Genomic DNA, 72,089 nt, shown 5'->3' with positions numbered 1-72,089 from the left:
AGTTTTATAGTGGTTCGGTCATCGTGATCTACATCCATTCTCGATTCCTCTTCCGTTGAGGCCACCAGCGTTCACTAACGGTCTTCTTTCAATGGGCAAAGACCAACTACCCTCTTATAACTCTTTTTCCTTCTCGTAGATTTAGGAGACAACCTTGACAAGCCACTCACCCCTCTCTTAAACTAACATCGAAAGTTAGAGCTAGAGGGGAATTCTCAAGGAATTACAATAGAGTTTTCATACTTTTTTGTTCTCAGTTTTGTATATATATTGAGCAGGGATGAATAGGGTATTTATAGGCCCCAAATGGATTCAAATTTGGAGCCAAAATGGTCTCATCTCAGGTTTCCCAGGTCTTGGCAGTACTATTGCTTGTGCTAGGTGGTACCATTGCCTATAACACTGGTACTGGGTGGTACCACCATTTGACACAGTCTGGGAGACTATGTCTGGACGGTACCATCGCCTAGTCTGGTGATACCACTACCTAACACACTAACACTAGATGGTACCACCGCCTAGTCTAGCGCTATCACCGTTTGACAGCCTAGAAAAGTATGCTCTTGACTTTTTCAGCTCATAAGCTATTTAATCTATCATTCGGTTACTTAATGGGCCTTCCACTTACCCCAAAACAGTCCCAACTCAAGCCTAATGGGTCTCTAATTGAGTTAGTAGGGTTCCTCCCAAAACTAACTCAATTACAATCATGACTACTTCAATCGAGACATAATCGATTACAAACATAATACTATGTTGTCTGGCATGTTATTGGTTCATCCGACGCTTCGTTCAATACTTTTGACGCATTGTCATCTCTTATGACGTATTGCCCAATCGACATGTTGACCTCCGCAACATCCGTTCTCTTTGGCGTGATGTCTGATCCTTCTGGCTCAATGCCCAAACTCATGGTACGAAGCCTTCTACCGACACTTCGACCGATCATTCGACTCGACGTCCAATCTCCTAACATATTCCAGCCCAACATATAATTTCACTACTTTAATCGATTTGTCTTTCCCTGATTGAAACTAGTCCTACATCACTCAAAATAACTAATCAATTGATTTCATCATCAAAATTCGAAATTCAATAATAATTTTTTTAATAATTTATGTAATAAATGAAATTTTACACCTAGTGAACTATATGTACAATACTACTCTTATCTCATTCATAACTGGAGTGTAACTTGAGTTAAATTTATCCAAATTAATTCAAACTTCCTCAAAATGACTATGATATGATTCTAAGTCGATTAGGAGCACTTTTTTTTATAATTTAAGTATAATTAATAAAATTTGGTGTATGGTGATCTGAATGTAAGCTCCTAATCCTATCTCATTCGTAACTCGAGTGTAACTCAAATTAAAATTTAACAAACCAATCCAAACATCTCCAAAACTACTATATGTCATGATTGTAAGTCCGTTAGTATCACTTTTCCTATTTCTTGATGATTTTAGTGTAACTAGTTGAATTTGACACGTGGTTATCTGAATGTAAGCTCTTAATCCTATCTCATCTGTAACTCGATATAAATTATATCAAACCAATCTAAACTTCTTCATAACTGCTATTGCATAATTCTAAGTTGATTAATATCATTGTTTTTATTTTTTTTTATTTTAATATAATTAATAGAATTTGACACATTGTGATTCGAATGTAAGCTCCTATCCCATTTGTATCTGAACAAAAACATGATCCTAACTTAATTAAAAATCACCCTCAAAACTAAACTAAAACATAATTACAATAAGGATTGTAATCAACTACAAAATGATAACTTTAAATCCAAAAAATATCAAAAGTTTACAATGTTGCAGTACATTTGCCAAAAATTTTATAGGTATACTATACACAAAAAACCACCTCCTATAGCCTATGTAAATAATAAAAAACTGTCCAAAATTAGGCTATAAAAAATATTGAAGATACCACAGTACTTTATCATTAACAACATTGACTTATATGACCGGTGGAATCATTGATTGTGACTTAATTATTGACGCCTTGAACACATTCTAGGGATCTTGCTATTGTGTCTCAATTCTATCCTTGCCTTTTTCTTTCTTCCTAGTTGTTTTACACTCATCGAAGGTAAGATAATCTTATCGTCAAAACTTTTAATCCAATACTACTTGCTTCTTATTGGGAAGATGGTGTCACTGTAAATCTTTTACTAAAAAATCATCATCACAATATTTATATGGATTAGAATTTAGAAACCTCATAGTAACTATTGCATGAGAGCATTGAATACCAAATACCAAATATATGACAATGTCGCCATTGACAAATCCTCTTTTTTTAAGTCTATTATAACTATCTCAGTAGATGTTTGGACTTGGAACTGTTAGATTTTATGATCTTTTATAATTGGATAAGATATATATAATATAACTAATTGGATTCTGATGACATATATTGGCCAATAGAAAAGAAGTTCACTATATCCTTAGGAGATATAGTTGAGGGATTACAGTATCTCTCTGAACTCTTCTCCCTCACCATCAATCTAGGTGGTCCTGGATAGGAAGAGAGGAGAAGGATCTAGTTCCTTTTGCCATATTTATAGCGATCTTAGATTAAAGATGGTGCCTTTGTTGATCAAACAAAGATCTCTTTTTAAATGACATCAAAAGGTACACATCGTTAAATCATATTTAATACAACATATTATAAATTTTATGCTAACTATTGGTATCAAAGCCTAGGTTCTTGAGATCAAATACATTAGATCAATTATTTTTATTTACAATGCATGAATAATCCCTATTCTCTAATGATCGCGAAGCAGCAATGGTCGTCGCCGACCTTGCTGCAAATACAACCAGCGATTCTGCTGCGCTGGGCAACGTGCACGTCGCAGCGCAATAGGCTGCAACACCGAACGCATGCAATAGCCGCACGCAAGTAGAACCCGCGTCCATGCTGTGGTTGCACAAGGGTCAACCGCATCAGGTGGAGGCCGCGCACGGGTAGGCCGTGCCCAAGCGGCAGTTGTGCGTTCGCAGCAGCCACGACCAACCGTGCGCAAGCGATGGTCGCTGCGCAAGTAGCAACCACGCGCGTGGGTAGGCTACGCCCAAGCAACTGCCACGCATGAGTAGGAACCACCGCAGCGACCGCGCATGAGCAGCCGCGCCCAAGCAGCAGCCGCGCACTGGAAACAACTGTGCCTAAGCAGTGGTCGTGCACTAGCAACTACCGTGACCAGCCGTGCACAAGTGGACAGCAGTAGCGCCGCAGTGGCAGCGACCACATGTGCAGGCAACGGCAGTGATAGCACCGCATGCGCAGGCGACGACGGCAGCGTTCTAGATCAGGTTTTTAGCAAAAATTATAGTTTTACCTTAGGATTTCCCTTGGTCAAATTATAGTTTTGCCCTTTTATATTTTATTAATATCTTTTAATTCTTTTGATAGTTCTACCCTTTACAAATCTTATAATTCTAGTTTATATCCTAATAAATATTAATAGTTTTACCCTTATGAAATTGAGAATTCTAATTTATATTCTCAATTATAAAATTAATAAATATGATTTATTATAATTATGATTGAATTTGATCATTATTATATTTTGATTATTTGATTGTATTTAATTTTAATTAAAAAATATAAATTATAGTTTACTTTTATAGTTTTCTCATATGAATTATTGATTATATTTTTACATGTGGTAAATAAAATCTAATTATTGTTCTTAGATATTCATTTGGTTATTCATATGTATATATTTGAAATTGTAAAATAATGTTCATCTTTCACATAAAGGCATGATTTATATGTTATTATGATTATCATATGAGTTTTTTTTTTTGTTGATTAATGTTCAATAATTATTATGGTTGTTATTTTATTATTGAACTACTTAGCATAAATTAAATTGAAGAAATTTGATGAATATTATTTGTAACTCATCTTCCTAAGTTTTATCTGACTTGTTGTTGCCAAAGTGGCTTGGGATGATAGGCTTTTGTGATATGAATTATAATAAAAAATTTATTATTTATAGGATATTTTGAATTATATTTTATATTATTATATTGGTCTTATAACCACCAAAGTGACCTAGACTAATTACTTATAAAATAATATTAAGAAATTAGTCCTAAATGATATTAAAAAAAATAATATTCATAATGGCACACATAATTAGGAGATTTAGATAATCCTAAAGGAGAATCTACTTCAAATAATTATGTGATAAGGTAGGATGATACTATTTTAGATATTTTTATAGTTTATGTTGTATACCCAAAGGTAACAATACTATTCCCAAAGGATGATATCAGTCCTTCATAGATGATCTTGAGTGAACACTAGATATATCAATATTTCACCCAAAGATGTCATATAGATGATAGCAATAATTCATCAAATTTTTGACAAACTCAAAGCATTAATATTATTTTATATTTTACAGTGGTACTTTCGTCTATACATTCATATGCTTTTAGTGTCCCTGTACTCTCTGTATCAAATTATTCAGAATAGTTAAAGCATATGCAATTCACACTAGGTGTATTAGATTTTAATTTAGCATTGCTTGCTGAAAAACCCATAGACTTAACTGATGAAAGTACTATAGAATAAGTTAATGAAATGAAGGTTTGAGAAAGATATGATAGGCTTAGTTTAATGTTCATAAGAATGACAATTGTAAATAATATACAGACTTCATTACTGGTTGCAACTAGCGTACAGGAATATTTAAAGGTTATTGAAGACAGATTTAAATTTGTTGATAAGTCATTGGCTGGCATACTAATGAAAGAACTGACTATAGCTCAATATGATGACACTCGAGGAATTTAGGATCACATTCTCAATATGGCTAATAAAGCTGCAAAACGTAAAGTATTATGCATGAATGTTGATGAGTCTTTCCTCGTGCAGTTCATTCTCAATTCCCTTCTTTCTCAATTTGGCCCATTCAAGATTCACTACAATACAAATAAGGATAAGTGAGACTTGAATGAGTTAACTAGCATGTGTGTTTAGGAAGAATTAAGATTAAAGCAGGAAAGTTCATATAATGTCATGACTACTACTCAAGGAGCTAGTAATAAGAAAAGAAAATTAAAACATCATCCATCAAAAAAATTTATCGTGTTTGGAAATATTAAACAGATGAAAAGAAAGCCTTTACTGTAAAATACTTCTTTTATGACAAGAAAGGACATGTGAAGAAGGACTACATTAAACATAAGACTTGGTTCGAAAAGAAAGGTATTAACTTGACCTTTGTATGTTTCAAATTAAACATTACAAAAGTTCCTTCTAATACTTGGTGGATTGATTCTGGTGCTTCAACTTATGTTACTAATAATATGTAGGGATTTCTTTTAATCCGGAAACTAAAAGAACATGAAAGATTCATCATTATGGGAAATCATCTCAAAGAAAAAGTTATATTAGTGGAGACTTATCATCTATGCTTAGAGACGGGTCATCTAATAGATCTTTTTGACACATGTTATGTTCCTACTATTTCTAGAAATTTAATTTCCCTATCTAGAATTGATTAGTTAGGATATTATCTTTCTTTTGGTAATGGTAAACCTAGTATATTTTATGATTTAATAAAAGTTAGTTCTAGAATTTTGTGTGATGGTTTATATAGAATTAATTTGGATCTTGAGTTTACAAAGACATTATTGACCCTACAATCAAGTGTTGGATTGAAACGTAGTTTCATTAATGAAATATCTTCTATATTGTTCCATAGATGATTAAGGCATATCTCCAAGGAAATAATTGAATGATTAGTGAACGATAATATTTTGGAACATCTAGACTTCACTGATTTTGATGTTTGTATAGATTGCATTAAGGGAAAGCAAACTAAACATATAAAGAAAAATGCACAAGAAGTAAAGAACTCCTTGAGACTATTCATACTAATATCTGTGGACCACTCCATATTCCTTATTTTAGTGGAGAAAGGTATTTCATCACATTTATAGATGACCTGTCCAGATATAGCTATGCTTATTTAATACATGAAAAGTCTCAAGCCGTTGATACTCTTGAAGTATACATAAATGAGATCAATAGACAATTAGATAGAAAAGTTAAAAATGTCATATCTGATAGGGTTAGTGAATTTTATGGCAGATATAATGGATTTAGTCAGAACATTAGTCATTTTTCTATATTCCTAGAAAAAAAGGGTATTTGTGCTCAATATGCATTACTAGGTGTGTCACAGCAGAATGGTATTGCTGAAAGGTGAAATCATACTCTTATGGATATGGTTAGGAGCACGATAAGTTATTCCTCTATACCTGAGTTGATGTAGGGTGAAGCTCTTAGGACAACTATGTAGATCTTGAACAGGGTTCCTAGTAAGTCAGTTCCATCAACTCCATTTGAGTTATAGATTGGTAAGAAGCCTAGTTTGAGACATTTACATATTTGGGGATGTCCTACAGAAATAAGAGTATTCAATCCGCATAAAAAGAAATTAGATCCAAGAACTATTTCCGGATATTTTATTGATTATCCAGAAAAATCTAAGGGATTCAGATTTTATTGCCCTAATTAGAGTACGAGGATAGTAGAATCTAATAATACAAGATTCCTAGAAAATGGTAAAATAAGTGGGAGTAAAAAATCTCGAATGATCGATTTTGATATTGAGGAGATTTAGGTTAATTCTCCTATATCATCTCCTATTCAAGAAATTATTATTTCTCAAATCAATAAGAGTATTGATGATGGTGAATAATAAAATAACATCGAAGAACTCTCACATGATATTGATGTCGCTGTTGATGATCTTGTAGAACAATCATAATTGGCAACTTTGAAGATCTCAAAGGAAAAGGAAACATGCCATTTTTGATGATTATGTGGTACATTTATAAGAATCAGATTATGATATAGGAATAAAAAGAGACCCCTTATCGTTTTCATAAGCCATAGAAAGTAACGATTCTGAAAAATGGTATGATATAATGAAAGAAGAGTTAAAATTAATGGTCCAGAATGCTATATGAGAACTCATTGATTTGCCCAATAATTGTAAAAGAGTCTATTGTAAATGGATCTTTAAGACAAAACGTGACTCAACGGGTAATATCGAACGATATAAAATAAGACTTGTGATCAAAGATTTTTCTCAAAAAGAAGGCAACGACTATAATGAGACATTTTCTCCAGTTTCTAAAAAGGACTCGTTAAGAATCGTCTTGGCATTAATAGCTCATTATGATATTAAGTTACATCAGATTGATGTAAAAATAACATTTCTGAATGAGGATTTGGATGAGGAAATTTATATAGCACAATCTGAAGGATTCATAGAAAAGAAAAAAGAAAGTTGGGCTTGTAAACTTAAGAAATTCATTTATGACCTTAAACAAGCTTCCAAACAATGATATATAAAGTTTCATAATATCATTACTTCCTTTGGATTTAAGAAAAATACTATTGATTAGTGCATATATCTAAAGGTAAGTTGGAGCAAGTTTATTATATTGGTCTTATATGTGGATGATATTTTACTTGCTAGTAGTGATCTTGGTTTATTACAAGAAACCAAGATATTTCTCAACAAGAACTTTAAGATGGTTGATATGAATGAAGCAACATATGTTATTAGCATTGAAATATTTAGGGATAGATCTAAAGGATTATTAGGATTGTCTGAGAAAGGATATATTAATCATATCTTGGAGAGATTTAATATACAGCTTTGCTCAGTTAATGATATACCTATTACTAGAGGTGAAAAATTTAGTCAAAATTAGTGCCTAAAAAATGACTTAGAAAATAATCAAATAAAGAATATTCTTTATGGGTTCGTAGTTGGAAGTCTATTATATGCTCAAACCTATACAAGACCAGATATTAGTTTTGTAATTGCAATGTTGGGAAGATACCAAAGCAACCCAGGAATGGATCATTGGAAAGCTGTAAAGAAAGTAATGAGATATCTGTAGGGGGCAAAAGATTATATGCTCACATATAGGAGATCAGATCAGCTTGAAGTGATAGGATATTCAGATGCTGATTTTGTAAATTGCCTCGATAATAGGAAGTCCACTTTAGGATTTGTATACATGTTAGTTGGTGGGGTAATTTCTTAGAAAAGTACAAAGTAATCACTTATTATATCATCAACAATGGAAGCTAAATTTATGGCATGCTTTGAGGCAATAAATCAAGCTTTATTGCGAGAAATTTCATCTCAGGACTTAGTATAATCGACTCAATTGCAAGGCCGCTGAAGATATTTTGTGATAATACTACAACAGTTTTCTTCTCTAAGAATGGTAAATACTTTAGTGGTTCCAAGCACATTGAGATAAAGTACTTGGTGGTTAGAAAAAGAATCAATTGAGAACCTAAGCACAACTATAATGATTGATGATCCATTGACACAAGCTTTACTTTGTAAAATATTTAAAGAACATGTTCTTAGAATGAGGCTTGTGAGCAAGTCATAAAAGATATGGTAATGCATGTTTAGGTGGATGCTATTATTGATATTTTTTTTGCTTAATTAAAGTTGTTTATTTCTACTATCATGTTTATATTTATGTTTATGCATATTATAGTTGAATGTAATAATAGGATTGTCTTGACAAGACAATTTACAAGAGTCGTTATGGACTATATTAGGAAAGATTAACAATGTTATGGTACATAGAAGGGAGTATGACATTGATGATATACAATCGCTATGACTCACATTTATAATTGGACTTAATATAGTACTATTATATTTATTAGATTTATTGGCTTGTTTTAAAATTCATGGCCACGTATAAAATGATTTAAAAAAATTCTTTAGAATCCAATTAGATAAAATTATTTTTAAATAATTTTTATTTTATTTATTTTGATTTTGAATATCTTTTTATATCTTATCAATTAATGAGCCAAGTGGGAGAATGTTAGATTTTGTGGACCTTTATAATTGGATAAGATATATATAATATAACTAATTGAATTCTGATAATATATATTGACAAATAAAAAAGAAGTCCATTTAAAGTAGGATTCCTTAGGAGATAACCTTGATGGGAGGAAATATCCTAATTAGTTATCCTAGACCTTCTACTCTCACCTATAAATAGACAGGACCTCTAGGGAGTAAAGAAAAAGACATTCCACATAGGTTATAGTTGAGGGATTACAGTATCAAAAGGTACACATCGTTAAACCAGATCTAATTATTTGATTTCAATTCTAGCATAAAAAATTATTTCTACATTTAATACAAATTTTATTCTAACAGGAACATATTATTCGAATGATGTTGAATAGCATAGAATCAAGTCTTATCTTTCAACTTCGATATTTTTTCCTTCATCAGGGGTGTCAATGTATTAGTCATAGCATTGATAATTTGATAATTTAAATAAAACCACTTAGCAACTTTTCTTCATATCATCTTGATCATATATGTTATTGAAAGTCTACGGATATTTTTTAGTAGTGAATCCATGCTTTCAAAACCATTTGTTATTAACATTCCATACTGTTATCCTGAAAAAAATGAAAGTAGCCCACTTCTCTCGATCTAATTCTAAAATCCAATGATGACTTTCGACATATTTTTCCATCAAGTTTTAGATACATTCAATAAACTTAAATTCAATAGGTGCTCTCGTGACAACCCAAAAAATTTTGGCCACTTCCCTTATGCAGTAACCATGATATGGCTATATAAATATTTTTTTTACTGCTTGCTATAAGAATTTTTTAGATTTCTATCACTAATGATACTTAAAGAATCACAGTGTGTACCAATGCATTTTCTCAGCTCAAAGAAAAACCATTCTCGTGTTTTTGTCCCCTCAATCTCTACTACTCTAAATGTGATAAGAAATAACTTATTAGATCTATCAATAGTGATCACCATCATAAAAAATGCCATGATACTTTCCAGATAAATATGTTTATTCTATGTACATAATTGGATAATTGTACTGAATAAAACTATACAAACATGCATTGTGTGGTGCTCGAGTTTCATGCACATTGAGTTACGACTTGCATGCTAGTAGAAATAAAATAATATATATTATCCTCATTTAGTGATATAATTTATGATGTCTACGCTTCATAAATATGATAAATGACATACATGTTTTCTACTTTAAAGTTATGCTTTCTAAAAATATATTATTCATAATGTTCAAAAAAATATTGATTGACAATGAATAAATATCGATGTTTACTTTAAACATATTTTATAGCAAGAAGGGATGATCATTCGGTGCAAGAAGAAAAAATGTGTTAGCAGACTTGAATATTAGGTTAAATTATGATAATAAGAATGCATATAGTGACTAGAAGTGGTAGTTAAATTTTAATCGACCTTAAGTAAATCTTCAGGATTGAATGAGCTTAACCATGATTAAAGTAGAATGTTTAAGTCTTAAACATTATTTATATAGAAGATAATAAGCAACTTAAGCATAGATAGATTAATAAAAAATTGAATATAAATGTAAATCAAATTGGAGAGTTATAGTAAAAATGTTAAGATACATAAGTGAGATTGAATGATCAGTTTAAACCAAAAATATCATCTTTGTCAAATTAAAATAGACTCAATTAAAGTTGTTACAATCTTATAATTATATTAGTAAAAGAAGAAAAGAAAAAAAAAAACTTAAAATAAAGTCCAATGGAATTGGACCCTAGACCTCAAGGTAACCTCTTAAGCACCTCTATCATATTTTGGCTTCATCCTCTTTACCAACTTAATAACCCATGACCCTTTCTCTTCTTTTTTAGCTATTCTATGAATACTAAGAAACCCTAACTTTAAGGAAGGTTGAGGCAAGAAAAACCTAATTATTCTCTTACTATAGTTAGGATTTCAGTTTTATAGATTATAAACTAAATTTTTAGTTACTTTTGAAAAACCTAAACTTTAAATTAATATTTAGTTTTTAGATATATTTTGTATAAATCTCTTATGTTTAAGGCCTTTGATATGATTTTAATCTGATATTGATGTATAGAGTTATGAGTGTCCAAATTTGAGGTATTTAGAATCTTTTATTTTTTGATAAAGTGTTTTATTTGAGTTGAATTGGCCCCCTTAGGGCTATGATTAGGCTCTATATTTTTGATATATTTTAAAACATTCCCTTAGGATTATGTAAGATTTAGAATTGAGTGAGTACTACCTCTAGCACCAAGATATGAGGTTTATAAATTTAGATAGTCCCAATCCAATTTTAGCATAATAGAATAGGTATTGATAGTTGAATTAGAAGGGTTGTTTAACGTCCAAATGATTTTATTTTAATTTAAAAATTAATATATATTTAGTTCTATATGTCTCCTAGTTTCTTACAAAATTTCATAACAATTCAATATTGTTTGGTTAACTAAAATAGTGAAGAAAAATTTCTTCGTAGAATTGTGGCGATGGTTTGAGTGATACTAACTAGTTCATTTTATTATAGAGTAAATCATTAAAAAAAATTGATAGTGGATGAAATTTTATATTAAGTATAGTCTATTTTATTAGGGATGATATTAAAATTTTTCTATAAATTTTTTATGAATGATTATAAATCAATAATTCAAGATATAGAGTTCTTAATTAAGACATCTCATGACTCTATACTCTTAATTTTATAGGTATATTACTTCTTAGTGCATTCGATCATTAAAGAATATAATCTTTCCTTAACATATTTTTTTTTTAGTTAAATCAGGTAAGTAAAATTCACTTTAAAATAGTAGTCATATAAATTATCATTTTCATAATATATTATGAAAAACATACTTCGGATGATATGATTATAATAAGCTAGGCATGAGCTAAATGTGAATATATTATTTTGTAAGCATAAATATATATGAATTATGATAAAAATATGTTGTATGCATACATATATGATAATGCATGATGTAGAAGTACATGTGTTTTCTGTGACGTACGGTATGAGAGTGTATGGATATGTTACGATATGTAATGCACATATATGTATGCGGTGTGAGAGTGCACATATGTATTATGACATATGATATGAGAATGCACATATATATTATAACGTATAGTGTGGGAGTGTATGTATATATTACGATGATGTATGGTGTGAGAGTGCACGTATATATTATGGAGTATAAAAATCTATGAATTCACTATATTCCCTCTATATGCACATAAACATTTTAAATTATTTTGATATATAATTTTATCTCTTTATTTTGCATGTGCTATGTTGTAAGGTTATGCTTGTTAAAAAAGTCATAAGATGATGTGTTTATCATTAAATGTCTTATGCCATTGATTTTAAAATATTATATGACATGATACATATAGACCATATTTTGTAGGTAAAGATACTAATATTCTACCCAAGTGATTGGGTAGGGAAGTGAGTACATGCAAACCCATATTAGTATAGATATGGACAATAACATGTTAGCATTTGTATATGTATAACTTTTAGATATATTGTGTGGATATATTTTTCTTTTGGTTAGAAGTTATAATTATATACAAATGTCAAAATCATTATGTACAAGGGGAACTCTATCATTTTATTTAGTAAATTAGTATATTTTACTTTTAAAATTTCCTACACTCCTATTGATAGCAATAAAAAAATTTAAAATTAGCATCATATTTTAGTCATGCATATAAGGTATGGATGGGGCTCGGAGTAGGGTGTTATTACACAACGAATGCTAGAAAAACTTAATAAAAACATCCATCCTCTATAGTAATTAAATAAACAGTTGTTTTGTAGTTATAAACTTTCAACTCTCATTCATAAGGTATTAATGGACTCCATGAATTTCATTTAATATAATTTTACATACCAAATATGCTTTTTAATATGAAACAATCACTCCATATCTTTTTTAATGTTTGCAATGATCATCTTCAAAGTATATTGTTCATTTACAAGAAATTAACCTTTGATTTCAGTAGCTATAAACTTGCCAAAGCATGATGGATGATCTCGATTTCCTATAGGCATATTGCATTGGAGCTCACTGATGAACTTTGTAATTTGACATAGAGCACCTCCATGAGCAATCCATCCACAATGCTCAACCTTACATCATGCTTTAAGCTTGTAACTTCTACAAACTTTAATTTTCATTTCAAAATTCCTCCTTATAACATTTTCATGGAAAGCTCTTTTAAACTGTGAAATATCTTTAAATACCTATAAAACATAAAAGACTTATGTATCAAATATCATAAACAAATTGTTATATTGAACATTATAATATCAACTAATTCTTCTATGTCTAATGTATAGATAATTGATAAAAAGTTCATCTTAATCTGGATATGGAGCTAAAGCAATAAGGTTGAAATCATCTTCTTCAAGAATCCTATCATCCAAGAGATTTTTATACACATCTGGATTAAATTTGATATGCTCACCAACAATATAATGAGCATCAAATATATTACAATCTATATCTTTAACTTCTACTATTCTTTTCTCAGCTTATTCTTCTTCAAATATCTCATAACTATCTTCATTATCATCCATTACAAATATTTAATTCAAATCAAAGTTACAAGTTTGAGATAATGCAGAAGAAAATCCTTCAATTTGCTCTTGTAACTCATGACTGCTTTCAAAATAAAGACTGATACTTGAAGTTGTGCAAAGGTAGATCTTTCATCCAGATGACTACTTTCTAATATCGGATGATTACCTTCTAAAAGTACTTCTGATTTTGGTATCGACAAAGGTTGTGTTTCATTGAAATTGTTTACTCATCTAGAATACTAAATATTTCATTCAGAAGAGGATAATCCCTGTCAAAAGCATCCTATTTTTAGTATTTAAATGATATTCAAAATTAATAATACCAAACTATGAAGATATATTTATCTAATACTAGTTTTTTTTATTGCAGGGAATGATTCGACGATGCATAGAACAAATGGTTAATACATCCAACGCTTCATCAACACTAAAAAGGAGGTTGTGGAGGCTTCAACAATGCTATGAAGGCTTCACTGATATAACAATCAGTCATGTAACCTCACAAGCATACAATATCCTGCCTCGCAGCCTTGCACGTCACGAATGAAGCCTTCAACCGCAACCAAGCCTTCCACTAGCCAAATCTTTCACCTATAGAGTATGCACCACCAAAAGGGAGGAATGATATCGCAATTCAGTGAGGCTTCGCAAAGCTAAATGGGGTTAGAGCAACACACATTGATCACTAAGGCTCCACAAGGCTTCATCAATGAATGAGGTTAATCACCACTGTGCGAAGGAGGATGTTGGCAACTGTGAGGTTGCAACTCCATAATGGACTAGTGGGGTTAGGGCGACGATAACACACCATTGATCGTTGAGGCTCCACAAGGCTTCGGCGACAACGATGACGACTAGTGGGAAGGAAGACAACAACGACTAGTAGGGATGTTGATGATGATAAGGCTAGGGCTTTGTTCACGGGGGTTAGGGCAACGCACATTGATCACTTAGGCTCCCAATGTAAGCATAAAGTTATAATATGCTATTATTAAGCGGAAGACTTTAATACCAAAATCTAAAATCAAATAATAATAAATCTAAGTTTATGATGTGTATATTTTCAATGTAATTTAGAAAGCCTTTATCTGATCACCGGATCCGAGATAAATAGTGATGTCGATCTGCAAGGAGAACTAGATTCACATTCTTTTCTCTTCTTATCCTTCACAAGACCACCATAAGCGATGGATTTAAGGATCAAGAAGATATGAGAGAAGATCTATAATATCTCATTCGCTAGTTCACATAAAAAAAGGAAGATGAGAGAAGATCTGTAATCTCCCAATCATATCATGTATCCCCATCTCTTCCTATCTACAAATCCATGTATCTGTATATTATATTTATTATGTGTTTAGTTCCTAGGAGGTCCTATCTATTTATAAGCAAGAGCAAAGGATCTAGGATAAATAATTAGAAGAGTCCTCCCATTAACGCCCTCTCCTAAGAAATTTTATCATAATTAAACTTTTTTTTCTATTTGTCGATAACTATAATTAGAATTCAATCATATCCATAATATATCTTAATTAGGTAGGGCTATATAATATAACATTCTCTCACTTTACTCATTAATTGATAAGACATAAAAGGGTTCAAATTCAAAAAATAAATAAAATAAAATTTATTTTAAAAAAGAATTTTATCCAACTGGCTTTTGAATTTTTAAAAATCATTTATATATGCACAAATTTTAAAAAAAGATTAATAAGTTTAATAAATATAATAATATCATATTAAGTTTGATTAGCAATGTGAGTCATAATGGTTATATGTCATCAATATCATACTTCCAAGGTAGTCTAAAATGATCATTTTCTAATGTGAGTCATAATAGTTATATGTCATCAATGTTATACCACAACATTGTTAACCATTTCTAACGCAGTCCAAAATGACCCATGTAATTTGTTTTGTCAGGACAATTCTATTATCATATTCAACCATAATATGTACATACATAATTATGAACAGGATAACAGAAACAAATAACTTTAAAAATGTAAGCATGAATGTTAATATAATGTCTACTCAAACATGCATCACCATATCTTTTATGGATTACTTACAAACCCAATCATAAGAATATATTCTTTCAACCCTTTGAGCTATAAGTCCTAAGTAAATTGATCCGTAATCAATATAGTGTAACTTAAGTTATTAATAAATATTAGTTGTTTCTGGACTCTTTTATCTAACCATCAAATACTTTATACTATAATTCATAGAGTTGCAATAGTATTTGTCATTCTTAGAGAAGAAAACTACTATGATATATCACAAAATATTTTTAGTGACTTGGCAATTGAGTTTGACCACACCAAGTCCTTAGATAAAATAGCTTGATTAGTTCCTCAAAGTATGCCACAAAATTAGCTTTTATTATTAATAATATAATTTTATATTTTTATTTTTTCCTTATAAATTGGCCCTTCAATTGATATAGATATAAATCATAAGATGAACTTCTTATTATCGAGGTAATTTACAAAATCAACACATAAAAAATATCATCATTTCAGTCTTTTATTTCATCATTTTTTCTTTATTTGATTCCTTTTTAAGTTATTTTAAAAACACTTTTTTTAATTAATTTTTTTTTATTTATCATTTACTAAATAAAGCTGTATACTAAATCTCTCTGAGACTCGATCAATATATCCTTTCTGAGATAATCCTAGTAATTATTGAGATATATCTACGAACATCTCAATACTAATAATATAAGATGCCTCATTTATATCCACCATCTTTAAATTCTTGGTGAGAAATTTCTTAGTGTAGTACAATAAACTAGTATCCCTATTGGCAAGTGAAATATTATTCATATGTAAGATCAATATAATAAATTTATTTTCACTAATCTTCAGATATAAATACTAATCAATAGTATTTTTTCTTAAATATGAAGAAAGTAATGATATCAAGAAACTTTATATATTATTATTTGGAGGCTTTTTTAAGGTTATAAATAGATTTCCTAATTTTGCATACTAAATTTTATATTTCTTTCATTTTCTCTATGAATCATTTAAGTTAACACATATAAACATAGATCCATAATAAAAAACTTATTTTTGATAGGACTGAAATGACACTAAGAGGGGGGTCGGGTGAATTAGTGCTTACGTAAAAATTATGTTGATTTGAAAACTCGTTCAATGTAGAAAACCATTTCGATAAATCCTGTATCAAAAAGTGTTTAAGCTTGACTTGAAGTAAATGTAAAGTGAAGTAACTAGCTAAGTAAGCAATAAAAGTAAGCAGCAAAAGAAAAGAGCACACCGGATTTATAGTAGTTCGGTCGTCTTGACCTCCGTCCACTTCCGATTCCTCTTCACTCGAGGTCATCGACTTTTACTATCGATCTTCTTTCTAATATATGGAGATTAACTACCCTCACAAGTCTTTCTCTTTTTCACAAGCTCAAGAGAGAACCTTTACACCTCTCTCTTTTAGATATCACTCCTCCTTTAGAAACCTTCTAACTCTAGGAGGAAGAGATTCACTAACTTTAGAGAGATTATAACGTTTTTTTCTCAGGCATATTTTCCCCCTTTTCTACTCAATTTTGTGCTCTTCTAAGCAAAAATAACTAGGGTATTTATAGACCTCAAATGACTTCAAAAATAGAGCCAAAATAGGTCTCATCTTGGGTTTCCCGAGTCCTAGTGGTATCACGGCTTATGCTGGGTGGTACCACCTCCAATAGCATTGACACTAGGTGGTACCATCGCCTAGACTAGCGATACCACTACCTGACATAGTCTAGGAGACTATGTCTGGGCGGTACCATCGCCTAGTCTAGCGGCACCACCGCTTGATAGCTTGGAAAAGTGTGCTATTAACTTTTCCAATACTAGTCATAGGTGCCTTGCAAGCCAATCATCTGAGTGATGGCATGTGTGACTTGACATGCAATCTTTTTACTTATTATTATTTAATATTTTATTACTTTATATTACCTATTGCATGAATATATTGTGATGTTCATAAATCTATGTAATGGGAATCGGATCGTGATGAGATCACGATAATAAGATCGATTCATCTTTAAACATAGATCATAAATAATCTTGGTCATAGGTTACTCAAGAGGGACATCGAGATAACCGGACAAACTAGTATGTTATATACCCGTCCATATAATGAATGCATAGTCTTATAGCTGCTCATATGAGGATACTAGGGATACAATACATATGCTCATTGGAGAATGGGTTCACTGATTGATCCACTCACGGAATGTTGGATGGTTAGTGATGCCTTATTGTTAGACAATGATTTCATCATCCCAGTAGTATATCTAGTCCTTAGATTTGAGACATCAAGGATGTCTTGTATGAGTAGTCCACTCTTTGATATCAGACTTATAGGTCTGGAGGTTCCAAATATAGCACAACCGGTCATCGGGAGTGGTAGCTAATCTTACGAGGGCTATTGGGTGTTAATAGAGGATCATTCGCTCTCGATGCCATAAGAGGAATATCCCATATATTCTTGCTTAGACAAATTTCTAGCCAAGGTTATTCGAATTGAGAGAGAAAGAGTTTTCCAAAAGAATCCGATTAGAGTGAGATTCGAGTAGAAACTATATGGGCCTAACAGTACCATGCCCAGTATATGATCTCTAGGGTACTAGATGGATGAGGGACTATAAATACATAGTAACTAAGGACAGATAGGCCCAAAGGATTGGATTCTCCTGTATCATTTGAGAATTGTGGTGTAGTGGCCTAGTACGTCCGTAGTCGATGAGTCGAGTGAATTATTATGAAGATAATAATTCACTAAGCTAAAAGGAGTTTTGATAGGTATGACTCATGGCCAGCTCGATATTGGGCCTAAAGGGTCACATATATATGGTAGGCGTTATGACGAGTAGAGGTTCAGATATGAGATATCTGCCGGACCCCTATCTTATTAGATATCTAATAAGTCCCTAAATTATTGGATCCTATGGTTGAAATCCAATAAGAGTTATTAAGAAATTATTAGATAGAGATCCACTAATCTAAGAGGCTTGGGTAGCTAGATGGAGATCCAATACCCAATAGGGTAAGATCCATTAGGGTTAAGTTGATACGGGGCCTCTATAAATATGAGAGAATCAAACACCCATAGGCCAGAGGTTTTCTTAGTTGCCACCTCCTATTCTCCTCTCCCCGCCTCCTCAGATAGTAGGCCTGGAGATTTGAAGAGCATCGTCATAGCCCTACTATGTAGATCACCGCTAGAGAGGCAAACGCTTGACCTCCTTCATCCTCTCCTATAGTTCTACAAGGATTCAGATATATACGATCTTCCTATGTAACACAACTATCTCACGTGTGGTTTTTAGTTTTACAAATTTTGTGCACCAATCTTCGTACGATGATGAACACATCTTTGGAAAATTTGAGGATTTTATTTTCTATTCTTCCATTGTGCATGTGATGTCGCCCCTATATTTCCTTGCATCCAACTCATAGGTGGTCCCACCCAATCTTGGGTCACTGAATAGGCCTTCCATTTGACCCAAAAAAGTTTCAACTCAGACCCAATGGACTCCTAATTGAGTTAGTATAGTTATACCAAAAACTAACCCAATTACAATCGAACTATGACCAATTAAGACATAACCGATTACAAGACTATAATTCTATGTTGTTCGGCATGTCATTGGTTCATCCAGTGCTTCGTCCAATTCTTCAGTGCATCATCTAGCGTATTGCCCAATCGGCATGTTAACCTCCCGCAACTTTCGATCACCTTGGCGCAATGTCTGATCCTTGGGCCCAATGCCCGAACTCATGGCACGAAGTCCTTCTATCAGTACGATGATTTATCCTCTGGCTTGATGTCCAATCTCCTAACATGTTCCACTCCGACCCACCATACGATTCTTCTTACTTTAATCGAATTGCCTTTCCTTGATCGAGGTTAGTATTGCATCACTCAAACACATATTAGATCTTAACTTCATCAATTGATTTTATCATCAAAATTTTAGATTAACCAATCTCTCCCTTTTTTATGATGAAAACCAATTGATGACAAAGTTTAAACTAAACTCCCCTTATCAATAATATGTCATATTGAAATAAAGTGTCATTCAAATAAATGATAACCTTCAAATCTAAGTTGAAACGATTTTAATCATGAATCACATCATATACAATACATCATATACATCATCATAATAAAATCATGAGTATTACATACATAATCATAATTTCAAAACATCAAAGTGCATCATACCATGATCATCATCATAACTTCTTCCCCTTTGTCATCAATAAAAAGGAGAAGTGCAACTATCAATTTTTTGTAATATGCAAGTTTTATATCACTTTTGAATATGAAAGCTAGCAAGTTTTAGCGATATATAAGTTTTGCAATTTTTGCTTCTCTTGAGATGTGCAAGCTAACAATTCTTGCTTCTTCTCTTTTGAGATGTTCAAACTAGAAATTCTTTGCTTTTCTTTAGAATGTGCATGCTAGCAAATTTTTCTCATTGAAATGTGCAAGATAATAAGTTTTCTTCTCTTTGAAATGTGCAAATTAACAATTCTTTCTCCCCTTTATCATTGTCAAAACGAAGGGAAGAATATAATATTGTAATTCTTTTCCCTTTACATCAATTTTCAAATCATAACAAATGAGATATCAAAAAAAAAATTTACATCAATATTTCAATCATCAAAAATGAAAAATCAAGTTATGAATACCAAAAGACCATGAGTCATTTTTGACATATCTCTTCTTTTGTAAATAGAAGGAATGATAGGAAATAATCTTGATTTAAAAAGAAAACTCAAGTCATAAAAATTGAGAAATCAAGATCATGATCCAAAATATGTTTAAGAAGAATTTATACATTTGGGAGATTTAACATGCATAAGTTTAACATTTTGGTTCTTTTGAGATGCTAGCAATTTTCTTTTTCTTCCTTGTCATTGTAAGAAAGATGAAGAGAAGAACAATACAATAGTGCAAAATCATTTTTTTTTTACATCAATGCTCTAATCATAACATAAGGTTTACAACCATAAATACAAAGGAATTATACATCATACAACTCAAGTTGTAAATATCAAGAAATCAAGTGACATATCATGGTTTATTTGGATAAGTTAAATAGTGAAAAGAAATAATTATAGTAAACGATCTTGATTCATAAAAAAATCAAAAGAAACATAGAAGAATTTGATTCATACATAAGAAATCTTAAGTCATCAAGATCATGATTCATAGAAAATAAATCTCAATTCATAAATTTTTCTTGTAAGAAGTGTCAAGTCATTATCACCATCACTTTGGGCATGATACCAAAACATGGTTTCAAGTCATCAAGGTTATAGCATACACAATTTCAAACCATTACAGACCATTATCAAGGTTATAGTTTGTTTGCAAAAGTATCTTCTTTAGTAAGTGGTAAGAAGAAATCATCAAAGATAGAAAAGATTTTGATTCTCATAAAAGATGCCTCTGTTGAATCTCGTATTTTGATGATGAAACCAATTGATAATTATGTTTATGTTTAACTACATTTTGAGTGATGCAGGTCTACTCGATCAGGTTTAGACAGTTAACGCAGGAGGAATTGACGTTGCGCCGGAGGAGATCACATCAAGATATTGGATGGCAGAAGGCTTCGGACGTCGGGCATCGGGCCAAGGAGAGCGAAATTACGCCAAGGATATCGGGGTTGTGGAGGTCAACCGCCGATTGGGCAACAAGCTGCAAGAGAGAACGATGCACCGAAGAATCGGACGAAGTGCCAACCAATGACGTGCCGGGCAACAGAATGTCAATTCGCATTGTAATAATTGTCTAGATCGAAGTAGAGTTTTAGCTTGTGTGTGCAGGATTAACTACGATAAAGACGAAGACATAAAGCAAAACAAAGTGTCAGAGTCAAGCATGAAGGATTCATTGCGAGTTCAAGAGTTCGACGGAAGTCCGAAGGTTCGTCGAGAATGCTGCCGGAACTAGCCGAGAATGAGTAGGGAGCTTGCCGAAGGGTTTTTCAGAAGCTCGCCGGAAGGTTCGTTGGAAGTTCACGGAGCTCACTGAGAAAGATCGGAGCTTGCCGAAGAAGCTCGTTGGAACTCGTCAAGATCAAATCGTGAAGTCTAGGAGCTTGCCGGGAGTCCGCAGAATGGTTTCCGAGAGTTTATCGAAAAACCGTCGGAAGTTCGCCGGAAGCTCGCTCGAAAAAGTCTTGACTTACGGACTTTGTAATAGCTTAGAAAATGTCTTTAAATTCGTAGTTAGTATGTTAATTAGGGTTAGGATTAGATGTTAATCTTATAACCCAAGTAGGGGCCAATTGGGCCCAAGTTCGGACTGGTTTGGGCCAAGTTTGGAGCCCAACCAGTGAGCTGAATTGGCCTAGGCGGTGGCACCGCCCAGCACCTGAGAGCTGGGCGGTGACACCTCCTGGGCTGGGCGGTGGCACCGCCAGCATCGGGAACATAAGAGAATTCAAATTTTTGGAGCCCAAATTTGAATCCTCTTAAAGCCTATAAATACCCCTCAAGTCTCAACTGAGAATACAACTTTTTGAGCAGCAATTGTTTGAGAGAAAAGTCTTAGAAAAGTCTTTGCTAGTCTTGTTTTCAATTTGCTAGTGTTCACCTCCTTCTTTCTTGCTGAAAATCTGTAAGAGAGTGAACCTCTTGTAAAAAGTTGTAAGAGGGGTATTTGCCCTTCCATTTCAAGAGATTTGCTAGTGGAAGGTGGGAGCCTCATCAAAGAGGGGCCTCGCAAGTGGATGTAGGTCATTTGACCGAACCATTGGAAAATCGACGTGATTTCTGGTTTGTATTTACTTATTGTCATTTACATTACTGCAAACCATTTGCACTTTAATGCTCTACTTCTTTGTCTCCGTCCTACTTATCTCTTCAAGCTAAAATGCAATCGAAACGGTTTCAAACGAAAACGTTACTTTTATCGTACGAAGTATTCGAAAGTGTTTAAATCGTCAAAAGTTTATCACACTTTACCGCTGCACTAGTTCACCCCCCCCCCCCCCCCTCTTAGTGCCGCTCCAATCCTAACAATTGGTATCAGAGCCCGGTATTTCTCATTACGGATTTACACCCGAGAGAAATAGCTCTTCATGGCTTTCAAGAGGGCTTATCGGTTGTTCGTCCACCGTTGTTTAACGGATTAGACTACACTTATTGGAAAACTCGAATGAGAGTTTTCTTGATTTCTATGAATTTGGATTTATGGAATATCGTTGAAAATGGTTTTCAACTTCCCTCTAAACCGATGAACGAATGGTCAGATTTGGAGAAGAAATATTTTTCTTTAAACGCAAAGGCTATGAATGCCTTATTTTGCGCTTTGGACAAAAATGAGTTCAATCGGATTTCTATGTGCGAAATGACTTTCGATATTTGGCGAACACTTGAAATCACGCACGAGGGAACTAGTAGAGTCAAAGACTCGAAAGTTAACATTTTATTGCATGATTTTGAGCTTTTTCAAATGCAACCAAGCGAGACTATAGGCGACATGTACACCCGTTTCACGGATGTCATCAATAATCTAAGAGTTCTTGGTAAATCTTTTTCGAATTTTGATCTCGTAAGCAAGATCTTAAGATCCCTTCCAAAAAGGTGGGATTCTAAAATAACCGTAATACAAGAAACAAAAGATTTAAATATTTTTCCACTTGAAGAACTAATTGGGTTGTTGATGATATATGAAATGGTGCACAATGCACATGATGAACAAAATCACCTTCCAAAGAACAGGAAGGATTTGGAACTCCGGACAAATGGATACCACTTGAGCAATGACTCAAGTGATGAGGACAATGATGAACTTGAATTTCGAACACTAAATCTTAATAAGTTTATTGAACAAAAATCTAAAATAAACAATGAACTTGAACGGAGGAAGAGGCCAAAGAAGAGGAAGGCAACCAAGGATGAATCAAGAACTTCCAAAGGTGAAACAGCGAATTGGGCTTTGACGGGCTTCGACTACAAGGTAAGTAACTCAACTCTCTTGAATTGATGATGAAGTTAACCTTAACTCCCCCTATCAATATATCATATTGATAGAACTCTTGAATTCAAAAATCCAAGCAATATGTCATCATAAAATTATGCATAATCAAAATTTCAATACATCATTCCATGTATGATTATCAACAAAAATGAGAAGTACAACTAGCAAGTTTTTAGACATAATTTCAAATCATTGCATAATTTTAAGTTTTTGGAACATCATATATCATCGCATAATTTCAGGTTTTTAAAACATCATTGCATATATCATTATGTAAGTGAGCAAGTTTTTTTATATGAAAGTTAGCAAATTTTTTGCATCTTTTGAAATGTGCAAGATAGCACTTTTGCTTCACTTGAGATTGCAAGCTAGTAATTCTTGGTGATGTTCAAGATAGCAAATTCTTTCTTCTCTTTTGAGAAGTGCAAGCTAGCAAGTCTACTTCCTAGAAAGTTTTTCTACTTGAAATGTGCAAGCTAGCAGTACTTTCTCTCCCTTTGTCATTGTCAAAAAGAAGGAAACAATATAATGTAATTCTTTTTCCTTTACATCAATTTCCATGACAAAGATAAAGTATCATTCTTATTTTAATATAGCATATTGAAATAAGGTATCATTTCAGAAAATGATAATTGTTAACTTTCACATTATTTCATCAAAAAATCATAAGTATTATATGTATCATTCCAAATCATAAATATTTCAAATCATGATGGTATCAAAATGTTAAATTACATTACATCATACCATGCTTGATCATAACTTCTCATTTGTATACATCAACATAATATCATGAATATTTCATGCTTAATTTCATATCATCACATAAAGAATATCAAGAAAAAATAATTGGGTAATAAGATATATACATTATGAATACAAGGGAGTCATGAACCAAATTTCAAATTGTGAATATCGAAAAATCAAGAGAAAAATTATGATTCTTTTTGGATGACTCAAATAATGAAAAGAAGAATCATAATAAATAGCAGAAAAAGAATCATAGGAGTTCAAAACTAAGATCTTGATTCATAGAAAGATTTCAAGTATCAATGTCGAGAATTCAAGATCTTGATATAAATAAAGACATTCCTATAACAAAAGGAGTCATGAGAGAACACATAAAAGATCTCGATTCATATATAATATCTCTTAATTCATCATAAAAAAATATAATTCTGAAAAATTATGATTCATTTAGATAAAATTTCTTCTTTAGTAAACGACAAGAAGAAACATAGCAATAATACCAATCATGATTCATTTGGATAGTAGATAGCAAAAAGAAATATCGAGAATAAAAGATATCGATTCATATAGAATAAATCTTAAGTTATAAATATCAAGAAATCAAGATAAAAATCATGGTTAGATGAAACTCATCCAAATTCAAATCAACAAATAATCAAAATCACTTTCAATAGATTCAAAATAACATAAATGGATTTATCAATTTCTTCTTAAAAAATCGATAAGATTGAGATATTTTCAAAATGCATTCCTTTTTTAGTTGTTTCAATTCATGTGATTGATTTCATACAAGCATGTCCCTGTCTTTTTTTTTACCAAATCAAAATATATATCATCATTTAAAATGAAAGTGCAAGATTTATCACAAAAATCATCAAAATCAATAAATCACAAAAATCATCATGTATAACTTCTAAATCTCATGCATAGAATAAAATCATCAAGTATTGTACCAAAACTTTTAATATTTTCATTACATCATTATATCATTAAATCATCAAAATCATTTTGTTTGTTATAGTTATGCATTTTTCTTTTTAAGTGAATCTAATTTTTTAATGCTTAATGCTAGGAGTTAACATGCAATATTCATGCTCAAATTTTTAAATTTTTTTTAAATCACTAGAAAGAAAAGCGTGATATTTTTTACCTTTTTTTAATTTTTTACTAAATAATTTAGAAATAACTCATGAAAAGCATCAAGTTATTTCAAAATAAACTAAGGGGGTTTTGGTTACCTCATCGTCAAAAGTCATTAAGGCGTAGTTCGCCACCTTGTCTTTGTTGGCTTGCTTCTCATCTTCGAATGAGCTCGATTCGTCCCAAGCCGCCTTGAATACTTTCTTCTTCTTTGGCAACTTCTTCTTTTTAAGTTCATTTTTATTTTTTGATTCTTGTTTTATGAACATTTTAAACTTTATTATTATGAGTTCAAGGTCATCATCACTTGAGCTTTCGCTCAAGTGGTCTTCTATTGTTCGAAGTGTCAAATCCTTCTTGTTCTTTGGAAGGTTGTTCTTATGTTCATTGAGTTCATCATGTGCCTTGCACGTCATTTAATAGGTTATCAAATGCCCAATAAGTTCTTCAAACGAAAAATGGTTCAAGTTCTTTGATTCTTATATTACCGTTATTTTCGAATCCCAATTTTTCGAAAGTGATCGTAAAACTTTATTAACAAATTTAATATTCAAAAAATATTTTCCAAGAACTTTTAAACCATTAGCGATATCCATAAAACAGGTGTACATGTCTCTAATGGTTTCACTTGGTTTTATATGAAATAACTCAAAATCATGCATCAAAAAATTTATCTTAGAATCTATAACTCTTCTAGTGCCTTTGTGTATGATTTCAAGAGTGTATCAAATATCATGCGTAGTTTCGTAAATAGAAACCTGATTAAATTTATTTTTATCCAAAGCATAAAATAAAACATTCCTAGCTTTTGTATTTAAAGAAAAAATCTTCTTCTCTAAATTATTCCAATCGTTCATTGGAAGAAAAGACTTTTGAAATCCGTTTTCAATGATATTTCATAAATCGAGGTTCAAAGAAAGCAAGAAAACTCTCATTTGAGTTTTCCAATATGTGTAATCTATCCCATTGAACATAGAAGGACGAATGATAGAGTGACCCTCTAGAAATCTGAAAAGAGCTATTTTTCTTAGGTGTTAAACCAAATGATAAAAACGTGGCTCTGATACCAATTGTTAGGATCGAGTCAACACTAAAAGGTATGGGTAAATTAGTACAACAAATAAAAACGACATTGGTTCTAAAATCTCATTCGTAAAAAAATATTTCGACAAAGCTCGTATAGGAAATATGTTTAACTTGAAAGCATACGGAAGTATAGTGAAAGCAATAAGCAAGTAAGGCAATTTGTAGTAAGGGAATGAAAAACTAAACAGAAAAGAAAATCGAGTTTTATAGTGGTTCAGTCATTATGACCTATATCCACTCTCGATTCCTCTTCCGTCGAGACCACCGGCATCCACTAATGATTTTCTTTCAACGGGAAAAGATCAACTACCCTTTTACACCCCTCTTCTCCTTTTTATAGGTTTAGGAGATGAGCTTTTACAAGCACTTACTCCTCCCTAAGCAAAATTCTAAACTTTAGAACTAGAGGAGGGGATTTCTCAAGTGATTGCTACAGCGTTTTCCCATTTTTAAGTTCTCTATGCTTGTGTATTTTAACCAGGGATGAGAAGGGTATTTCTAGGCTCCAAATGGATTCAAACTTGGAGCCAAAACTAGTCTCATCCCAGGTCTTCTGGGTACTGGCAGTACCACCGCCAATGTTGGGCGGTAACACCGTCAATGTTGGGTGGTACCACCTCCTGCAATAATGACACTGGACAGTACCACCACCCAATTTGGCGATACCATCACTTGGGAGATTGTCTCGGAGACTAAGTCTGGGTGGTGGTAGAATAAGTCTAGGTGGTACCATCTGTTAGGATCGAGAGCACTAAGAGGGGGGGGTGAATTAGTGCAGCGGATATTTTTCAGCGATTAAAAAGCGAAGACTGCGTTCGTTCGACAAAGACTATTTTGATGCAAAAAACCGATTCTAAGATTACTTATGATTAAGTGCAGTTTACGTTTAAGCGCAGTTAGCGTCTAAATGCAGATTGCGTCTAAACTCAGATTGCGTCTAAGCGCAGATTGCGTCTAAGCGCAGATTGCGTCTAAACGTAGATTGCGTCTAAACGCAGATTGCGTCTAAGCGCAGATTGAGCAGAAGTATAAAGACAATGTGCTGCTGTTGTACAGCTCAAAAGGTAATCTATAAAAAACAGATTTACGTCTAAACGCAGATTTGCGTCTAAACGCAGATTTACGTCTAAACGCAGATTTACGTCTTAAACGCAGATTTACGTCTTAGACGCAGATTTACGTCTGAACTTTGAAACTCGTTTGTATATTCGCAGAGGGCAGTATGCAGTTGAAATCAAGACGTAAACGTAAACTGAAATCTGACGATTGTGCGAGGAAAGCCGATTTACGTCTAAATGCAGTTTTACGTCTAAATGTTGAAACTCGTTCGTAAAATTGCAGAAGACAGTTTGCAGTTATAAATAGAATCAAACTGTAAGTGTAAACTGCAAAGAAACTCGTTTGCAAAAGCACAGAGGACAGTTCTGCAGAATCAAAACGTAAACGTAAACTGTAATGTACTAAAACATGACTTTACGTCTGAATGCAGATTCGGAAGAACAGCACTTAGAACTTGTTCATGAAAGCGCAGAGAGCAGTAGTAGTGGAGGAGGTTTGCAGTAAAGATAAAGTGCTCAAAGATAAACGCAAACCAGAGATTTAGAGTGGTTCGGTCAGTCCTGACCTACTCCACTTTTGGCTTCCTCCACCGACGAGGTTGCCGACGTCAACTAGGGGCCTTCCTTCAATGGGTGAAGGCCAAACTGCCCTTTTACAGTTTCTCTCCTTTTGACAGGCTCAGGAGACAACCTTTACAGACCTTTCTCTCCTCACTTTACAACTGAAAACTTGAAGAACAGAAGGAGGAGACTTAAAGGCTTTACAATCACTTTTGAGCTCTTAGAATCACAGAAAAGATCAAGATTTCGGTGTAGGTCTGTATCTTTTCAGTGTTGAATGGGTGGGGAATTTATAGGCCCCAACCCAATTCAAATTTGGAGCTCAAAACGATCAAATCCCGGAATTCTGGGATCAGGCGGTTGCACCTCTTGACTGGAGAGGTTGCACCGCCTGGCAGAGCTCGAAGACCGAGCTCAGGCGGTGCCACCTCTCTGCTAGGGAGGTTGCACCGCCCAGTCTTGCTCGAAGACTGAGCTCAAGCGGTGCCACCTCTCTGCCAGGGAGGTTGCACCGCCCAGTCTAGCTCGAAGACTGAGCTCAGGCGGTGCCACCTCTCTGCCAGGGAGGTTGCACCGCCCAGTCTAGCTCGAAGACTGAGCTCAGGCGGTGCCACCTCTCTGCCAGGGAGGTTGCACCGCCCAGTCTAGCTCGAAGACTGAGCTCAGGCGGTGCCACCTCCCGGCTGGGGAGGTTGCACCGCCCAGTCTCGCTGGGAGGCTTAGCCCAGGCGGTGCCACCTCCTGGCCTGGGCGGTTGCACCTCCTGGTGCAATTAGGGTCCGAATGGTTCATTCTATTTGACCCAATTTCAATCTTTCAGGGGCCCAATTGCCCCAAGATTAAGCCAATGGGATCACCTCCCATTTCCCAACTTAATCATCATGCTAACTACGATTAAATCTAAGACAACTTCTGCAGCTTTGCTTCGGTGCGTCAATCGCTCCTTCCGGCGAGTTTCCGGCGAACTTCCGTCGATCATCCGATGAACCCTCGGTGATGCTCCTGCGGACTTCCGGCAAACTCCTGGACTTTGCGACGATCCACTTGGCAAGTTCCGACGAGCTTTGCTTAGCAAGCTTCTGGACTTCTCGGATCTGTTCTCGCAGAACCTCCGACGACTGTCCGAACTTCCGTCGAACTCTCGAACTCCCAACGTGATCATGAACTTGACTCCGGCGCAACTCCTGCTACTTGTCTATCTTTCATCATAGTTAATCCTGCACACTTATCTCAACACATATATTAGACAACAAATGACAATTGACTTCATCATCAAAATCCGAGATTCAACAATCTCCCCCTTTTTGATGATGACAATCAATTGATAATGGAGTTATCCTTAACTCCCCCTATCTATATGCCATAGTTGAGATAAGTCAACCTTGAATTCAAGACCTAAGAATTCAAGTGACGTATTGATAAGTTAGATCAGTTAAACTTATCAATACTCCCATCATGATACTCATCATGATGTATCTCTTCAAAGATGATGTCAGGGCTTGACATACATCATCAGATTTGTATAATTGTGTTTGTAACCATTCATCATGTAGTATGAACATTATCATATAAAGCTGTGAAGCACTATTACATGATGCATACATTTGAAATATACTAGCAAGTTTTTGCATTTTCTTCACATGATAACATATCAACTCAGGGCATAATGCAAACTTTAGCACATGTTTTTGTATCTCTTGGTGATGCAAGGATGGCATAATCATAGCAGTGTTCATAGCAGTGATGCAAGGATGGCATAATCATAGCAGTGTTTATAGCATCACTTATAGTATGGCAGTGTTTATCAATTCATATATATATCTCCCCCTTTGTCATCAACAAAAAGCATAATAATCATGATACCAGGAAATTAATCAAAGCAAGCTTATAGAGGAATTTCACATAGATTGCTCTAAATACTTCTTCCCCTTTGTGTTATAATCCATTATCCATGTAAAGATTTTGCAGGATGGAATACATACACATGAATCACTTCATCAAATCTATTTCAGATACTTATTTTTCATGAAAGTGTACGAGAAAATCTGGTTCATAGCATTCGAAAAATAAGATGCATTCGGAGAAGATTTTGTTGCATATAATCATAGAGACATGGCAATCAAGTGATTTGATCATACAATATAGTCCAAAAAATAATTTTAACAAATTTAAGTATTCGGACATATCAACATTCCTAATTCTCTTCTAATGAAGTCAAATTGTTCTTCACTTAGAGGTTTTGTAAAAATGTCAGCTAGTTGATGTTTAGTATCAATGAACTCTATGGTTACGTCATGATTGGTGACATGATCTCGTATAAAGTGATGTCTGATATCAATATGTTTTGTTCTTGAGTGTTGTATAGGATTCTTGGTTAAGCATATTGCACTTGTGTTATCACATTTAATTGGAATATTTTTGAGATGAACTTTATAATCTTCTAAGGTATTTTTCATCCATACAACTTGTGCACAGCATGCACTTGCTGCAATATATTCAGCTTCGGTTGTTGATAGTGCAACCAAGTTTTGTTTCTTTGATGACCAGGAAACAAGGGCATGTCCTAAAAATTGACATGATCCTGATGTGCTTTTTCTATCTAATCTACAGCCAGCAAAGTCAGCATCAGCATAAGCAATTAACTCAAAATTCTCTGATTTTGGGTACCATAATCCTAGATTTGTGGTACCATTAAGATATCTAAATATTCTTTTAACTGCTTTGAGATGAGATATCTTAGGGTTTGATTGAAATCTAGCACAAAGTCCTACACTGAACATGATGTCTGGTCTGGTTGCAGTGAGGTAAAGTAAACTTCTTATCATACCCCTATAAGTTTTTTGATCAAAGCTTTCTCCACTTTCATCAGTTTCTAACTTAGTGGAGGTGCTCATAGGAGTGTTACTAGCCTTTGAGTTGTTCATATTAAACCTTTTTAATAAATTCATGGCATATTTAGTTTGACTAATAAAGATGCCATTGCTTAGTTGTTTGATTTGTAAGCCTAAGAAGAATGTTAATTCTCCCATTAAGCTCATTTCGAATTCAAGACTCATAATTTTAGCAAAAGATTCACACAGAGATTCATTTGTAGAGCCAAAGATGATATCATCAACATAAATCTGAACAATGAGAAAATTATTTTCAAAATTCTTGATAAACAATGTAGTATCAACCTTGCCTTTTATGAAATTATTTTCAATGAGAAAAGAACTAAGTCTCTTATACCAAGCCCTTGGGGCTTGTTTTAAACCATAGAGAGCTTTAGTTAATCTAAACACATGATTAGGGAGGCTATTATTTTCAAATCCAGGAGGTTGTTCAACATAAACTTCTTCAGAAATAAAACCATTTAGAAAAGCGCTTTTAACATCCATTTGAAATAACTTAAAATTATTACAACTAGCGTAGGCAAGGAGCATCCTTATGGCTTCCAATCAAGCCACAGGTGCGAAGGTTTCTTCGTAATCGATACCTTCTTCTTGGTTGAAACCTTTGGCCACTAATCTAGCCTTGTTTCTAACCACGATACCATTTTCATCTTGCTTGTTTCTAAAGACCCATTTAGTACCAATAACTAAATGGTCATTTGGCCTAGGAACAAGCGTCCACACCTCATTTCTCTCAAATTGATTCAATTCATCTTGCATTGCGATAATCCATGAATCATCTTTCATGGCTTCATCAACACATTTGGGTTCAATTTGGGAGAGAAAGGCGGCGTTGGCACAAAAATTTTTAAAAGAAGATCGTGTTTGAACCCCCTTTGATGTGTCTCCTAATATTAGCTCCTTAGGATGAGCATCTACATACTTCCAATCCTTGGGTAAGGATGTTTCGGAAGTGGATGCATCCAAGTTGCTAGTTGGAGAAGGGGTTTCATTTAAATTTAAGGAATCAAAATTAACATCATCATCAAGATCATTTTTCTTAGTTTCGGAAATCTCATTAAAAACAACATGAATGGATTCTTCAATAATTAAAGTTCTTTTATTGAAGATACGAAAAGCTTTAGAAACCGAAGAATAACCAAGAAAGATTCCTTCATCGGATTTAGCATCAAATTTTCCTAAGTTATCCTTTTCATTTAAGATAAAACACTTACACCCAAAGACTTTAAAATATGAAACATTGGGTTTTTTGTTATTCCATAACTCATAAGGAGTTTTGGTGAGTAAGGGTCTTACTAGTACTCTATTTAAAATATAACATGCAGTGTTTACGGCTTCGGCCCAAAGATATTTGGGTAGGCTATGTTCATTTAACATGGTTCTTGCCATTTCTTGTAAATTTCGATTTTTTCTTTCTACAACCCCATTTTGTTGAGGATTTCTTGGAGTAGAGAAATTATGGTTGTATCCATTGAGTTCACAGAATTCTTGGAAGTCATGGTTTTGAAATTCTCCACCATGATCACTTCTAATTGACGAAATCATAGAACCCTTCTCATTTTGAACAAGTTTACAAAACTTGGTAAAGCATTTAAAGCATTCATTTTTCTGTCTTAAGAAGTAGGTCCATGTATATCTGCTATAGTCATCAACAATGACAAAGGCGTATTTGCTACCTCCTAGACTCGATGTGGAGATTGGTCCGAACAAGTCCATATGGATCAATTGTAAGGGCCTAGAGGTGCTTATTTGATTTTTAGATTTGAAGCTGCTCTTAATTTGTTTACCTAATTGGCAAGCATCACATACATTATCCTTGATGAACTTGATATGAGGAATTCCTCTTACAAGTTCTTTGGATGATATTTGAGTGATCAGTTTCATGCTGGCATGACCTAATCTTCTATGCCATATCCAAGCATCCTCATTTAAGGCAGAAAAACACATTTCATTACACAAATCATTGATGTCAATAGTGTATACGTTATTTTGTTTCAATGCAATCATAGATATATTTTTGTGTGGTTTTTCAATGATGCAAGCATTAGATTCAAATCTTATAATATATCCTTTATCACATAATTGACTAATGCTCAAGAGGTTATGTTTTAAACCATCAACTAGCAAAACATCTTCAATAGAGAAGTTGGATTTGTTACCTATGGTTCCTTTGCCAATGATTTTACCCTTGTTGTTGTCTCCGAAGGTGACATATCCTTCGTCTATGCTAGTGAGCTTAGAGAATTGAGATGGATCTCCGGTCATATGCCTTGAGCATCCACTATCAAGGTACCATCTCTTGCTCCTAGCTTGCGATGGTTTAGTTTTCTACAAGAAAGGATGATGTTTAGGTACCCATTTGCTTTTGGGTGCCTCATAAATAGATCTACATTTTCTATCATGTTGCATCGAGTTTATCATGGTTCCTTTAGGAACCCAAATCAGTTTGTTTGGACTTATTTTCTTGAATGGACAACAATGTGTCCTATGTCCAGATTTGCAACAAAAGTTGCACTTGGTTTGGTGTTGAACATGTAAGATGGAGCCTTTTATAAAAGTCGTTGGATTTTGGTGAGGACTTCTCACAAATCCAATTCCTCTCCTTTTTAGAACGTGACCCTTGTTTGCAAGGATCATGTTCAACGACTTGCTACCAACCTCGAATTTCTTCAAGGTATCCTTGAGTAGCAGGTTTTCTTTTTGTAAAGTTTCTAAATCATGACATTTGATACATGAATTTAAACTATCATGATGTTCGACTTTTAACTTATCAAACTCACAAGTAAGACTATCATGCACCTTTTTCAGCAATTTATATTTTCTACTTATACTCTTGCATTCGTCAAATAAGTCATTGAAAGCATTTAATAATTCATCGAAAGATAAATCAGCATTTAATGAATCCGTTACCTCCTCTCCGATAGCCATTAAGGCGTAATGAGCAACTTGCTCGGTGTTGGACTCCTCTTCCTCAGATGCGCTTGAATCATCCCATGTTGCTTGGAGCGCCTTCTTCTTTGTTGTTCTTTTCTTGACTTGGGGACAGTCACTCTTGTAGTGTCCTGGCTTTTTGCATTCATAGCAGATTACTTGGTCCTTTTTGGGTTCAAGTTTATTTTTTGCATCATTCTTAAACTTGTTTCTTTTAAAGAACTTTTTAAACTTTCTTGTTAGAAGTGCCAAGTCATCATCACAGTCCTCATCACTTGAGTTTTCTCTCAAGTGGCATTCTGAAGTTTTGAGTGCCATATCCTTCCTGTTCTTTGGAAGGATGTCTTCTTGCTCTTCATGAGCTTTACAAGTCATTTCGTAGGTCATCAATGACCCGATTAGTTCTTCAAGAGGGAAATTTCGCAGATCTTTTGCCTCTTGAATAGCGGTGACTTTAGGATCCCAACTCTTAGGAAGGGATCTTAGTATCTTATTAACAAGCTCAAAATCCGAAAAGCTCTTTCCGAGTCCTTTTAGACCGTTGACGACATCCGTGAAACGGGTAAACATGTCGCCAATGGTTTCGCTCGGTTTCATCCGAAAAAGTTCGAAGGAGTGTAACAGCAAATTGATTTTTGACTCTTTTACTCTACTTGTGCCCTCATGGGTCACTTCGAGTGTGTGCCAAATATCGAATGCAGTTTCACAAGTTGAAACACGGTTAAACTCGTTTTTATCAAGTGCACAAAATAAGGCATTCATAGCCTTTGCATTTAGAGCGAAAGCCTTCTTCTCCAAATCATTCCAATCGATCATTGGAAGAGAAGACTTTGAAAAACCGTTTTCGACAAGATTCCACAGTTCAAAATCCATAGAAATAAGAAAGATCCTCATTCGGGTCTTCCAGTAGGTGTAGTCCGTCCCATTAAACATGGGTGGACGTGTAATAGAATGGCCCTCTTGGTTTCCGGCGTAAGCCATCTCTCTTGGGTTTTAATCCTTTTGAGAGTTAACCGGGCTCTGATACCAATTGTTAGGATCGAGAGCACTAAGAGGGGGGGGGTGAATTAGTGCAGCGGATATTTTTCAGCGATTAAAAAGCGAAGACTGCGTTCGTTCGACAAAGACTATTTTGATGCAAAAAACCGATTCTAAGATTACTTATGATTAAATGCAGTTTACGTTTAAGCGCAGTTAGCGTCCAAATGCAGATTGCATCTAAACTCAAATTGCGTCTAAGCGCAGATTGCGTCTAAGCGCAGATTGCGTCTAAACGCAGATTGCGTCTAAACGCAGATTGCGTCTAAGCGCAGATTGAGCAGAAGTATAAAGACAATGTGCTGCTGTTGTACAGCTCAAAAGGTAATCTGTAAAAAACAGATTTACGTCTAAACGCAGATTTGCGTCTAAACGCAGATTTACGTCTAAACGCAGATTTACGTCTTAAACGCAGATTTACGTCTTAGACGCAGATTTACGTCTGAACTTTGAAACTCGTTTGTATATTCGCAGAGGGCAGTATGCAGTTGAAATCAAGACGTAAACGTAAACTGAAATCTGACGATTGTGCGAGGAAAGCCGATTTACGTCTAAATGCAGTTTTACGTCTAAATGTTGAAACTCGTTCGTAAAATTGCAGAAGACAGTTTGCAGTTATAAATAGAATCAAACTGTAAGTGTAAACTGCAAAGAAACTCGTTTGCAAAAGCACAGAGGACAGTTCTGCAGAATCAAAACGTAAACGTAAACTGTAATGTACTAAAACACGACTTTACGTCTGAATGCAGATTCGGAAGAACAGCACTTAGAACTTGTTCGTGAAAGCGCAGAGAGCAGTAGTAGTGGAGGAGGTTTGCAGTAAAGATAAAGTGCTCAAAGATAAACGCAAACCAGAGATTTAGAGTGGTTCGGTCAGTCCTGACCTACTCCACTTTTGGCTTCCTCCACCGACAAGGTTGCCGACGTCAACTAGGGGCCTTCCTTCAATGGGTGAAGGCCAAACTGCCCTTTTACAGTTTCTCTCCTTTTGACAGGCTCAGGAGACAACCTTTACAGACCTTTCTCTCCTCACTTTACAACTGAAAACTTGAAGAACAGAAGGAGGAGACTTAAAGGCTTTACAATCACTTTTGAGCTCTTAGAATCACAGAAAAGATCAAGATTTCGGTGTAGGTCTGTATCTTTTCAGTGTTGAATGGGTGGGGAATTTATAGGCCCCAACCCAATTCAAATTTGGAGCTCAAAACGATCAAATCCCGGAATTCCGGGATCAGGCGGTTGCACCTCTTGACTGGAGAGGTTGCACCGCCTGGCAGAGCTCGAAGACCGAGCTCAGGCGGTGCCACCTCTCTGCCAGGGAGGTTGCACCGCCCAGTCTTGCTCGAAGACTGAGCTCAGGCGGTGCCACCTCTCTGCCAGGGAGGTTGCACCGCCCAGTCTAGCTCGAAGACTGAGCTCAGGCGGTGCCACCTCTCTGCCAGGGAGGTTGCACCGCCCAGTCTAGCTCGAAGACTGAGCTCAGGCGGTGCCACCTCTCTGCCAGGGAGGTTGCACCGCCCAGTCTAGCTCGAAGACTGAGCTCAGGCGGTGCCACCTCCCGGCTGGGGAGGTTGCACCACCCAGTCTCGCTGGGAGGCTTAGCCCAGGCGGTGCCACCTCCTGGCCTGGGCGGTTGCACCTCCTGGTGCAATCAGGGTCCGAATGGTTCATTCTATTCGACCCAATTTCAATCTTTCAGGGGCCCAATTGCCCCAAGATTAAGCCAATGGGATCACCTCCCATTTTTCAACTTAATCATCGTGCTAACTACGATTAAATCTAAGATAACTTCTGCAGCTTTGCTTCGGTGCGTCAATCGCTCCTTCCGGCGAGTTTCCGGCGAACTTCCGTCGATCATCCGATGAACCCTCGGTGATGCTCCTGCGGACTTCCGACAAACTCCTGGACTTTGCGACGATCCACTTGGCATGTTCCGACGAGCTTCGCTTGGCAAGCTTCTGGACTTCTCGGATCTGTTCTCGCAGAACCTCCGACGACCGTCCGAACTTCCGTCGAACTCTCGAACTCCCAACGTGATCATGAACTTGACTCCGGCGCAACTCCTGCTGCTTGTCTATCTTTCATCGTAGTTAATCCTGCACACTTATCTCAACACATAGATTAGACAACAAATGACAATTGACTTCATCATCAAAATCCGAGATTCAACACCATCGCTTGTCATAGTCTCAAAGATTGTGCCACCGATGGTTTCACCAATTTGGGTCACTATTTGGGCCTTTCACTTGGCCCAACATAGCCCAAACTTCGGCCCAATTGGCCCCTGATTGAGTTGGCCTAATTTTAACCCAATTATAGCTAAAACCTACTTTGATCTAGATAATTATTACAAAGCTAAATCAAATGTTGTCCGGCATATCATTGGTTCATCGACGCCCTGTCCGATTCTTCGGTGCATCGTCCTCTCTTATGGCCTCTTGCACAATCGGTCAATTGACCTCTATAACTCCGATTTCCTTAGTGCAATTTTCGCTCTTCTTGGCCCGATGCCCGAACCCATGGCCCAAAGCCTTCTGCTGATATGTTGACCGATCCTCTAGCTCAACATATAATCTTCTAACATGTTCCACTCTAGCCCATAATCCTTCCTGCTTTAATTCTCTCCTTAATCAAAGCTTCTTGCGTCACTCAAAACGCAGATCAAATCATAAATACTATCAATTAGTTTTATCATCAAAATCCGAGATTCAACATTACGGATATTCACTTTTGAAGTGCCCCGACCAATTACATTCATAACAAGTTATTTTATCTTTTTTAAGTTTATTTTTATTCTTAGTTTCATGTTTTATGAATTTTTAAAATTTTCTTATGAAGAGTTCAAGGTCATCATCACTTGAGCTTTCGCTCGAGTGGTCTTCTTTTGTTCTAAGTATCAAATCTTTCTTATCCTTTGGAAGGTTATTCTCATGTTTATCATGTGCAATACATGTTATTTTATAGGTCATTAAAGACCCAATAAGTTCTTCAAGCGAAAAATTGTTCAAGTCCTTTAATTCTTGTATTACCGTTATTTTGAGTCCTAACTTTTTGGAAGGGATCTTAGAATTTTATTTACAAGTTCAAGATTAGAAAAATATTTGCCAAGAGCTATCAAACTTTTGACGACATTCGTAAAACGGGTGTACATATCAACAATAGTTTCGCTTGGCTTCATTTGAAATAATTTAAAATCATGCATCAAAAGATTTATCTTAGATTATTTTACTCTATTTGTGCCTTCATAAGTTACTTCCGGTGTATGTCAAATCTCATGTGCAGTTTCACATAAAAAAATATAATTAAACTCATTTTTATTTAAAGCACAAGATAGAGCATTCATAGCTCTAACATTCAAAGAAAAAGTCTTCTTCTCTAAATCATTCCATTCATTCATTGATTTGGAAGACTTTTGAAAATCGCTTTCAATAGTATTCTATAAATCGAAATCCATAGAAAATAAGAAAACTCCCATTCAAGTTTTTGAAAACTTCATTCAATAAAATCGTATCAGAAATATTTAAGGTATTCTTGACTTAGAATAAGTGCAATAAGTAATTAAAGTAATATAAATGATAATGAAAAGCAGAATAGAAATGCAAATCGGATTTTTAGCGGTTCGATCGTCGTGACCTACGTCCACTCTCAATTCCTCTTCACTCGAGGCCACCGGCTTCCACTGCCAATCTTCTTTCGAATGGGCGAAGATCAACCCTTACAATTCTTTCTCTTTTTCATAGGCTCAAGAGAGAACCTTTACACCCCTCTTTTACAAGTATTCTCTCATACAACTCTTTTAGGAATATCTCTAAGCTTTAAGAGAAAAGACTCTAAACTTTAAAAGAGTTTACAACCTTAGAAGCACAGAGTTTTTCTTCTACTTTATTTTTATACTTAAGCAGGAATTTATGGGGTATTTATAGACCCTAAATGGATTTAAAAATTAGAGCTAAAATTTAAATCCATGGGTTTTCGAGGTGCTAACGGTACCACCGCCTATCAGTCTGACACTATGTAGTACCACCGTATGACATAATCTGGGAGATTGTGTCTGTACTATACCATTGGCCAAACTGATGGTACCATTGTCTGATAGCCTGAAAAAGTGTTCTATTGACTTTTCTAACTCATTGGTAGTTTTACCTAATCTTGGATCACCGAATGAGCCTTCCACTTGCCCCAAAATAGTCCTAACTTAGGCCCAATGGACTCATAATTGAGTTAGTATGATTACACCAAAAACTAACTCAATTACGACCTAAACTACTTCAATTAAGACATAATTAATTACAAGTATGAATCACATGTTGTTTGGCATGTAATTGGTTCATCTGGCGCTTCATCCAATCCTTCGGCACTTCATCCGACCTTTCAGTACATCGTCCTCTCCTTTGGTGTATTGCCCAATCGACATATTGACCTCCGTAACATCCGATCTCCTTGGTGTAATTTTTTATCCTTCTGGCCCGATGTCCGAACTCATATCACGAAGCATTTTGCCAAAACGTCGACTAATCCTCTAGCCCGATGTCCAATCTTATGACATGTTCCATTCTACTGCTTTAATTAATTTATTTTTCCCCTGATTGAAGCTAGACCTACGTCATTTAAACGCATATTAGATCATAACTCATCAATTGATTTCATCATCAAAATATGATATTTAACAATTTTTGTCCCATTTCTCTTTGTAATATTTGTTTACAAAATTTTTCCAATAACATGGAATAACTCGACCAATGTTGAGCAATCAGCCTTCCTTCGATGCAGGAGTATTCATGACAATATTCGCTCAACAAGTGGCCCACTCCATATTTGATTCTAATGGCAAGAACCTTATGATCATGTTTAAGATTGATTAAAAAAAAAAGAAAAAAAAGCCTATCACCACTTTGAACTCCTGAGCTTTAACTCAAAAAAGCCTGGGATGCCATTCTTTGCACTCTTGAGCTTTTATTCTTCCCATAAGAATTTCTGTCATGAATTAGTATTTGCATTTCTACTCCTATTTTTTGTTATCTCATTAATGGTGAGAGTTCGAGGTATAAGAGCAATAGGGGTATCTATGGGGAGACCCCTTATCCCCTTACCTCTACATTATTGTAACTCCTATTTTGTTTGTCTTATTAATAGTGAGAGTTGGAGGTATAAGAGCAATAATGGTATCTATAAGGTGACCCCTTATCCTTTCTTGTTTGTTTTATAAAATTGTTGATGATAAGTTGCTCTCTCCTTTTAAATTTAAAAATCAAATTTTTATTTCTCATCTTATGTTTGAAGATGATATCTTGGTGTCCTTTAGGACCAATAGAAGATCTTATAAAGCTATCAAGGATATTTTTGAGGTACATGAGGCTCTTACAAATCAGCATATAAATTTGGTTGTATTAAAATTTTCTTTCCTTTTAACACAAAAGCTAATAAGAAGCATGGCATCTGCTCCTTCACTGTCAAAGAAGAAAAGTTCTTTAAAATACCTTGGTACTATGACCAGCCCCGTAGAATCCCCTTGTCAACCTTTGATGGCATCTCTCAAAATCTTTATGGCAAGATAGGTTCATGGAACAAGTCCAAATTATTCCGATCACTCTTATGAATATTTTCTTTGGCATCTAAGAGACGTCTTGGATGCCCAAGAAAGCATTTGACCGTGTGGAGTGTTGTATTAATGAGTTTTTGTGGCAAAAGATTGATAATACCGAAGGCCATCACTTGATTTCTTGGGACACGATTATGCTTTCAAAGTTAGATGGAGGATTGGGCGTTCATGACCTAGCCACATGTAGCTTAGCTCTTCAAGCTAAAAGGGTATCCATGTTGCTGAATCAGGAGTCTAATCTGTGAGTCAAAATGGTGATTGCCAAATATGACACCCTCTCTCCTTGGTATAGCCTAATTCTTCTAATGTTAATTGGTGTTGGCGGCTTTTTCTTTGGGCTTTGTTGCCTTTTCAGGAGGGTTTTTCTTTTGTAATCGGTGATGGTTCTTCAATTGATTTAATGTATGATAGTTGGTTGTTTGATATTTCTCTTTCCTTGAAGCTTTTGTTTTTTAATATGGAGTACTATTGCTTTAAGAATGTCTCGGTTTCTAGTTTGATCAAGAATGGTTCTTAGGAGACAAATATGATACTACATTTATTCGGATTAGTGGGTGAACATGCGATTACAAGGATTGATATTTTCCCTAGTCCTTGTGATGATAAGAGGATTTAGAAGGCAGACTTCAAAGAGCAACCATCAACTAAATCTACATATAGGTATTTGAGAAATCTCTAGTGGCACTGGTTTGGTTTGAGTGAGGTGTATTGTCATCCCTAGAGTGCAGGAGTTTTGCAGGAAGCTCCTGAATTGCAAGCTTCCTACAACCAGGGGACTAGCCATCTTCGGTATTTGTGATGTTAAAAGCATTTGTGCTTTATGGATAAGGCTTGGATGTGCAGGATCATTTATTCTTCGAGTGCAGGTTTGCTTATGAGGTGTGGAGTGGATTGGAAAGGAAGTTGGGTATATCCTTTGAGCATAAGAATGAGTGGAGACTTGGGTGTTTGGTTGAGAGAGGAGGACAGCCTTTACTAAAACCAGTTGTGAACTTTTGAGAGCCTTGAGTGTTTATTGCATTTGGTTGATCTCGAAGGCCCGTAATGAAGTCACCTTCAATGGAGTTCAAGGGGTCAGCTTACTCCACTATGTGCATAGTTTTGGCTTATATATCATGTTGTAAACCATTGATTCTGTTTAAGGGATATTTGGGTAATAATTAATTGCTTCGATCCTGGTCCAAACCTAGAAGAGGATGAGTCAAACTTAATTTTGATGGTGCTTTTAATGTGCATGAAGGCATTGGCAAAGTTGGGTTTCACTTTAGAAACGAAGCGGGGAAATGCATGGTGACGGGTCGCTTATATTTAGTAAAGACCACCTATTGGAAATCAGAGTTGATTGTGATTAAGTGTGGGATGGAGCTTGCAATTGAGGAGGGTTGATGGTTGAGTTGATTATCAAATTCTTTAACAAAGAAGAGCATCCTCCATGGAGTTTAGTAACTGTTTGGGATTTATTTGGTCTCCTATTTTAAGGTTTCAAGGATGTATGTTTTTGCCATGTGGTTAGGGAAGGGAACAACAATGTTAATCGGTTAGCACGTTTTGTGGAGGATGGTTTGGCCACCTGACTATGCCTTATTTTTTGTGTTCCAGGGAGCATGGTGTAGCTTTTACTAGATCTATTAAGTAATATAGTACTTTCTTTTGGAGAAAAAAAAAAAAAGGATTAAGAAAGTAAGAGGTGCTCCAGCTTTGTTGGATTAGTTCGGCCTTCACCTTCTCACAATTTCCCAAAGTGGTACATGCAAAGGGTATGGGGGGTGTAATCTTCAAGTAGGTGCCTTCTACATGTGATAGTCATCTTCACTCGTACTATATTAGATTGGTTGAGTCTAGTGTTGTATTATTTGGAATATAAAATAAAATATTTTGATATTATTAATGTCAGAATTATTCGTCAATTCGAGTCAAGGAGTTGACCTGATGTAACCAAGATTGTTGCATCATAATATTTGGGATCTTTGGAAAGACGGATGATTTATCAAGTTGATTTTACTCAAGACTAGTTCCTATCATCACAAAAGTCATCTACGAAACTAGTATTGCAAGTATATATGAGGTAACTGTTAGATTTTGTAGTACTTTATAATTGGATAAGATATATATAATATAACTAATTTGATTTTATATATATATATATATATATAGCTAATAGAAAAGAAGTTCACTTAAAATAAGATTTGTTAAAATAAGATTTGTTAAGAGATAGGAAGAGAGAGAAGGATCTAGTTCCTCTGCAGATTCATAATGATCTTGGATAAAAGATAATGCTTTTGCATATCAAATAGAGATCTCTTTTTTAGATGACATTAAAAGGTACACATCGTGAAACCAGATCTAATTCTTTGATTTCAATCCTAACAAAAGATTATTTCTTTATTTAATATAGCATATTACAGATTTTATGCTAACAATAACGACTTTGATACGATAAGTCAATTCTGTCTTATACGATAATTAAAAATATATTATTACTAATTATAAAATTAGATGAAAATATTCATGCAATAAAAAATATTTTAGAGAATATTTTAGTCCCCAACTCGTGCTAATATGGTTGTTTTAATTGAGCTATGTTTGTTGAGTTTGGAATATCATTTGCCCTCTTGCTTGATTTTTCAGAAGGTCTATTCATGCCAAAGTACAATATTGTCTCGAGAACTCGACAATTATAGCTTGTATTAAAATTCTATTAAAAAGTATCTCAGGGATTTTTGAGGTCACGTTGATGTAGGACGATTAGCAATTGAATTTTTTTTTATTCGACTTGAAAATAATCTTCTTCTTTCGATAATAGTGTTTGTCGTAGATATTGACATGTTATAGCTTATGATAAATATGAATAACCCATAAATTTATTAAATTTATTTAATAAGAGATAAACCAAATTGCATACGAACTTGTCCTAAGTTTATAGGAAGGAAATATAGATCAACGTTGATGATAGAACACATTGACTAAACTAAAAGGTTTGATATCAAATCTATTGTAGGAGAACTAGCAATCGATTTTTTTTCTATATTAAGATAATAGAAAGATATGAAAGATAACCGATAGAAAGATAATAGAAAAAACATTCGCTCTATCTCAAGGAAGAACGAAGGTATTGTATCTTCTCATATGTCGCACGTGGATGATAGAATCATGTTATTGAAAAAACTCGAATCACTCACACATAATATTAGAAAAAAATAATTTATTAATTCATTCTCAAAAGATGCTCCATCATAATATTTCGGCTCATTTTAATAAGCCCATATAATAAAATAAATCAATTCTTCCTTGTTGGCAAGGAAAAAATATTTTTGATTGGACTTGAAAATAATGTTCTTCTTTCAATGGGATGATAGACCTTATTCTAGATGTTGCAACTTAAGACATGTGAAATAACCTCTAAACTAATTAAATTTATTTAAATAAAAGATAAACTAAATTTGTTTTATATCACATAATATGATATAGGACAAGTAGCGACAGATTTTTTTTTTTTTTTTTTTGACAATAGAGACATAGAAAGAGAGGAAAAAAAAGGATAATAATGAAGAATAATAAGAAAAAAAACTGAAAACTATCTGGTTCGTGTGACCTAAACAGAAAACTCTTAGAATCAAGACTTTGCACCTCCACATGTCTCACATGTAGACGATAAAATCCAACCATCAAAAAAACAAATTATGATCTCGCATTGCTAGCACATAATGTGAGAAAAGAACTCAATATATTGATTTATTTTTTTTGATGATACTCCATTATAATATAATAATAAAAAAAATATAATTACATCAAATCAAATAAATCATTTTTTTTTCCTTCTTGGAAGAAATAATATTTTGGATTTTACTTGAAAATAATATATCCTTTTGATGACAAACTTTGATATTTATAGAAATAAATCTTCACAAGATCTTTCAATCAAGATTTGTATTTTTTTAATCACAATCATAATTTTATTTCTTCTGTTCTGTCTCTTTTTGCTCCTTGAGTGATTTATGAAACTAGATTAGAATTATTTTAGATATTATAATGTGACAACTTATGATTATGACATGTGAAACAACTTCTAAACAATGTTAGGTCCGCACAAAATGATCTTTCCATCTTAAAGTTTCGAACTTAAATGGGATCTATAGGAGTTTCTAGGTATATAAGAGGTGACTATAGATGTTCAGACAGTGATTCACAGTGGCCCGAAGTATAAGATGCCACAAATGGGAGACTTTCTTAGACAAACATTATATTCTGAAATTTATAAATTGTTGATATAAGGTTAGTAAGCATTTGACAATTGCTGGTTGAAAACTAAGCATTTGACAAATGAGACTTTGACCGGTTAATATAGGTTTTAGTTTAAAAAGGAAAGAGCAATTGGTGCCAAAATGTCTCAAATGTAGGTTTCAGTTTGCTGCTGCAAATCATAATCTCAGTTAGAAAAAAGAGAATATATATATATATATATATATAAATATAAATATAAATATATATATATATATATATATATATATATATATATATATATATATATATATATATATGAATTTAAAACAACTAGCTCAACTGTCTGAATTTTTACCCAAAATGTGCATTATTCACAAACCAACGGCAGTTTCTCCGAATCATAACACAATTCTGTACTGGTCGCCAGCAAATCATCAATTTTACTATACAGAACAGGACTGCAAAATGTTATATTTTTTGCAAAGAATTTTTTGGTCCCTGTCTAATTTACTGTGCTGTAGTTTTAGTTTCAAATTCTAAGCCAGAACACCATATATTCTTTTAAGTAAGACCACACATATCTTTCTGTTTTCTTCACATTGCTGGGCAACACAAATTTCACAATCCACAAACTCGGTACTTTCCTTCACATATTACATGCCTTGGGTAAAGAATTTAATAAATTATAAGCAAAACAAAGAAGTAAAAGCAAGTGCTAGTTGCCAATTTACTATTTATTCTTCATAACATTCACCATAGTGAATTAACCATCCACAAACTTGGCATGTCATGGAAAATCAAGTCGTAACAAAATCAGACTCAGGTATCATCAACCTGTGAATGAAAGACAAAACTCGGGAAGGTAGTTGTAATGTCCCTGTTAATAAAAAATAGAATAATTAGCAGGATAATTGCATAAAGTCATAATAATTCACAGAGTCCAGGTAAGAATGGCTATAGAAGCAACAATATAGCAGGAACTAATCTTCTAACACAAAAGCATGCATGATGAAGTTCAGACCAGAAAAACCACATCAACAAGTATAGCTCAAACCAGAATTTCGTAAATGAATTGTATTTATGTGGAGTATCCACACAATGAAAATCTTCTATGTTGGTTTGTTACTTTTAGCCTTTATTTTACATACATATAGACCTAGTTTATCTATATGTGCTCGATAAATTTAGTTGACAGACAACAAATAAGCATTGTGGTGGTTCAAACTCAGCTATAAACCAAAATATATATGCATGTCTTAAATATAGCCGTAACAGAAATATGTAAAACCCATAAATAACAGCTTTCTGAACTAAAGCCAATCAGCTAATGGTTCTATTCTGCAGGATATAAGAAAATTGATAAAACGAACTTTATTTTTATCAAGTTCAAAATGAAAAGATGGTAGTCATGCAAGTTTATATGATTGTCTCACATATTTATATGCATGTTTTTGTTTAAAATGAAGAGGTCTGTACAATTTAATTTAATGGTAAATCCAAAATATAATGTGTATAAGATCAAATGTAAATGGCTCAATCTTGCAAGTCAGAAGCATACTTAGAAACCAAATTATTCACCAAAAGGAGGACATTGTCTTCCTAGTCATAAACAATGAGTCAGAGCATAGCAAAGCAGTGTTACGAGTGGAGTTCTTCTTTGCCGATATGAGTTTTGTAAGGAAAGGAAGTAAGCCGTTGTGCTCATGTGAGTTCAGATAGGTAGCTAGTGACAGATAGGTAGCTCTCTGAGCACCTACATGATAAAGAAGACAAAAGGATTGATTGACCGACTTTCCTATTGGGAATACAACCGTATATGATAATGAACCACATCCCAAAAATTGTGAAACATATCTACATTTTGAGTGCTATCCGTAACTACCCTCCCATTCAATCTCTAGCCTGCAAGTTTCCTAATTCTGACCCAACAATGCATAGAAACACAGCATTCATTTAGCTTGTTTTAAAGCTCTATTTTTTAAAGTTTTTGAATGAGACATTGTCATGGATAATTCCAATAAATTGGTGTTTTTTATAAATTGCCAGCATTTTCTGACACTGTTATTTGTGGAATCCTATACTTTGGGACTTCCAATCCTTTATATGGCATCCAGTATATGATTAGCAAGACCTTCAGCTAAATTCAACAATGTTAATTAAACTAAGGTATAATAACTAAATACAAATAACAGAATGAGGAAAAAGAATGTCAAGTTATATCCTATTTTGGAATCAACAATGTCAAAAGTATAGAGACTGTTATGTTCAAAAGGCCTTTGCGACTGAACCACTACCCATAAATCAAATAGAATTTGAAAGAAAATAATCTAGAACCAATTATCAGAACAATATGAGAATGATAACAAGAGGCTACTAGATTGTTACTTGAGGTATTGAAGGGTCATGTTCTTCAACAAAGAAGGATGCCTCAAGACAAGACTGCGCCACTCTTCCTTATCAATTCTTCCATCATGTTTTGTATCAGCTTCCTCAAATGTCTGAGAACCAAAAGAGGGAAGTAACATATGTAGGTTAAAAAATAGCAATTATCCAACAAATTTATAAGTAGAAACATTTTATGCACAGAAATAATAATATATATGATGGACAGATATCATAATTAACTTCATAATCAGTAACCAATTTATTGATAGCTGATAGCAATGTACTGTCCATGTTGCATTGACAAAGAATAGTTTCTGACTTCCATCAACACTGATTTGAACTGGGGACAATACATAAATGCAAAGGCAATTGTTCTAGTGACTAATATTAACCAGGTTTTGCCGTACCGAGCCATACCGCCCGGTACGGGCGGTACGTACCGGTCCGACAGATTTTCGGTACGCGGACCGACTGTTACCGTTCCGAGTACTGTAGCAGTACTGTAGCACTGCAACAGTTACTGTAGCACTGTAGCAATGCTACAGTACTCGGTACACCTGAGTGTACCGTTCGGTATACCGTACCGTACCGGTACCGAGCCTAGATCGAAATACCGGTACGGTACGGTATTGCGAACCTTGATATTAATTATATTTCAGTCATAGCAACACCTTTCAATAATACTACTAGTCATAAACATTTAATGCTTCAAACTTACTGCCATAACTAAGCTAGATATCTTCTCTTTGCAATTACTGACAGGCAGTAATTAACAATTGGTTTGGTTCAACATAACCACAGTTTCAGACATCATATTACCTCTTTACTCAAAGTCACAAAAGAAATGGTTAGTTGATCATTACATGCACTTACTACTATAGTTTTCTTCCTTCATTTAGTTGATTCTCTCTCATTTTGTAACTGGATAAAACTTCAGTCTAGGATTTTGAAACAGGCCAAGTTCCAACTATTTCAGATAAAAATGTCCTTTGGATCACAATGTTCAGCATCCTTTGATGATTGCTAGGCTATAATGTCCTCACTACTTCCAGTCAAATCGACCTTGGTTTTCTTCTCCTCTTGACTTACTCCTCAATGATGTTCATAATGATCAACTTCACAAATGTCAAAAACCAATTTGCTACACGCTATCCTTGACCAATGTAAAACCAATATAAAAGGTGATAATGCTTGGCCATCCATGTGATGCCCAGTAAAATTTGCCAACAAAAAGAAGATATTAAGGATGCCTAGTTGCCTAATTATATTATTGAGACCCATCTCTGGTCACATCCTCCAAGAATGTAGACCACCATGGTAGTTTTTTGAAAGGACCTACAGAATCTCATTCCATATCAGTCTGTATTTTCATCTGGCATTTCCCCAGGTACACACAATCTTAGAAAAGTAGCACTCATAATTAATATAAAACACTAAAACAACAGAAAAAAAAAAAAACTCCAACAGAGAAAACTCTTAGATTTGATATTTGAACTCCAAAGATTATCCTCCAAGCATGTAAACCACCATGGTAATTTTTTGAAAGGACTTACAGAATCTCATTCCATATCAGTCTACATTTTCATCTGGCATTTGCCCAGGTACATACAATCTTAGAAAAGTAGCAATCATAATTAACATAAAACACTAAAACATAAGCAAAAAAACAAGTCTATCAGACAAAACTCTCGGACTTGATATTTGAACTCCAATAAAGATTGTGGTGAACATGGAAAGAAAAATCTCAAACATAATCATGAAATTTTAATCTACAATATATTTGATGCAAAAAAGCAGAAAAATATAGGAAACATCATGACAGCCATTTTCTAGGGTCACAAAGACATCATGCATGTAACATCTAGAGGTTACATATCAAGACAAATACATGAAACATGATGGGATCACCTTATCAATGATACTCTCGATAACTTCATCTGACAAATTCATGCCTGACTCAGCAAGAGTAGCCACGACCATTTGCTTAACCTGGGAACCATAGGTACTTAATCATATTTCATGTCAAGTGAAACACTTCTGACCCAACTTAATAGTTGCTCAAATAAGCCACAAACGTTATTCTGAAGCAACAATTTTCTTGAGTTCCATATCACATGTATATTTCTTTACAGGACATATGCATCCTTATCATTGGAATACCTATTTTCATAGATACCCATAAAAAAAAGGAAAAAGATGTAATGTTCTTTAGGATGTACAAGGAAAAACACATTTACAAGGGTTTTCATGCAATGATAAACATTTTATAGAGCAAACAAACAAAATTAAATGGTCTTGGTACAATGATAAGGTTGCTAAACTGTGTCATGTCCCAGATACAGATCAAGAATCGAACGCTAAATGTTACATAATGGCTGATTGAGCAATTTACATCAGCTGGCTATGTCAAAAAAACAATTACACAGCAATTGCTTCTTCCCTTTCTTGGAACAAGTCATCATCTAAATCACCAGGAACTCCAGATTCTCTCATAGTTTACACAGAAATTGTTTCTTCCTTTTATTGAAACAATTTGTCTTCCAAATTACCCTTAACTCTGGATTCTCTAGTTATTCACAAGAAACTCAATGTGTTGAAAAATGTGAATAAATAGTGCAGAAAAAAAATGGTAGTATGTAATGCTGATATGGGATCTCTTGGTGTTACCATATATCAGAAAATATTGCCAGATCATGTTTAGTTCATGATCATCGTTCATGATAATTAGGTTAAGATTTCTATCATTTGCTTTTTCTTTTAGCTTACCCCCACAATCAAGCATGCAAATAATATACCCAATTTTATGTAATACTTTCAAATTACATTAAGTTTGCTGCTACAATAGCTTCCATACTAAAGATGTTAATGTATCTCACCTGTAGTGAAGGCAGACAATATGATCCATTTGAGAGGGTATACAAGGGAGAATTTGACATAAAGTATTATCATGTACTTGGTTAATGCAAGAATCACCACATAAATATAGTTAACAGAAACTATATCATTACACATGTTCATATAGGATATTTGGAGAATCTAGATCTTATTACACATAACAGAATAAAGTGAGCACAGGATCCTCATGATATACTATTTATTATAATAATTTAAACATTAAATACCTCTTGTCTTTCAATAAATCCTTGCTGCTTCAGATCATATAGTTGGAATGAGACTGCATTAAAGGAAAATGTTAGTTATCTTGTGTCCACAAAACAACATCAACACAGAACATGGCTGATAAAGCATATAGCTAGCATTAAACATACGAAGTAAGTAAAAAATGATAAGGAAAATGTGGAACAAAATACCAGAAGATCAGAGTAACTTGCTATTGACACCCAATCTACAATCTAAAGTAGTTGAGACAAGACCATCCCAACACTGAAAGAAAAACGAAAAGGGCAATACAATATCTAGCAATTTCCTGCCAACTAGTTGTTGATACTGTCATACGACCATCAAATATTACATCCGATTCTATATCAAAAGGCAATCCAGAATTGCAATGGCTCCACTATAGTATTTTAAACAGAAATCTAAGAAAACCTTTAGTCATTGTGATTAAATTTCCCAAACATTATGATGGTGTTAAAAATACTATTTAAACTGAGAGGGATCCACTGACAATTTAACAAGAAAATTAATGACACTGCTTACATGTGTGTGCTAGGACAAATTTAAGAAATAAAGTTTACTTAAAAGCTAAAAAACTATAGAAAAATGTATATCATTGTTTGAAATATATGCTCAAGCAAACATGGATTTAGCCACAAAAACCTCCTGGATACAGGAAGAAGCTAGAAGAAGGGCATAGGGCAAAGATAAAATATAGAAAAAAACTCATCCTGAAGACCATGGATTTAACAAGGGAAGAAGCTAATACTTCTGTTAAAGAGTGCTAAGGATGACAGTTTTTCTAGTCTAATTTGAAGTATAAAATTCTGAACCAGCAATGCACAAGCTAGGAGGGAAGCTACCAGAGACCCATGAATGGGCAGGTAGCACATATGAAATACCAAGATACCATCTAATAGAAATTTATTAAGGAAAAACCTGAGGATTCAAGCGACAAAATTCAACAAAATGATAAAGCATACACATGCTCCAAATTTAAAATTAAGCATAATCCATAAGATACAGAAACTTCAATCTTTTATTTGGGACCCAGTGGTATACTGATAGAACATAGTTTCCTCATAAAAAAGCTGCATTCAGATTAAAGAACAAGAAGTGTATTATCAACTTGCATTGCTTCAAATAAGATGCTATGTGGTACTGTGCTTTGTTTAAATTTCATATCCTTAAATAAATGACAATTAAACAAAATATTTTATGACGTGGAATCTATGTATGTTTAGAATCTGAGAAAACATTTATATGACGTATAGTACAAAATATACAACTTACACTCAATCTTATCATCGATTGGAGCATTCGGATGGAATACAGAAAGAGCACGAGCAAACTCTTCAAATCCCAAAATTCCATTGTGTTTTGTGTCAAACAAATCAAACACCTGTGTAAAATAAGCACAAAGTGTTGCATTGCACTTGTCTAAGTTACTTGTCTTGCTATTTCTGCATTTACGAAAAAAAAGATAGCACTAAAAATCCTATATGTGATTGAAAATGGAAACCCAAAAGAACCAACTTCTTATTATAATTTACAGTTGATATTAAACCATGATCAATGGTTTCTATTCTTTAAATGCTCCAAAATTTTAAAAGATGAATTCCTCTGAGAAGGATGAAAATAAATACGGTAATGAACTTATAATTGCTCCAAACTTGTGAGTTTCGATGTAAGAACACAAGTAACCATTCATCAAAAACCAGGGACCAGGAATGCATGAGCTGCTGTCCATACACGAATATTTAGGTTACATATCAAGGTATATGAAACAAGCATTATGTAATGCACTCACAAATAACACACCTAGAAAGGCTTCCTCAGTAGAATACAGTAACTACAGACCAAGAAATAGGTTATGCTGAAAGCGAGGCCAATTTTGTAACAAAGGAAAATTACTGTTGTTCGAGGCAGAGCAAAACCCAATGAATGAGTTCATCTTACGGAGCTCTAGTGAAAGATGATTGAGAAAGGGAAGAGTCATGTGAGAGAAAGAACCGATTAACTAAGAAAAAATGTAGGGTCAGTAAACTATGGACTTTCTGATGCATATCAACATTGGATATATCCAAAGAAATATCTCAAACAACACAGTTTCGTAAGGCATACCCGATCAGCAAATAAGCTCTCCTTCTTGTTAGTCTTGAACAAAGCCAATTGAAACTCTTCCTGAAGCATAATTGTTAAAGCAATCAGTCATTGTATGATAGAATCACTGCATTTATGTCATCATACTTTAACAAACTAAAACAGATATGAAATGCTTACACCCTTTAGAACAGGACAGCAGTAAAATCTTTATAACTTCAAAAATATAACAAATAAGAGAAAGATAAATATAAGGCACAATATCTGCAAAAAGATTAAAGAATAATGAAAAATACACTGCAGGTTCAAACAGTAATCATGCTTAAAATGGAATGTAGCACATTTTTTTCTAAAAATATAATACACTATTGGATCTCAAAAACTCCAAGCTGAACTTATTGCAGGATAAATGTATATGGTCACAAATAACAGTTAAGTTTCAAACCTTGTTGATCAAGCCGTCATCAATTACAGCACTGCTGATCTTTTTGAATAGCTCGTATAGTGCTTCTATCTCACTTACACTAACTGCAAACAAAATTATCGCAGACTTAGTCACCAATGCAAACTATACAGCTATCAAAGGTAAGATCCAAGAAAAGTGAAAAGCTGTCTTCTCATACAAATAGATGTTATCAACAACTTCGGTAGTGGTATAACATACAAACAGTTTCCCTGGCTAAAACCTCAGGGTCTTCAAGTCCCTTTGGTTGATTGCACAGATCAAGATCACAGCACTTTAACAAGATGCCGAGTGAATGCTTGAAAACTTCTAGGCACTGCAACATTATATTTCCCCCTCATCAAATCATTCTGTACCTGCATTTGGGATGATAATTAATGAATCTCACATAAAATTTCATGCAATTTTTTTTAAATTTAGATTGCAAAATTAAAAATTTTAAAAAGTCATAAATTTTACATATCAGTGTTTTGGATTATGCATATACGCAAATTTAGATTGTAAATGAAAAGGTTCCAAAACGAAATCCTGTAACCTCCATGATAGGTAAACTGGCAGTATAACATATAGGCAGGTCATAGTTCCAGGGAACCCGCAACATCTCAAATTCTCAACGTATATGTCCCGAGAGGACATGCTAATATCCTACCAAAATAGACAAACTACCTGTATAACATATGACCAGTTTATAGGTTCATATATAAATTCCTCCTTGAAGAAAACCCAAATGCAGGAAACCACAAAAATGTTATTTTTACTCGAGAGATTAACTTGATCTTTAACCTTTCAAACACTGTGATTGAGAAATAGGCAACAGCTCAACTCATTTGCAATTTGTAAATAGGCAATGAAACTGCAGATGGAGAGCTTAGCAAGATATAGATCATGAGTATTCTGTGCAGCCTCTAACAAGATGGCATCTACTCTTAACACACCCAAACCCACCCAGGTAAGCGATTAAAAAACAAGTAAGAGCAAAAAATCACCTAGAAACAAAGACTTTTATCTTGCCTTCTAACTTTGCAGTAAAACCTGGCTCAGCTTGAAAGGAAAAAATTTGAAGGCTTTGTTAGCTAGACATAATTAAAACACCTAGCTTTCTGTATGGAAGTTGCAAAAGGAATAATAACAGGAAATCTCATTATAATCTCATCAACTCAATCTCAGTCAAGATGGGAGTCAGATGCATTATAATCAAATAATATGGCGGAGATGGAACATCACAAAGGGATCAAAGATGACTAGCAAAGTAAACTGTAATTGAGACAGCAAGAATCCATCATTAGTTAATATACAGGATGACTCATATTGGTATGAGATAAAAGGAGGAAAAATTCATTATAACTTATGGGAAGTGCAAACAGAGAGACTAAGGGACCACCTAAAAGAATCATTCCGAATGGAAATTGAAGAGAAGAGCATTAGTCAGAACAGAAAACTTCGTAGCACATTCATATCTACAGGGGATCTACAAAATACTGATGCCCATAACTTCTGTAACAGAATCCAGATAAATTCCCATATTACTACAATCAATTAGCCATTCTGCTCTATGAAAATTCTTTCAATTCTCTCTCAGCAATCAGCCCACAGATTCAGATTCCCCTGTCCCTCGCCCCCAGAGCCACTTCCAGGGGGTTTTATTCAGCCCCAAAGTTTTTCCTTTCATTTCTCTCCCAGTTTACAACCATAAGTCTGGGAAACTGAGAACCCTAAGATCTTTATCCAAAAAGAGAAGAAACGAAAATTCTCCGGAAAACACAACCACCAAAGATTTTTATCTCCAACATATCGAGAACGCCAGATTGTGTCATCGTCCGATACGAAAATCGAAAGAATTGCACTTCGATTGAGAGAAGATCGACTGGGGAAGAACACTTTCAGGATCCGAGGAAAGGACCAAACGAGGGTTCCAAATGTCCCCGAGGGATGGCACAGAGAAAAGTTACCTTCGGAGAAAAACGGGAATCCAGCAGAGAAGAAAAGGGTTGGCCACGTTCCTCATCATGATAGGCTCAGTCTCTCTCGACTTTTGGGACCTCTACACCACGGCAACGCCGTTCTTGCTTATAAACTTGCTAGTTTTCAACCATCATCATTGTGTCTTAATTATTAGTACTTGGTTTTTTTTTTTTTTAAGCGCAGGAAAATTATATATATCCCTCTAAAGTAACTAATTTGTATTTATCTCTTCAAATTCAAACTTAAAAGATATTTTATAAAATTAAGTATATCAGATCCATTTATCAGATGTTTAAGTGTTCAAGCATCTTATCCGATAATTTTATCCTTTAAAAAAAAAGTTAAGTGTACTCAGTTAATTTCAATCAATTGATTAAAATATATTAGATAAGATATGTCCACATGAACGATCTATGTACCATATTAAAAGTATAGAGATACATATTCTATTCATATAGTTCAAAGCATAATCCAAATTGTTGTGAAGTTTGGAACTGACATTATTAACCAACATAAGGCCGCCTATGATGACCAATAACGTCATTAAAAATTATGAGCATATTTGATATCTTCAAAAAAAAAATATAAACGACATATTCAGCAATTAGATATATATATATATATATATATATATATATATATATATATATATATATATATGGGTTTCTCACATCCTGATTTTATTTGTCTTTCTACATTATACAAAAATAGTTTTCCATACATTTCAGATTTTCGTAAATCATTAACATCAACAACATTACGGTCATCATTGCTGCCACAGGGCGTTATATCCATCGTTCGTTATTATGCTGTCATCATCCCATCACCATTCCTTTTCCAGCATCATCGCATATTTTATTTTCTTTGCCATCATCATCATATGATCACACACATCATAATCATAATAATTAATTTCATGGTAACAAATCAATGAATGAAAATACATAGACAAATGTTTTCATAAGAAAAAAAATAGCTATATTTTGGGGATTACAACTCACAAAGCTTTCTGCATTTTAAGCGTGGAGATGCACCAGCCTTCGCTTGACAATTATCTTATCTTTTTCACTTGCAGAAAAAGACCTCTTTTTTAAATGTTGGACAGCACAATCTCGCGAACATTGTTCCTGGCAAATTTAAAGCGTTACCAGGTTCAGAAGTCATATCGATTCCCCCATCAAGCAACAAGAAAGGCTAGCCCGGAAGCAAGACAGCTTGTCACTGCTAACTCATGACCTGGGTTTCCATTCGACGCACCTGTCTCTCATCAAAACCTCCGCATGGGCATGGACGTACTGCTCATTGCAAATAGCATAACATGGGAATCATCACATTGAAGACTTTAATTGACTAAAATATAGGAATTTTTTGAGATTGACAACGTCAGTCCCTCTACAATAGGCATGTCGATGCCTTTCAGAATGCTGGACCGAGTACATTTGGTTGTTACAACCCTGACATGCAAAACCCTAAAAGTCAGTAACTGTGTATTTTATCTTGCTGGCTTAGTCCAGGTTGTTTCCGAGGTGCTGCTATTTCCATAATAGACTTCCTTTGACGATTCATCCCAATAAGCCTGTAAAGGACCAAATTAGTCAAATATGACTCAACGGGTTAAAAGAAAATTAACAAAATAAAAATTACAAAATTCAGATTCAAGGGATGGGTCAAATAATAGTGAGAAAATGGAATGGCAAAGAAAAACAGCATAAGAACCATTAAATGAGACCCATCAAGTTGCAGAAAATTGGTATCTTGTGAAGAACAATTACCCAGACTCTAAAGGGTAAAAAAAATTATCAAAATAAAAATTGAAAAATCCAGATTCAAAAGATGGCTCAAATAATAATCACAAAAAGGACTGGCAAAGAAAAACAGCATTGAAACCATTAAATGAGATCCATCAAGTTGCAGAAAGTTGGTACCCTGTGAAGAACAATTACCCAGAGATACACTATTAAATGTCAACCAGAACCACTGCTGATCCAAGTTCCATACTATATAGATAACGAACAAAAGATATACAATTTCAACAGGAGCACTAAGGTAACTGGACATCTTCAAATTAAAATCAGGTCTGTCATTATGGATATTGAATTCTAAATATAAGTTAAAAAGATGATGTGCTATTGGGCAAACCTGCCAACCAGGAGGAAGACTTCTGGAGAGTTCTGCTAAATCAGGTTGTTTTTTCTCATTCACAGCTGCTCCAGGAACAGTTTCGCCTGGGCCAGTCTTGGCTTCTGCTCTCCTCCGTTTCACTCGTTCACGCCTACAGAAAAAGATAGCAATACCATCAATCTGTAAGACCTTTCTATGCCCATAAAAAAGAGTTCAAACAGGAATTTTGATCTCAGTTCGATCAATATGAAGCTGGGATCAACTAGGATACATAAGATTTACCAAAATGATTTAATGATGAATGCAACTTGAAATTGCAGGTACCTCCCATTAATACCCAAAAGGACATGCTGAAGTAAACTACAAAGCAGAAAGGGTTACAACAAACATATGTGTTTCTCAGTAGCTGAATGAATCTAAACGAGGCATCTCTAAATAAAAGGACACGTTTAAAGAAGTAATAATCCTTGAGGTTTCAGTGTAGAACTTGGCTTAGGCTCATGGTTACTTGAATATAAAAAACCTTATTTGAGTAGGATCAACACTCAATGTAGAGATGTCTCAGATATTTTGTTAGACTAAATCTGACCCAGGCAAAGGGAAAAAAATCTGTGGCACTTAAAGCTGCACCTAGATAACTACCACACAAGACCAACTACTGTGAATCAAAGTGATGTAAAGAGTCATTGATAAAGGCATTCTAAATCACGACTCTAAAAAACTACTGTGATCCCAGGATTCTAACCCAATAAAGATAAAGGCATTGGTTGTTGAATCAAAGTGATGTAAAGAGTCTTTGATGGCAGATTTTGTCAAGAAACTAAGATGTCATTGGCAAAAATAACCAGCAGATAGTCTTGTATAGCACATCAAGATATATATGTGCATGTACATATCTACATATAAAAATATATAAATGCATGACCATTTTAAATACCAGTCGCATACCGGTTTTGATGCATTATCAGGTAGGTATACTGATATGCACCACCTGGTATCACTGAAAAATATATATATATAATAATAATGGACTGGTAGATACCCAATGGTACATACTGGTACAACTGGTATTTGAAACTATGACTACATATATCACAAAGACATGAATATAGCATGACCTGCTACAGTTGATCTAAAACTTTTGCCCTTTCATGTTAATATGTGCATTTCAACATGGCTCATGTTTTGTATTCTGTACTAAGAAAATAACATATAAAAAAGGCAACTTCAATGAAGAATTGAAAAGGAAAAGTTTCTCTTTAGTCCACTAGTGCCATCGGCCAGGAAAGTGCATGCATATTCACAAGTTCATTCAGGAAAAAAATCATCTAGGATCAAAGGTGGGGATTATGGGAAGTAGATAAGTTTGGTAAAAGCTCAAAACGAATGAGCAAACATATAAAAAACTTATTTTTATACAACTTTATACACTGTGTAACATAAAACAAAATTGTAAATGGAAAAAAAATGAATGATAACTGGCAATAAGTCAAGCAATAAATAGTTTCACTGATTCATAATTTGTTCTTAAAATATTGCAAATAGTAAGAGAAAATATCATTAATAAACTCATGAAGAATTAAATAACCTGATATAATTCAGTTTGGGGATATCAATCACTCAACTAAAGGATCAGATATAATTCAAAAGATAAAAATTGAGAAAGCTTATGTATCACGGTTATATGAAGGTACAACCCAACGATTTAAGTGCTATGTGTGCGCTACACTGACACCAAACCAGTATGAAGAATACTTTTTGTGGCCAGGATGTTGCACATGGCAAGGCACAGCACATGCAAAAACGAATGCAGCATGCAACCATACCAGTGGACATGACAAGATATGCACACCTTAAACTTCGGTACACGAAGATAATAAAGTTCAAGGCTAATGAATTGAACATACCAATCACCACCTAAAGGAAGAAAATTTGCATTATCTTGAGCTTCGCCACTTGCAATCTGACGTGCACGCCATTCCTGTGTGCATGAACATGTTAACACCAAAATGCTGACACATCCAAGTGTAACAGCTAAAGCAAATGCAATATTAAAAACCTCTATTTCCTTTTGGCGTTTCTTTTCCAAAATTTCAAGAGCATCTTCCGGTTCTTCATCCTCTTCTCCATGCAGTTCCTCTTTTGCAGCCTTCCACTGATGAAATCAATGTACTATAAGATACATTGTGGACATATGTATATGTGTGCAAGAGATAACACTTATTGCACTAGGTTATGAAGAAAACTCGAGCAATCTAAATAATTCATTGTGGACATATGTATATGTGTGCAAGAGATAACACTTATTGCACTAGGTTATGGAGAAAACTCGAGCAATCTAAATAATACCTTATCCACCAGACTGGAGACCTTCTTATTAGACCTCAAAGTTGGGGCGACAGCAACCGTGCGCTTCTTCCCACGCAGAACTGGTAAGAGGTAGCAAGGTCGTTAGCATCAAGATGCACAGGATACATGGCTAGCATTGGCATGTATCCTGTATGTGTCCAGTTAATAAATCAAATAGTCACTGAGAATTCAAAACCTCTGGATTTACTCTTGGTGGCAGCGGAAGTTGCAACTGTGGTACTCCCATTCAAAGAAGCATTACTAGCAAATTGCATGGAAGACGCATTTGAAGTCACTTGCACACTGCCCTTGTCAGGCTCTTTGGAAACTGCAGCAACATCAGATTCATGTTTAACTGGAGGCAAAACACTATTCACAGACTCCATGGTATACCCAACAGAACTTGCTTGATCCAGTATAGAAACACCATCATTATAGCTGACAGGCCCTGATTCAACATAATACCCAGATGATCCTGTGACAGTGACTACAGGTACATGAGGGACAGCTCCACCAGAAATGCCATAATATGTTATCGGTTCAACTGACTGGACATCAGCAACCAATTCAGGATAAGAACTCGAAACTACTGGCTCATAGTATGATGGTTGCACAGTTTCAGAAATATGAGATCCATCAGCATGCACATAATAGCTGACGCTTGTGACCTCACTCACTGCAGGAGCATAATACTCATAAGATGGAACAGCATAACCCAAGCTATATTGATCTTGGAAAGGTGGCGGTATGGCTTCAGCATAAGGTGGAGGATATGATGGTAATGGTGGGTCTTCTGGAGGAGGAGGAGGAATCAGTTCACTATCAGGAGGTGGTGGAGGAATCCACTCCTCATCTGGAGGTGGTGGAATGCTTGGCTCATCTGCAGGAACTGAAGTGGAGACCACTGAAGATGTGTTTGTCAGGATTGCTGGTTCCACTGAAGCTGGACATTCGGTGGTTGATGAATATTGAGCAGCAGTGTGGACTGTAATGGTTTCATCATCAACCTCCATCTCAACATCCATATCCACATCCTCGGTATGTGACTCAACATTTGACACTGGCTGCACACCTTCAACTTCTGTATCTGTTCCCAAATTCTTACTGGTTAAACCAGAAGAAAATCCCTTAATAATGGTTCCTTCAATCTCAGGCATATGCTCATCAGTTTGTACTACTGTTGCAGCAGTATCAAGAACTGACTGGTGATTTTCACCATTGATCTTCTCAACCACTTCAGATGCTGCTCCTACGCAAAGCAAAATGCTTTTCTCAGCTACAAAAGAAGCTTCTTCCCTGGAAATCACAGATTCAAGCTGTTTGAGCTGTGTTTCAGTATGCCACCAAAATGGAAGCAGCGATAACCCATACGAGGAAAGTGCTCTGCAATCAGATATTCTAAACTCAATTTCCTTCTCCATCCATTCATGTCCATTAAGAGAACTGCAAAAGACAACATATCACCATTAAGATGTGACTAAAAGAATTACTATATACCGTTCACATAATGATATAAAAACAATTATTAGAAAGAAAACAGCATAGAGCAACAACAAAAAAAAAATCACAAAACAAAAAAATACCCCTTCACTGCTTTCAATCTTTGCAATAAACTTTGACCATATTTAACAAGCTCAGCAGAATGAATATCTGTTGTTTCATAGCATGCGGTAGTTTCTGTAGCATGCTTCACTTCATAGATTGAGAGATCTTCTCCTGAAGTCTTTGAAAAGTCCAAAAAGGCATTGCCTGATCGCTGTCAATGTAATAAAGAAGTTAGTAATTATGACCTATGTATGTATAGAGTATAGTACCATAACATCGAAACTCCCAAAGTGAGTCACACAAACCTTTCCATTCTCTTTATCCAACTCCACAGTTCCATAGGCCTCCATGCTTGTGGGGACCAAATTAGTAATTCCATGCATCTCAGGAGCTGCATTATTTGCATGCATAAGAACAGGATAAGCCACTTGTCCTCCAACAGTGGAAGAAAGATCTACTCCACTTATTGAAACTTCCATTCCGCTAGGTATCTCCCATGAAGTCTCTCCTGTCACAGTATTCCAATAATAATATTGGTTGCTCTGCCCATGCATGACAACCTTCCAATTTCCAGTAAGATCACCGACGATTTGCATTCCAGAAGCATCAAGAACAGTTTGACTAGCCGGATCAGCTTCAGTATATTGAGAAGCTGCTAAAGCAACATCACTTTCTTTGGTATCATTTGAGTCGACATTGTTGATGTGATCCAACTGGTCATCATCTTTGATGTCACCAGTAGCATCTGCGTTATCAGGTTTGCTTCCAGCAATCCCACTTGCACCTACACTCTCCTGACCCTGTTGGTAATGATGTTATACTTTGTGGCACATAAAATTTACTAGCTAGAAATACAATAACAAATCCAAGAACAAACTCAAACAAGGACACATTGCTTCATATGTAAGTAAACAGTCCAAGAACTAGTATATTAAATTTTTAAGAGGACTATTAGAAAGGATCTTGGACAAGTGACCTTTACATGATATACAAGAAAAACCACAAGTATAGCAAAACCTCCTTAAAAATTTATGGCTAGCATTAAACAGACAATAGGACCACAATAAGCACTGTATGCAACATACTGCACAGAGCACAGGTATTATGCCCAGAAGCATAATAGTGAGTGACTATGCAAGCTGGAATGCTTTGTGCTGACATAACGTGCATGAGATCCGACTCATGCCACACAAACCTGACATTTTACCTTGTGGAAGAGAAATTATTGTGCTATTTCCACCACCAGCATGAACTTGCAACAATAAGTCAGACCCCTAGAATCAGGGTTACATTTTAGGAAACCAAAAGTTCATGATCATTACTAGTCTCTAACATATCTTTAAGCCTTAAACCAACTTTAGAAAAAAGCACAAAGGAACTAATAAGTTCACTTAAAAACAACTAAATAGATACATGTGATATACATGCATCATCTTATGGTTGTAGAAGAACATCAACACTTTTGTAAGTTAAACTAGTGACAGAATTAGGGCAGCAATACCTGGACTTCAGGACCAGTTGATACACTCGCCTCAGCAGTATGTGTTGGTTGTTCACTTGTGTCATCTTCCAATTCATCATCGCTATATTGTTCAAGTAGCAACAAAGGATTTTCCTGCTTCTGACCTGAGGACATTATATGTAGTTGTAAACTAGTAAAATATCTCAAAAAGCAGTAAAATGAGCTAATAAGTAACAAAATAATATAAATTAGTACAAATTAGACTATTATCAATCTCCTGAATAATATATAATACGTTAAATAAGTTTTATTTTGTCATTGAAAGGATAAAAAAATGACCACCCACCTGGCAGTCATAAAACTCATGTCAGCAGGTACAAACCAAATAAAGCTAGAGACATACAAACCTCCACATCTAGATGCTGCCAGAGGATAATGACAGGTAGGGAGTCATTCAATTTTCCCAGTGGCAGCCCGATCTGAAACGACTAATGCATGTTCTTCAGCCACCCTACAGTCTCAGAACCAGATATTTGGTGCATACAACAAGCGTGTACAATATTTCCAAATTTCCACCAAAAATATGCTTTGCAGGCATATCCTCTCTACATAGTCCTTTAAGATAAATTGATGGAACCCACCTGAAGAAGATGGTGAACTGGGGACCTCATGGTGGTCCTTATCAAGATCCCCTCCTACTTCATCATGTAAAGAATTGCCCACCATCTCTCCTACAAACAGAAAATATGATTAGTAACAAGGAAAGAGAGTGAAGAAAAAAAATTTGACCAAGATCACATATAACTTTAAAGAAGGATACAAAAGTCTGTAAATTCACCCAAAAGAAACGTTTGTAACAAAAGCACATATAATTGTCATGCAAACTAAACCACAAACCCAAATAAAAGTTGGGTCTTATCCACAAAATTGCCACAGATTCAGTCATGCAAAACATGACCCACTCAACAGTGGCATATGTTCCAATCAAGGACAAATGAAAACTAATTCTAATGATAGTATGCTCATCACTTGAAAAGAAAAATGATGAGACAGATTCTTTCTTGTTCTGACAAAAAAGCTGGTCTTGACCTAACTATAGAGGGACGAGTAGCAGCTGAACATGCAACATGTAAGAAATATACAATTTGGTGTTATAATGACAAATTGTATATAACACCTAACTATAGACAAATTCATAAGACTGCTCCATAAACAATTTGGGTTATATTGGATATAAAATGTATTAAACATATACAATCTGTGTAAGAATAAAAAAACAAAAACACATAGTTATATTACCTCTGAACTAGTTCTATTTCAACTGTTGCTATTATCTTGTTACTGTTACATTTGGTCCATGATACTATGCCATTCATCATTTAGATCTTATCCTAAGTGATGAATGTAACACCCGTGATACTATGACATTCATCACTTAGATCTCATCACCATGAAATCTCAATGAAAATAACTCCCATAGTCACTGAGACATTTTTCTGACCAACTTTGATGATAAAAGAAAACGAATTGTATAGATGCACAATCTTATATGCTTCTCATTTTAAACCATGCTGATGGTATAATGCATGGACAAAAATTATCCTGAGCAGATGCAACATTCAAAGCATCATCATAGTCCACACAGCCAACTGGTGAAAATGCATATATTAGCCAATTGGCTATCTTTGATAATCCTGGAAGTATTAACAACTCCTTAAGGAATAGTTTAGCTTTTAGTTACCTTCATTAACAATTGTTACATAATTGCCTCATATTCTGATACTTACTAGACTTTGCCATCGCAATACAGTTAAATTTAGAATTTGACATCTTATATGCTTCTCATTTCGATCCATGCTGACAGTATAATGCATGGACACAAATTATCCTGAGCAGGTCCAACATTCAAAGCATCATCAAAGTCCATACAGCTAACTAGTGAAAATGCATATATTAGCCAATTGGCTATCTTTGAAAATCCTGGAAGTATTAATAACTCCTTAAGGAATAGTTTATTTAGCTTTTAGTTACCTTCACTTATAATTGTTACACAATTGCCCCATATTTTGAACATTTACTAGACTTTTCCATCACAATACAGTTAAATTTAGATTTTGCATTCCCTGCTTCTGTAAGTTGCAAGATTTCAACTAAGCCACATGATTTTTATTTTCAAAATATGTTTTTGCTTAGCTTCTTGAATTGACCTGCTAAGCCCACTTCAATGGTGAACAGTCTCCATAGAAGCCAACGTTTTCTTATGTAATATTCAATATCATATCATCTGCCATGAAGATATTCCAAACAACATTTTATGACTAGACAAATCTTCTACTCAGTAGTATTCATGTCGCACGCTAGATTCAAGGATATATAAAATGAAACTACAAGGCAAGAAGTCAACACCTAACTCGTTACACAAACGAAATAGAAAGGTCTAAAGTCCTTATTAACCACTGTTGTCGGTTAGAAATCACTAATTTCAGAAAACAATTAAATTCATATATATTGTTACCTCGGATCACGTAAGAAATTGATATAACGGGAAGGAAAACAAAACCAATTAACGTTTTTCGTTCATAAATAAAAGAATATCAATTTAAATCTAAAGGGGGCAACCAGAAATTGCAGAGTAAGAAACAAAAAAAAAATCCATTCTTTTACGGGCTAGGAAAGGATAATATTTATCACGATTCACCAAAAAAAGTTCCCCTTTCTCATAAACACTTAACAATCCGAACAAAAGCGAAAGATCATTGGAATACGCACAGAATACAGGACGAATAAGACTCGGCCAGAAGGTCCCCAACAAATTCAACAAAAGAAACGAGCCTAAAAAGACAACACTGCTTCTGCCTCAACATATGTTCTGAATAAAAACGAATCAAGATGAGCAAGGCAGAGGTTACCAGAGGGCTCAGTGAAGAGATCGAGCTTTACTCTGCGGCTCGCCGCCATCATCGCCGCAAGGCGGCGCTCCCTTCTCTTTCCCATAGATCGAGAGAGAAGGGACGTAGCTCGGACAAAAAGAATTAGGATGAGTTAGGGTTTTCGGACGAGGAAGACAACGGGGATCATACAACGAATCGCAGAGGTATGCCCTAGTAAAAGTCCTACAAGTTAGCGTGTCCATATATTTATAGACGTCTTGTATGCACGTGATTATCACGTGTTATCAGCGTGCTGTTTGGTCTACCAATTCACGTCGCACTCGGATGCCAATTTCATCGACGCACGTAATTACTTATTTTTTTATTTTTATATTAAAAAAATAATATTACGATTTATATACTTATAAAAGTAAAATATTTAATCTTAATTTTTCTTACGTCATTAATTTTATCAACAAAAAATATCGAATATGTTATCATATACCAAAAAAATATGAATAAAAAAATAAATATATAATTTTATTATTTTTTAAATTATTAAATTTATATCCACTTCTCACTCTAATCGATTTCTCTTCCTCTTCTCTTTTCGACCTACTTCTCGCCACTCGTTCATTGCACCCGCTCGACCGACGTCTCTCCTGCACCGTTCAACCGTCATCGGTCCTACATCATTTGATAGTCGACCCTCCTACATCGTTCGTTTTTTTATCATTCCTGCCCTGGTCGACGATAGTCTTGTCATTAGAGAAACTTATTGTTTATGCATCTCCACTTCTGTCGTGATGCCTCGACTATTCACTGAGATTGATAAGTTCTTGGATCTCACTGTGTACAATACCAACGAGAATCAAGGATTAAAGTACAATAGCCCCAAGTAGTATTGTTCATCTGTATAGGTTGCCCTCCTTGTAGTCGAAACATTGTAAAAAGTTGAAGAATAACAATTTTCCAATACAATTGGAATCAATAAGCAATTTGATATCATTCCATATATAAAGTCAACTGAACCAACATGCGAGGAGAAGCAAAAAATAAACAAATGAATCGGTGATAGTGGAAACCCAATCATCACTAAACATGAACCCAGACAATTGTCAGGATCGTGAATCATAAGGGGGGGGGGGGGGTGAAGTAGTACTTTTAATAAAAACGACGTTGATTCAAAGATTCGTTCGATAAAGCTTATATCCGAAAAAATATTTCAAACTTAAAAACATTCGTAAATGATGAGGGCAGTGAGCAAGTAAATCAGTGAGTGATGAGAATAAAAAGCATCAAAGAAATGACACAGAAAGAAAGCACACTGAATTTATAGTTGTTCGGTCATCGTAACCTACATCCACTCCTGATTCTTCTTTACTCGAGGCTATCGGCTTCCACTACTGATCTTCTTTCTAATATATGAAGATCAACTATCCTTTTACACCCATTTTTCTCCTTTTCACAGGTTTAAGCGATAACCTTTACAACCACTCACCCACTCTCTTAAACTTTACCCAACACTTGGAGTTTAAGAGGAGTCCTCATAATATTATAATAGAGTTTTTTTTTTTTTTGCTCTTAGTTCTTGTGTAAACCAAGTAGGGATGAGTGGGGTTTTTATAGACCCCAAATAGATTCAAATTTGGAGCTAAAAATTTGAATCCTTGGGATTTTAGGGTACTGACAGTACCACCATCAGTACTCTCGGACACTGGGCGGTACCATCGCCCAATTTGGTGGTACTACCACTTGACACACTAACATTGGGCAATAACCACCACCTAGTCTGACAGTACCACCGCCTGACACAGTCTTGAAGACTATATTTGGGTGGTACCACCGTCCAATCTGGGCAGTACCACCATCCAATCTGAGCGGTCCCACCGCCAGACCTTGCTACAAGACACTGAATGGGTCAAACAACAAGCTAAATTCAGTCCTGATTTAGGCCCAATTGGCCCTGAGTTTGCATTGTTTCACTCCAATACCAACTCAATTAGATCTAAAACTATTTTGATCTAGACAATTATTACAAAGTATTAATCATATATTGTCCGACATATCATTGGTTCATCCGGCGCTTCGTTCGACCCTTCGGTACATCATCCTCTCCTTCAGCATATTGCCCAATTGGCAAGTTATCTTCCCACAATATCCGATCTCCTTAGTATAATGTCCGATCTTCTTAGCTCGATGCCCGAACTCATAGCACGAAGCCTTCTGCCAACACATCGACCAATCCTTTGGCTCGACATCCAATCTTTTGACATGTTCTACTTCGGCCCAACATTGATTTTTGCTACTTTAATCAAATTGTCTCTCCATGATCAAAGCTAGTCCTACATCACTCAAAATGCATATTAGATCGTTAACTCATCAATTAATTTCATCATCAAAATCCGAGATTCAACAATCTCATCCTTTTTTATGATGACAACCAATTAATGATGGAATTTAAACTAAACTCTCCCTATCAATATGTTATATTAATAGAATATTTAAATTCAAAAAATTATGCAATATTTTAAAACATAAAAGTACATCCTACCATGTATAATTCAACTCATCATCATATCTTCTCCCCCTTTGTCATCGATAAAAAGGAGAAGTGAATTTAGCAAGTTTTTGAGATATAATTTCAAATCATAGTATTATAAACATAATTTCAAGTTTTTGAAAGATCATTGCATATGTCATTATGCAAGCTAGCAAGTTTTTCACATATAAAAGTTAGCAAATTTTTTGCATTTTTGAGATATGCAAGATACTAATTTTTGTTTATTCTTGAGATGGGCAAGCTAGCACTTTTTGCTTCTTGAGATGTGCAAATCGAAAGAGGCAAGATATCACTTTTTGCTTCTCTTTTGAGATATACAAGCTAGCAAATTTTGTCTTTCTTTGAAATGTACAAGCTAGCCATTCTTACTTCCTTTTGTAATATGCAATTTTGCAAGTTTTACATCATACAAGCTAATAAATTTTATATCATTTTATAATATGCAAGCTAGCAAATTTCACATTATTTTAGAATATGCAAACTAGCAAGTTTTCTTCTCTTTGAAATATGTAAGCTAACAAGTTTTCTCCTTGAAATGTATAAGCTTGTAATATTTTCTCTCCCTTGTTATTGTTAAAAAGAAGGGAAGAATACAATCTAGTAGTTCATTTCCGTTTACATCAATTATCAAATCATCACATAAAGAATATAAAAAGAATTAATTTAATGATAAGATATACACTTCATGAATACAAAAGGGAGTATTAAAATAACTTTCAAGTTGTGAATCAAATATCGAAAAAATCAAGAGAGAAATTATGATTCATTTGGATAAATCGAATAACGAAAAGAAGAATCATAATAAATGATCTTGATTCATATAAAGAAAATTTGAAGTTATAATTCTGAGAAATCAATATCATGATTTGGATTAATAACATATTCAAATTTAAATCATCAAAATCACTTTCAAGATATTCAAAATGACATAAATAGATGTATCAATCTCTTGTGATGCTAACAATTTTCTTTCTTCTTTGTGTCATCATAAATAAGAAAGAAGAAGAGGGGAATTATATAATGGTGTAATTCATTTCCCTTTACATCAATGCTCTACTCATAACATAAGGTTTACAACTATAAATACAAAGGAATTATTCATAATGAAAATCATGTCATGAAAGATAATATTAAAGATTATGGGAATATCAAAATATATTATTCATTTTAACAAATATCCTTTTTAGTGAAAGAGGGAATAAAAAAAATGATTCATAAAAAAATCTAATTTATAATTCTAAGAAATCATGATTCATTTGGATAATTCTCTTTAATAAAACGAAAGAATCATAGTGAACGATATTGATTTATATAAAAATCTCAAGTTATAATTATCAAGATATCAAGATCATAATTTGGATAATAACTCATTCAAATTCATATCATAAAAATCACTTTCATAGTTCAAGAGATTCAAAAAATAATAATATACATGGATTGAAAAACTTGATAAGTTTTAGAAATAAAGACATTTTCAAAAGAGATGCATTCCCCTTTTATGTGTTTTAATTTTGTGATTTATTTCATATAAGCATACCTTTGTCTTTTATGCCAAATAAAAATATGTATCAACGTTTACAAACCGAAAAATAAGCTTCAGCATGAAAATCATCAAGATAAATATTTAAGCATTTATAGAATTATTTTTATTTGGTATGTAAGCATTAGATTCAAATTTATATCACTTATTATATAAATACTTAATTAGTTATGTCTACTAACATAGCATCTTCAAACAAAAGATTCGATTTGTTAATAATCATTTTAATTCCAATGATCTTTCTTTTATTATTATTTGTTATAGTAATATATTTTCGTTCTTTAGTGAATCTAACTCATTGCATTTAGTGTAAGGAGTTAACATACGATTATCATTCTCATTTTTTATTTTTCAAAATAACTAGAAAGAGAAGTATGATTTTTTATATATTTTTTTTTCTTACTAACTAATTTAAAAATAACTCATAAAATGCATCAAGTAATTTCATAAGGTAAAGGAGTTTTGGTTGAGTCACTTATCTTATTATCAAATGCCACCAAGGCATAGTTTGACACCTCATCTTTGTTGGTTTGCTCCTCATCTTCATACATACTCATTTCGTCCCATGTTGCCTTGAGTGTTTTCTTCTTCTTTGGCAGTTTCTTTTTTTTAAGTTCGTTTTTATTCTTTGATTCTTATTTTAAGAACTTTTTAAGCTTTATTGTTAAGAGTTCAAAGTCATCATCACTTAAGCTTTTGCTTAAGTGGTCTTTATTTGTTCTAAGTGTCAAATCCTTCCTATTTTTTAGAAGGTTGTTCTCAAGTTCATTACGTTCGATACAAGTCATTTCATAGGTCATTAAAGACCCAATAAATTCTTCAAGAAGGAAATTGTTCAAGTTCTTTGTCTCTTGTATTACCGTCACTTTCGGATCCCAACTTTTTGGAAGGGATCTTAGTATTTTATTAACAAGTTCAAAATTAGAAAAATATTTATCAAGACTTTTTAAAATATTGATGACATCTGTAAAATGGGTGTACATGTCAACAACTTAGCTTCATACGAAATAATTCGAAATCATATATCAAAAGATTAATTTTAGAATCTTTAACTCTACTTGTGCCTTCATGTGTAATTTTAAGAGTGTGCTAAATCTCATGTACAGTTTCACAAATAGAAACCTGATTAAATTCATTTTTATCTAAGGCACAAAACAAAATGTTTATCGCTTTAGCATTCAAAGATAAAGTCTTATTCTCTAAATCATTCCATTCGTTTATTGGTTTGAAAGACTTTTCAAAATCGCTTTCAACAATGTTCCATGAATCAAAATTCATAGAAAGTAAGAAAACTCTCTTTTGAGTTTTCGAATATATGTAGTTCGTCCTGTTGAATCTCAGATATTGATGATGAAACCAATTGATAAGTATTTATGATTTAATCTATGTTTTGAATGATGCAGGATGCTTCGAATAGGGAGAGATAATTAAAGTAGGAAGAATCATGTTGGGCCGAAGGAAAACATGTTAGAAGATTAGACGTTGGGCTGGAGGATCGGTCGACGTATCGAAGAAGGCTTCAGGCCATGAATTCGGGCATCAGGCCAAGAAGAGCGGATATTGCACCAAGGATATCGGAGTTACAGAGGTTAATTGGCCGATTGAGCAATAGACTGCAAGAGAGGACGATGCACCGAAGAATCGGACGAAGCGTCGATGGACCAATGACATGTCAGACAACATGATTCATGCTTAGTAATAATTGTCTAGATCAAAGTATATTTTTATGTGTGCAGGATTAACTACGATAGCAATGCATAAAGCAAAATGAAGTCCCGGAGTCAAGAACGCTATTTCGTTGGGAGTTCATCGGAAGTTTTGCCGGAACCAACAGAGAAGTCCAGGAGCTTGCCAAAAAAGATCGTCGGAACTCACCAAGAAGATCATCATGAAGTCCAGGAGCTTGTTGGAAGTCCGCCAGAACATTGCCGAGAGATCATCGGAAGTTCGTCGGAAAGTTCGCCGGAAGAAATCGGACTTATCTTGCTTAGAATATGTCTTAGGAATCGTAGTTAGTACATAATTAGAGTTGGGATTGGGAGGTAATCCCATCAACTCTGTTAGGGGCCAACTGGGCCCGAAGTTGGACTGTTTGAGCTGGATTCAAGGCCCAACTAGGGTGCTGAAACCCTGGCCAACGGTGGCACCGCTTGGGGAACAACACCCTAAGATTCCTAGGCGGTGGTACCGTCGACAGCAATACTGCTAGCCGTGGTACCGCCCAATAGTAGATCCTGCGACGGTAGTACCACCCAAGAATGATGGTGGTACCATCAGTACCCAGGAAACCTGGGATGAGACCTTTTTAGACTCTAAGTTTGAATCAACTTGAAGCCTATAAATATCCCTCTCATCCTTGGTTAACACACATAAAGTATTGAGAAAAAAAAGGGAAAGAAACTCTGTTGTAATATTGTGTGAAACTCCTTTCAAAGTTCTAAGTGTTAGAATAGTTTCAAAGAGGAGTGAGTAGGGGTGTAAGGGTTATCTCCTAAACCTAGTAAAAGGAGAAAGAGCTGTAAGAAGGAGGTTGATATTCGCCTATAAAGGAAGATCGATAGTGGATGTCGGTAGCCTCGACGGAAGAGGAATCGGTGGAGTGGATATAGGTCACGATGACCGAACCACTATAAAATTGGCGTGTTCTTCTCTGGTTTGCATTTCTATATTTGAGCAATTTACATTACTGCAAACTGAATCTTTACTTGCCTACTTCATTCACTTCATATACAAACAAGATTTCAAGCTATCTTTCTGAGTTCGATTTTTAACGTACGAAAGAGTTTTATGAAACTGACGTAGTTTA

The 72,089-nt window shown here is 34.5% G+C and overlaps 2 protein-coding genes across 6 annotated transcripts; both read right to left on the bottom strand.

The window, feature by feature from the left end:
• Window positions 1–45,357: 45,357 nt before the first annotated feature.
• Window positions 45,358–54,966, bottom strand: LOC103974259 (calcineurin B-like protein 3). Of its 3 annotated transcripts, none has more exons than XM_065085766.1 (9): window positions 54,821–54,966; window positions 53,073–53,227; window positions 52,854–52,936; window positions 52,430–52,489; window positions 51,599–51,707; window positions 50,311–50,363; window positions 49,097–49,177; window positions 47,189–47,301; window positions 45,358–45,680 (listed from the first exon to the last, which is right to left on the bottom strand). In XM_065085766.1, the coding sequence occupies exons 2-9, from the start codon at window positions 53,194–53,196 to the stop codon at window positions 45,623–45,625; spliced, it is 681 nt and encodes a 226-aa protein (XP_064941838.1). In that variant the 5' UTR covers window positions 53,197–53,227; window positions 54,821–54,966; the 3' UTR covers window positions 45,358–45,622. The 3 variants fall into 3 exon arrangements, with proteins under 3 accessions (XP_064941838.1, XP_064941840.1, XP_064941839.1); XM_065085768.1 differs by lacking the exon at window positions 54,821–54,966 and adding an exon at window positions 54,253–54,619; XM_065085767.1 differs by lacking the exon at window positions 54,821–54,966 and adding an exon at window positions 53,858–54,232.
• A 1,186-nt stretch (window positions 54,967–56,152) lies between these two features.
• LOC103974258 (uncharacterized) lies at window positions 56,153–65,414 on the bottom strand. 3 transcript variants are annotated; one of them, XM_009389036.3, is made up of 12 exons: window positions 65,220–65,393; window positions 62,952–63,041; window positions 62,718–62,821; window positions 62,350–62,474; window positions 61,154–61,648; window positions 60,887–61,059; window positions 59,500–60,746; window positions 59,304–59,383; window positions 59,014–59,109; window positions 58,862–58,935; window positions 56,973–57,105; window positions 56,153–56,409 (listed from the first exon to the last, which is right to left on the bottom strand). In XM_009389036.3, the coding sequence occupies exons 5-12, from the start codon at window positions 61,442–61,444 to the stop codon at window positions 56,326–56,328; spliced, it is 2,178 nt and encodes a 725-aa protein (XP_009387311.2). In that variant the 5' UTR covers window positions 61,445–61,648; window positions 62,350–62,474; window positions 62,718–62,821; window positions 62,952–63,041; window positions 65,220–65,393; the 3' UTR covers window positions 56,153–56,325. The 3 variants fall into 3 exon arrangements, with proteins under 3 accessions (XP_009387311.2, XP_009387309.2, XP_009387310.2); XM_009389034.3 differs by lacking the exon at window positions 62,718–62,821 and having other exon boundaries at window positions 65,220–65,414; XM_009389035.3 differs by having other exon boundaries at window positions 62,718–63,041.
• Between the last annotated feature and the right edge of the window lie 6,675 nt (window positions 65,415–72,089).

The sequence above is a fragment of the Musa acuminata genome, chromosome BXJ1-10, assembly GCF_036884655.1.
Source record: "Musa acuminata AAA Group cultivar baxijiao chromosome BXJ1-10, Cavendish_Baxijiao_AAA, whole genome shotgun sequence".
Classification (NCBI taxonomy): Eukaryota; Viridiplantae; Streptophyta; class Magnoliopsida; order Zingiberales; family Musaceae; genus Musa; species Musa acuminata.
This window is presented reverse-complemented; position numbering and strand designations above follow the sequence as displayed.

Coding starts and splice junctions, on each gene's coding strand:
- LOC103974259 (XM_065085766.1), bottom strand. CDS start 53,196: ATGTTGCAGTGCCTAGAAGTTTTCAAGCATTCACTCGGCATCTTGTTA. Junction 52,937..53,072: donor TTTAGCCAGGGAAACTGTTT/GTATGTTATACC, acceptor TTTTGTTTGCAG/TTAGTGTAAGTGAGATAGAA. Junction 49,178..50,310: donor GATTTATTGAAAGACAAGAG/GTATTTAATGTT, acceptor TATGGTTCCCAG/GTTAAGCAAATGGTCGTGGC.
- LOC103974258 (XM_009389034.3), bottom strand. CDS start 65,304: ATGGGAAAGAGAAGGGAGCGCCGCCTTGCGGCGATGATGGCGGCGAGC. Junction 58,936..59,013: donor AACGCCAAAAGGAAATAGAG/GTTTTTAATATT, acceptor TCATGCACACAG/GAATGGCGTGCACGTCAGAT. Junction 56,410..56,972: donor GTCTTCCTCCTGGTTGGCAG/GTTTGCCCAATA, acceptor GGTCCTTTACAG/GCTTATTGGGATGAATCGTC.